The 72089-nt window shown below is 43.2% G+C and overlaps 1 protein-coding gene across 2 annotated transcripts; it reads left to right on the forward strand.

The window, feature by feature from the left end:
- Positions 1-27283: 27283 nt before the first annotated feature.
- Positions 27284-52218, forward strand: ACP6 (acid phosphatase 6, lysophosphatidic). 2 transcript variants are annotated; one of them, XM_032420024.1, is made up of 10 exons: positions 27284-27953; positions 42477-42608; positions 42728-42858; positions 43200-43279; positions 45163-45250; positions 46079-46211; positions 47216-47316; positions 49449-49544; positions 51224-51389; positions 52021-52218. In XM_032420024.1, exons 1-10 carry the CDS (start codon positions 27735-27737, stop codon positions 52162-52164), a joined length of 1290 nt encoding a protein of 429 aa, XP_032275915.1. In that variant the 5' UTR covers positions 27284-27734; the 3' UTR covers positions 52165-52218. The 2 variants fall into 2 exon arrangements, with proteins under 2 accessions (XP_032275915.1, XP_032275923.1); XM_032420032.1 differs by having other exon boundaries at positions 42480-42608.
- The last annotated feature ends 19871 nt before the right edge of the window (positions 52219-72089 follow it).

Raw genomic sequence — 72089 nt, forward strand, 5'->3', positions numbered from 1 at the left:
GAGGTGGAATACAGGATCGCATAAACCATGTCTTCTTGTTCCATTCAAATACCCCTTTAGTTGATTCACAGGAATACTATATGATCATTTAAAGTGATATATTTGGAGGGTGATGTATGGAATTGTTGAATCACTATATTGTACACCTAAAACTAATATAACACTGTATGCTAACTGGAATTAAAACTTTTAAAAAGTTAAAAAAATAAAAACATTTATATTGTCATGAAAAAAATAAAGTGATGTATTTGGAAGTATATTTATTAATATGAAATAAAGTTTGCATATTAAATGGAAAAAGCCAGTGAGGAGAGAAGTCTGGAAGGACTTACTCCACATGTTAGCGGTGGTTATCTCTGGGTGGTAGGATTATGGGTGATTTTTCTTCCTTCTTTATGAATGGCATTTTAAAAATTTTAGCATAAATATGCTACTTTTGCCTTTATCTGAGACTGTCCCCAGGTCATGGATTGAACAGGATCTGCTGCTCCCTTCAGTCAGTGTGGCTCATTCCTCCTGGGCTGGTGTCAGAGAGCTTCCCACAGCTCTCTTGCTGGAGAACACTCCCTCCTCATTGCAGGGTAGTCAACGAAACTGCAGTGGCCACAGCTCAGCCATCTTCAGCAACCTTAGTCCTCTCCCCTGATAGCAAACTCCCCAAAATCAATGTGCAGTGGGGAGGGGAGCAGGGACTTCTTGGGGCTATCAGGAGATAAGGTCATCCCTCAGCCTCACACTAGAAGGCATCCTCCTCTTTGAAGAAGTCATATTAGGAAGCCATATGGGGACAGTTGGTGAGGGAGGTTTGGCCCTTGTTGGGGAGAGACAGCTCAGAGCCTCCTTCTTCCAAATGGGCAAGGAGTCCTCTGAGTGGTCTTGGGTGGCCCTGCGCAATCTCTCTTTTCTCTCCCCATTACCCAGGAGCTCTCTGAAAGTGGAAACCTTTTTCTAGGCCTTCCTGATGCAACTGAATGAGCATGTGATTGGCACCCAAGGATGAGAATATACATTCTGGCTCCACCACCTACTAATCAAGTGTGTGCCAGGCATTGACACTCCACTTGTATTAACTCATTTAATCGTCATACCAATCCTAAGAGGCTGGTGACTATTATGTTAATATTTCTTCCAGAGTTGGGCCGTTGGAATGCTCTTCACTCCAACTGCGTCTGCAAAGTCCTCCAATGATCTTCACCCTGCCAACTCATGTATGTTTTCCTCATTTTACATCATCTCTCTGTGCATGTAAGCTGGCTAGTATCTCTTATTCAGCTTCCAAGATTCTCTCTGTTTCCCTCAACTCCCCAGCCCTAGATTTATCTGTTGTCTTTCAAAATCTAGTTCAGACTCCACATCTCTGGGAAACCATCTCTGATTCCTGCCTCTCTTCTCTCTAACCAATGACTCTCTCTCCTTTGTTACCTCCTGACATTATATTGTTGTACTTAACACGTTATATTAATTTGTTTACCTATCTCTGTCCCCTGTTAGACAGAGAGCTCCTTGAAGGTTAAACCATACTCCATTGTTCTATTCCCAGTATGTTATATATGCTGGGTCCTCAATAAATTGCTTAAATGAATAAATTAATAACTGAATAAATTGATGAGGAAGGCCAGGCATATGAACAGCTCATTTAATAAGTTTTCTAAGGAAAGACAAATGATGGTTGGAAATGGGACCAAGTGGTAAAGGAACGTGGTTTCCTGTGTGTATTCATTTTACCTGGGAGGTGGCTAAGACCTGAGAAAAAGTGGTCTGGGGAGAGCGGAGAAGTTTTTAGGAAAGGGGAGAGCTAATCAGGTTTGCAGACTGAGGGGGAAAAGTTTGTGGTAAAGAAAGAAACAAGGAATGTGTATAGGGAAATGGTTGAAGCAGGAGCATGTTAGAGAATGTCAGGATGGGCCCAAGAGCACAGGTGGAGGAAACAGCTGTGGACAGAGGAGAAGCCAGGGCTCTCTCCTCACCAGCTCGTCCTGCCACCTGCTCTTTCACTACTGTCCTCAGCTGGGATTCCTACCTCCTCAGTCACCAGCATGTCCCCTACTACCTCAGCTGCCTGCCAGCCCTGCCAAGACCCGGCAGGGAGGAAACAGATGCTGCTTCTCCTCTCAGTAATTCCTGAACTCTGGTGGTGGCAGGATCACCACCCAGATGCTAATAATTCCTCTCTTAGACCACAGAACAGAACCACCATGTGCCCTTGGTTCTCTTGCAGCTACCCTAACCCCACAGCTCCTTCCTTTGACTTGCTCTTTCTACTTACATCATTCCTTCCTTAGCTACCTAGGCCTGACTGAGAAGATATTGTGAATGAAACCTTATTACTTTTACATATATACTTACTAGGCATGAAATGGTCAAAGAAAAACATTTACTTACTGTGTGAGTGTGTATAGTAGCAGTGGTCTTGGGAGGGGTGGGTTCCAAAGGGAGAGAGTTTGTTTTTAGGTCAGATCTCAATCAGGAAGTTATCCACTCCAGCAAAGGCACTAAATAGATTGGGTCAGAAAATAAAGATGGGTCACCGAATGCTCAAAGAAGTGTAGAGTCCACTGAAGCTGCAGCTCCTTGAAATTTAAGAGAGAGAAGCTGTTCCAGAATAATAATCATGTAGGCAGACAGAATTTTACAGAGCTTTACATTCAATTGCTCATTTGACAAATATCTGAGTGTTTACTATATGCCAGACACAGTACAGACACTAGAGATATAATACTCAAGGAAACAGATCCACCACCCTCAGGGAGCTTACATCCAGTGTGGGGAGACCAAAAGTAAACATATGATATAAGTAAATGACATGTTTATCAGAAGGTGGTAAATACTATGGAAAGAAATAGAGTGAAGGTGTTGTGGTCAGCCTTCAAGATGGTGCCCAGTGATCCCACCTCCCTGTGTTTCCTCCCACACTAAATAGGTCTGGCCTATGTGACCAACAGGGTACTGCAGAAGGGATGGTGTGTGACTTTCAAGGCTAGGTTAAAATTGATGTTTTAGCTTTGGCTGGCTATCCCTTGGATTGCTTGTTCTGGGGGAAGCCAGCTGCCATGTCATAAGGCATACTCAAGTACCCTGGGAGACATCCATGTGGGGAGAAACTGAGGTCTCCTGCCCACAGCCAGGTGCATAAGCCATCTTAGAAACCAGCCCCAGTCAAACCTTCAGATGACTGCTGCAGCCTGGGGTGACGTGTGACTGCAACCTCATGGAACAGCCCAAGCCAGGACCCACCCAGCACTCCCAATTCCTGACCCACAGAAACTATGAGAGATAGGACATATCTGTTATTGCTTTAAGATGCTAAGTTTGGGGTAATTTGTTATGCAGTAATAGTTAACTAAGACAAAGGAGAATCAGGAATGACAGCAAGGTGGGGTGGGGACTACAATTTTAAGTAGGATGGTCCGGGTAAGCCTCCTTGAAAAACGTGACACTTGAGCAGAGCTTTAAGAAAAATCTGGGAGATAGGCATGTATATAGCTGGAGGAAGAGTATCCCAGGCTGAGAAAACAGCCCGTACCAAGGCCTGTGGAGAGAATGTGCTGTAAGATTTGAGGAACATAGTAAGGACTGTGTGGAGTGGAGAGAGAAGGAGCAAAGTCGAAGGTAAGATTGGAGAGGTGATAGGGGAGGGGCAGTGGCTGATCATAAGAAAAGAGAAATGACTACTGGCTATAGTTCCATAGAAGTCATTGTGTGTCCATAGAAGACCCCGAGGAAAGTAGTTTCAGTGATCTAAAGGAGATGAACACCTGCTTGAAGTGGGTTTACGAGATAATGGGAGAAAGAAATTGGAGGCAGCAACTCTTTCAATTAGTTTTGTTGTAAAGGGGAACAGAGAGAAGGGATGTAGCTGCGGAAGGAAGTGGGTTCAAGGAAAGATTTATTTTTTAGATGGGAGAGTAACAGCACATGGGCATTCTGTCAATAGAGGGTAGGGAGACAGGGACAGGAAGAACTTCTGGAGCACTGTGTTAGAATAGGTAAAAGGGCATGGGATTGAAGGTCCAAGTGGAGGAGCTGGGCTTGGAGACAAGACAGAGGGTTCATCTACACTGAAGTCAGAAAGGCAGAGTATACACAATAGATTTGGGTAGGCAGGCCAATGGAATTGGGTAGGCAGGCCAATGTGCTGGCAGCAACTCTTGTCTGATTGATTCTTTTTGCTCATAGGGGGAAGTCAACAATTTTCTTGGCAATACATGGATAAAAACTGTGCATGAAGTGAACCAGCGTATAATAAAGGCAAGAGAAGAAAGACACATCTCAGTATGGCCTCTTATCTAGAAAAAATGGCACATAGAAGAGAATTTACATAACTACAATAAGAGAATTATGAATTGGACAAGAACACAGGTCATTCTCTCAGCCAGACCTGAGGATTTTTACCAGTATCATAGCAAGTCTACTTTATATCCTTTGCAGTTTGTGTATACATTTATGTGTGCATTATCCATATGGTAAAATGTAGGAAATTCTAATTCCAGAATGTGAGCTTAGTCATTCTTAATTCTTCCATTTTCATAAAGTCCTGAAGTAAAAAGACTTTTTTAGTTCTGGTTACAGAGCGATATCTGGATTGTATGGATCTTACCTGACTTTTGAAATCAATATGCAGGTGTCCAAAATGGTCAGAACCTGGCAAAGACAGAGACACCCCTGAAGTTTTACTATCAGTGATATCATACTCTACATCATTATGCAATGTTATGCTCAAAACCATCCCTCCCCTCACCCTATACAGCATCCTTGGTTTGACTTGGTACACCTGCTTGTCCTTTTTCTCCAGGTAAAGTGTTTCAGTTTGGGACATTAAAAATTATCCCTTTCACTGGTTGCAGATATTAAAATAAGAACCAGCTCCAACTGGTCCTGGTCCTCTTCCTTGAGGCTCCTTAAGCCCACACTCAGAAACCACGACCAGCTGCCCTCAAAGTTCTGACATGCCTTGATATGCTTGAGCTCCTTAAATGGGCAGGCCCGCTCAGCTCCTCCACCCTGGACCCTCCTACACTTGCTTTGTGCTATAAACTGAGGGGAGGATAATTCTTAATTAAGACCCATCTAGGATAAGTTAAATAGTCTGCTGATTTTCCCTGAAATACCATGAGTTATTTTCAAATCTCCTTACATGGCACTGGGGGAGGTTGGTGGAGAAAGGGATGGGAAGAGTGTTTGACTCAAGTGTGAGAATTGTTCTACAATAGAGAATAAAAAAAAAAAAGATTCCTTCTGTATGTGACTTCCATTCAAACACAAAACTTTTCTTTATTTAAGAAAAAAAATCCTTAATGTGCTAACAATTGTGCATTACCAAAGCCCTCAAATTAAATTGCAAGAGAATTGAGAAAATAGGGCTATTAAAATATTTGGGTTATTTAGTGAAGTTGAATGAGGAGAAAAAAAAAGACTATTGCAGTTTCCTCCTGCCTTTTACCCTCACCCACACTTCTTTCTCCATCTCTGTCTGTCTCTGCCTCTGCTTTCTCTTTCTCTCTCTGTCTTGCTCTGTCTCTCAATCACACTGACAGGGAAAATAGCTTTAGAAAATGATATGAAGGTACCTTGGGAACAATGTCCTGCCACAGCTTTAACTGACCACCATATGGACCCTCAGATGGAGTGTAGGGTTTGTCCTTTATCCTGCTCCACTCCTCCCTTTCAAATCATTCCAATTGGAATCATTCAATCCATATGTATTGAGTTCCTACTATGCTCAAAGCACTATGATCTGTAATTTGGGGCAAAGAAAGGCTTAAATAATTGAAACACAGTCTCTTTAGAAGAAAACAATTTTACATGAAATAAGTAATGCACTAGACTTAACAAGTCTATAATTTTTTTAAGATGCTGTATTGTAATGAAGGAGAGGAGAATCAAGATTTTTCCTTTGCCTGCTATTTGCCAGGCACTGTGCTCTAGAGGCTTTATCTCTTTCATTGACTCTTCACATCAAAACCATGTCATAGATATAGCCCATCTTATAGTTAGGGAAAGTGAGTCTTGGAAAGAATGAGGAACCCACCCAAGGCTGCACAGATGGTATGGAAGGAGGGGTCACTTTCAGTAAGAATAGATGAATATGCCAGAATTTTAAGAATTGATAGGCAAGAGAGGGGAGAGCAACTCAGGTTGAGCCTAGAAGCCAGACCAGAAGCAGTGGAAGGCTGGGCTGGCAGGACTCAAGGAACAAAGTCAAAAGCCATCCTACACACAATGCAATGAACCATTATGGGACAGAGTTCTGAGCTTGCTGGGAAACACAGGAGAGTAGATCCATGACTCCTGAGGGAAAAGAGTCTCATACTCACCACCATCCAACATCTATTAAAAGCTAGACCAGCAGACCTTATTGAACTGGCTGCCTGAAGAACTGTTTTTATTGAACTGAGCTTTGGTGTGGTCACCCCTAATGAGTTCCACCCCAGCGCCTACCTTAAGAATTGTTGCTGTTGGGGCACCTGGATGGCTCAGTGGGTTAAGCATCTGCCTTCAGCTCAGGTCATGATCCCAGGGTCCTGGGATCCAGCCCTGCATCAGGCCCCTTGCTCAGCGGGAAGCCTGCCTCTCCCTCTTCCTCTGCCTGACGCTCCCCCTGCTTGTGCTCTCTCTCTCACTCTCTCTCTCTGTGTCAAAAAAATAAAATCTTTAAAAAAAAAAAGAATTGTTGCTGTTGGTGAGGGCCTTTGTGATTACATCACAAAGGATCTTCTTTAGGACATTCTTTCAGAAACTTTTTCTTTCTGGTTTTAGTAACAGGAATAGGTTGGTATGGCTTGTTTGTATCTCATGACCCCTGTGACTTGGGAAGTTGATTTACTCTCCTCTTTCTGAACGATCTCCAGCAAGCTTGGACCAACTGAGGGTCCCCTAGTAACCAAGAGTTGGGGCTTTTAGAGATATACACTTGTATCCCCCTTATTACCACCCTCGTTTTTCCTTTCTTTTATTCATCTACTTTTAATTTAATTTAATATTTTAAATTAATTTATTATCTTGATCAACTATATCTCTACAGGCACCTTAAATCCTTTTCTAGAGCAGGGAAGAGAAGGAGGAAAGGAGGATGTAAGGAGAACAGTCAGAGACCACTAAAAGTCAGAACAGACTGCCAATCCTTAATAATCACAGGGTGATGAATAATGTAAAGCAAAGCAGAAGTCAAAAATAGAAACTGAATCAGGGCACAGCATCAGAGCTAGTCAATTGTGGGAGCCATGAAGCATGATGGGCATTTAGGAGGAGCTCCAGGGAGCACAGGGTCCTGTTTGAACCATGAGCAAGGACTGTTTGACCCTACCCAGATTTCCAAGTGTGGCAAGAGAAGAGAGGGGAAAATAAATGAAATGTCATTCTTGTATTGCTTATTATTAATAATGGTTTGGAAATGCCAGATCACTAATATTATCCTTGGATTATGCTTCTGCTTGTGATAGAGTCAGTGATTTTGTTAGCCCTATGGTATTGAAATGTTAATATTTATATAACCCAGAAGTGCTCAAATTCTCTGACCTTTAATCCCCAAATAACATTAGCTTGAACCCCTGTCCTCTATGGCTGCAGAAGTCCAGCCTTTTATCAGTCTCACCTTCTCAAGCACCTCCAGTGATCAGTGACAAAAGCTTACTTGTTCCATAAACCCTCTCTGTTTGTCACATGTCATCTCAACCAAAGTCCTTGCTCTAGACTGTCAAGGGGTTAAGACCCTGCTTTCACCTCTTGTCATCTTGTAACTTGATTCTCCAGGAGTAGCAGCTCACTCCACATACTGTACCTTAAGTGTGACATAATCACATTCTTTAACCCTCTAAACATGGCTAACACTGGTCTGAATGTGTAATAAATGCCCTTGGGACAAGGGACATACAACAGAGTAGCTAACAGATATCATTACATCTCCATGTTCGGAACCTGGGCCCCCTCTCCAGCAGACCCAGAATTCCTCCCTTCTTCAATGCGAAGCCCACCTCATTTCCTTGTCTCTGTGTCTTCCATCCTCATACAAGGTATATCATGGCCCCTGTTTGTGACCAAAAATGGCCTGTTTGGTACTGAGTAAAACCAATGGCATACCACCCACCAAGTCCTGACCTTCTCCAGCTTGTTGTCTGGTGTGCAGCAAGGAAGCAATCAGGCCTATGTGTCACACCTGCTGAAACCTGGTCTCTTGGCCTTAGAGTGCAGGTGCTTGAGCAAACCCCACCCGTGCCTTTCACACATGCACAGTTTTCAGAATGCATAGCTCGAATGCAAGTGTAGAAGAAACTGTCCTAATACTGTGGGTAATAGATTACACTCCAGAAAACAGATCTAAGTAGCATACTTAACGTGTGTGAAGCAGGCTTCCCCAAGGACAATGAGTGGATACTTCCCTCTCCTCGACCACTTGATCACTAAGAAGACCCTCTCAGAACAAGAGGAAGGTACTCTCAAGCACACTCCAGCTCCCCCACTCAGGAGTGCAGACACTGCTTCAAGTCCCCAGATGGCAGCGTCCAGCTCCATCAGCATTAGGATCCATTCTTTACTTGGCAGTTTATTACCCCTTTATGACTCCTTCATTGCATGTATTCCTGATTCTGGTTCTAACATTATTCAATGCAGCAAAACATCTTACACACAAAACATGAATATATGGTAATGTCCAAATCTACCTGCAAACTAAATAATTATCACCATAAGCAGTACAGTGGTGCTTGTGATGTGTTGTCATTTATGCTTTCTCAATGGAAACTTGATCGTTTTAGCTTAAGACTGTGTCTCTGTATATAGTCGGTTGAACATGAAAATAAGTAACTGTTTTCTAACCTTCATAACAGTTAGTGACTGAGTAATGGATCAATCCCCGGAAGAGTGAGTCACTCTAGTTAGCCTAAAGATTCAAATAACTATGTGAGTTGAGTTGGCATGAGTCAGCCTTCAAAAGCTTGGATACTCCAAAGGTACTGATAAAATGGGCCCTGTGAAGCTGAGAACCACACTCCATATTCCTGATGAGCTCGCACAGTGCAGCCATGGCATGAGAACCTTTCTGAGCCATCACTTGACCTCTCTCTCTTTGACATCTCTTCAACAATAGGAGCACTCAGGTGCCGGTTAAGGATATTTTTCACAAAATAACAAGAAGGACCTTTTCATCAAATGTGGTTTGGCTGAATAATACTCTCAGTTGCAGAATGCCCTAAGATTTATTTTCAGCTCTTGACCACTTGCTGCTGTTGTGGTTAGCCATCAATTATTGAGTTGTTGCTAAGTGTCAATCTCTGTGATAAGCTATTTGTGTATCTCTAATCTTTAAGAAAATCCCAGGAGGGGGGCATTATTTTCCCATTTTATAGATGATAACATGCAAGTTCATAAAGTTTACATGTCTTGTCTGAGGTCACATTGAAGTAAGTGGCAAAACTGGGATGCAAATACACATCTGTCTAGCTCCAAAGCTTTCTCTTTTTCTTATTTCTTTTCTGAGTATTTCCTACCAGCTTTCAGAAAATAGATGTTAGTAGCCATGTGTATAAATAAAAATGCAATAGAGATATCACATAGTAATTTGAACAGGGGAAGTTTAATATGAGGAAATATTAACTATAACAGGGGGTTGGAATAACAAGGACTTGCCTAAGTAAAGAAGCCCTCTTACAGCTCAATAATAAGAAGAAACACAACTCATTTTTTTAATGGGCAAAGGATTTGAATAGATATTTCACCAAAGAAGATATATGAATGGCTAATAAGCACCTGGAAAGATGCCCAACATCACTAGTCATTAGGAAAATGTAAATTGAAACCACAATGAGATACCACTTCATATCACTAGAATGTTTATATAATAAAGACAGATAATATCAAGTGTTGGCAAGGATGTGGAGAAACTGGAACCCTCATACATTGCTGGTAGGAATGTAAAATGGTTCAGCTATCTTGAAAAACCGTGTGGCGGTTTCTTAAATAGTGAAAAAACCTTACCATATAACCCAATGATTCCACTCCTAGGTATTTACACAAGAGAAAAGAAAATATACGTGTATACAGACATGAACATGAATACTCAGAGTAGCATTATTCATAACAGCCAAAATCTTGAAACAACTCAAATGAATTGTGAATAAATAAATACATGGGATAGATACATATAGTAGGCCATTATCCAGCCATAAAAAGGAATGAAGTACTGAAACATGCTCGACACGGATGAGCTTTGAAAACATTATGCTAAGTGAAAGAAGCAAGAGCCACATATTGTATGATTCCATTTCCATGAAATTTCTAGAACTGACAAATCCAAAGAGACTGAAAGTAGATTAGTGGTTGCTTGGGGCTGGGGGAGAGAATGGGGACTGGCTGAAAATGGGTATGAGGGATTTTATGGGGTGATGGAAATGTTGATAAAATTGCATTGTATTCTGGCTGTATAGCTCTGTAAATGCACTAAGAATTATTGAATTGTACACTTAAAATGGGTAATATAATTTTTTAAAGAAGTAAAGGACACTCTAAAGAATACAGGCAGAGCAGATATAAGGAGCAGCCACTACATCTGGGGCTCAGAGCCCCCAGAGAAGAGCACTCTCCACACGACAGATTCCATACCCCAATCCTCTCCTCCAGCCACCTGCCCCTCCTCCAACTTCAAAGACATTTGAAGCAATTGAAACTGAATTCCAATTTCCCACCTCTTTACCCGTGACCTTCTTTTCCTTTTTTCCCTACAGGTGAATGGTCCCCTTCTCTGATCTCAAAGCTGGCCATGTGCTCTGCATCCCACCTGCACTGTCCTGGCTCAACTCCACGCTTACTCCCCACCCCTTAAGAGTCGTCTTTCCCCACTACTGTCTGCAACATGTCAAAATGCTCACACCTCTTCCACCTGAAGAAAAGGAGAACACCCTCTATAATTCTGCAATTCCTCTGAACTACTTTTTATCTTCTTTCCTTCTTCCTATCTTCTCAAAAGAATAGTTGGCAACTAATTTCCACTCTTCTCCCATTTATGTGTCAACTCACAGCAATAAAGATCCTGCCTCCACTCCTTCAACTATTGCTCTCTGAAAACAAAAAAATGACCTCTTCCTAAACTCCCAATCAGATAGATTCTTTCTTTTACAGCTCATATTATGTGGCCTCTCTAACCACTACCTTCCAGAAGCTCTCTTCTCTCTGGGCTTCTGAGACCCCAGCTTCTCCTGATAGTTGCCATGCCACCATGAGAAGAAGACTCTCTTCTCAGTTTCCTGCTGACTCTTCCTCTGCCTGGTGCTCCCTAATATTCTGACCTAAGCCCTATTCTCTTCTCAGACTCCACCCCCTCCCTGGGCAATGTCTTCACTCACTCTCATGGCTTCATCAACCACCTCAGAGCTGGTAGCTCTGCAATCTCTTGGAATCTATTGCTTTCTACATCTCTTTCTCTGGTGGTAACCCAAAACCTGCTCCTCCTCCAGCCCTTCTCAGTAAATATCACCACAATCTATATAGTTATTGAGCCAGAAATCTTGGAGACATCCTTGTCTTCTTTTTCTCCCTCACTCCCCATAATCAAATTACTAAACTGTATTGCTTTTACAATGCCGTTCATTAATCCCTCTTTATAACTGACCCCTCCTTTCTATCCTTAGTGCCACTTGTAGTGTGTGGGGGTGTGTGTGTGTGTGTGTGTGTGTGTGTTTTCTTTTAAAGCCAGACATGGAATTATCATCACTGGGCATGAGGACCCTGAAACTGGAACCCCTTTGGTAACCCTCTGTTCTGAGTCAGGATTTGTCATAGAACAAGAATCATAAATTCAGTCTACAGGACCCACGCAGGTGACCCTCAGGAGTAAAGCTGGGGAGATGTGTAGATAGGGGAGAGGTGGGGACAGAGGTGAACTGGAGAACACATGCCCTGTCTGACAGCAGTGATACTATTCTGCTTCAGTCAACTGCACTGTGGAAATGCAGGCCGAGCATTGACAAATATTCTAATTTTCCCCCAAAGCTAGAAATCTGGATTTTTTTTAAATCTAAAATCTTCCCTGTTCAATGTTGCAAACAAATTCAAAATATCTTTTAAAACATCACATAGTCAAACAAAGCACATCTACAGGACTGATATGACTTGCTTATGAGTTCCACCTTAGAAGGTTTTCTATCTGAGGAGGGACACGGTAGAAATGGTGTTTGGGGAAGATGTTTCTGGCAGCAGTGTGCACAGTCCCAACTGCAAGGAGAGGGTGAAGACAGGGAAAACTAGCTGCAAACCCAGGTATGGAGAGGAATGAATCTGGACTAGGGGGATGGTAGTACAGAGAGCATGCCTGGAGCACTCTGCACATCATAAATCAACTGAACAAGACCCAACCAGAGATGAGGTCTCGGTGGCACCATTTCGCAAAGGAATCCAGTGCAGTCTGAGTGCCTGCCTCCATTTCAAAGTCCACTCATCTACTGACATTTGCCTGCATTCCTCAGCCCCGTCCCATCCTCTTGAGGTGCCTCAGGGACCTCGGCACTGTCCATATGGCACTGATGAGGAAGTCTGCCTGCTGGTCCCAGAGCTGCCATTGTCTCATTCCATTACCTTATGCAAACGGCAGGCACGCAGAGCCTGCTTCTCCATCTGGATACCCAAAGGAAAGCCTTCTGGACACCCTGACCTTCCTCTTAGAGACAGAAAAAAAGGAGCAATGAGGAAATATTTGCAAAGCCCCCACACTCACCTGTTGGCAGATGAAGGAGAGTTGCTATATAAATTATTAAGGAAACCGACCTGAGCCAAAGGGAGTCATGGAAACTTCATTGTTATGCGTGGTGCGTGGCTGTCTTTTGAATATTCTGCTTCCTTGGTTTCCAATTTCCTTTTCTTAGTGAATCTTTCTCCCTCATAAATCTTTGCATCTCAATGTTCTGTTCTTTCTTCTTTCGTGTTCTGAACTGGGAGTTCTCACAACCCCTCCACGGTTAATCTACTCCTCCAAACATTGCGGGCTCCGAATTGCACTGTGCACAGTTATTGGTCTTGAAGGCAGGTGACACCCTTCTGCCTCCACTCTCTGGAAGGCCTGCTGCCCTGAAGGACAGGTCCTGGTGGGAAGGCAGGGGAGGGGGCGTTAAGGAGAGCCAGGCGGGCAGGGAATGCTCCCAACACTCTCTCCTCCTTTCCTAGCTGGCCAAGGAAACACTCTCCAACCATTCTCTAGAACAAACAAACCAAGCACCAGGAGCTTTTTGTGAATCTGACAGCCAGTGATCACAGAAGAAGGAGTTCCAATTCCCCCAGGAATGGCACTTCGCCCAGAATCAGCATCAAGTGCCCTCTAGTGGGGAATCAGAGGCACCCTCTCTGAGAGGCAAATTCTCTGTCCCACCTGAATTGGGGACTCAGCATTAGCAGATGATGGGGAAGAAAATTGCAATTGGTATCTTCATCACTAAAACCAGAGAGAAAGGCTTCCTTTGGTGTCAAGAGGAATCTAACATTGGGCAAATGTGTGCCGCTCTAGTCAGGCCCCATGTCTCTGGCAGAAACAGTACATACACATGGGAGGAACAAGTAGTGTGCTCTCTAGTTGGGGTGTGACTGTGTAGCAGGCACATGGGGTGCCAGGCCCGAACGTGTATCCCCTCTGCCCTTGCTTTTGAAATATGTTGAGGCAGACACAGCTGTTTAAACTGGCATCCCTGTTTATCTTTGTGTTCCCAGTGCCTAATAGTTAAGTGACTGAACTGAATTTAAATTGTTCTAGAGCTTGTTAACTGCAAAGGGACAGAAAAATTTCAGGAGGATGGTGGTTGGGGTGGATGGGGCTGCATTTCTACCACTCTGCTTTCTTATAGAGACACCCCACTCCGCAGAGATTCTGCCAATAATCAAAAGAACAGGGTTGGTGTTGGGCTTAATTTTTTTGTGCCTAGAGGATTAACATGATATAATGGAAATCGTGGGTTTTGGAGTCAGATGTGACTCCAGTTCAATGGGAGTTCCTCTACTTACTAGTTGTGGGGCCTGTATAAGTTTGTAAAATTTTCCACACATCAGTTCCTTCATGAACTTCAAAATGAAAATATTACTACCTATTTCAGAACCTATATATTTTATTTAGCCTAATGCAAACTATTTAAATCATTATAGACATATTTAATGACATGGAGAATTTATGATATATTAAGTAAAAAAGAGAAGGCTATGGAACAGTGTTATAGAATATCACCATTTTGTAAAGTGATGTAACACCACTGTGTGGGTGTCCCAAGTTTTCTCTGTTTGGGGTCTATTGCTACCACATGCACACAGCACTGTGATGGAAACAAGGGGACCCACCTAGTCCAGGGGTGCCTGTCCACTGTTGCAGTCTCTGTCTGGCTAGTTCTTTTCAAGGTCACACTCTCTGTGATTTGTCTCTAATCGCTCCCCAGGGAGGAAGCTCTGCACATTTACCATCACACCTATACCTCTTTCCCCACAAAAGCATCCTCTGAGGGTTAGCATTCCATGCATGAGAGTAAAGAACACTGGTAGGCTGATGAGAAGAGCTACTTTGCACTTTGGGGTTTTATAGACATTTGGGCAAAAGAGAACTAATCTAATCTAAGATTCAGGAGACTCTGCACTGTTACAAGTGACTATTTAACCAGTAATTATCTCATCTATGAAATGATAAAGAAAATGCACTGAAATGGGCATCCCATTGCCCTATTGTACTCCACTGATAATAGTAAAAGCTGGTTCAACCCTTTGGAAAACTATCCAACAAGAGCCTTTAAAATAGCATACCCTTTAACTCAGTAATTTTGGGAATCTATCCTAAGAAAACAATTCAGAACACATAAAAACTTTATGCACAAAGACATTCGTTGTAGCATTATTTATGCTGATGAAAAACTAAAAAAAAAAAAAAGAAGAAACAATAATAACCGTTCGAGGCGTAAGTAAATTATGATACACCCAAATATTAGAATAGTTACTTAACACTGTGAGAAGTGGTTTCCAAAGACAGTGGACAACATTATGAATGTTTTTTTCCCTTTCTACTTAAATGTTTACCTCATTCTATAAGAAGTGAGGATAATTTTGAATTTGGAAAAAAAATAACCTCCATTATTTAAAAAAGAGTCCAGATTAGATCATCACTAAGGTCACTCGTCACAGGTTGGGTTCTTCAGGAGCAGATGTTGAGTTGCAGTTCAGGTATAAGATGATTATCAGGGATCAACACTTGGGCAAGGGAGGGAGCGGAAGGAGGACTAAAAGAGGTTAAACTGCAGTACAGACCTGAGGAGACTTTTGCCAACCCACTAGAGAGCTTTACAGCCAGCATTGTCCACATGAGGGTCCCACATTGGGTCAAAATGGCCTGACCTTCCTCAGTCATCAAATGTTGGCTGCACGCAGATGGGCACGACCTCAGGGGAAGAGTGGCCTCTGTAGCTGAGGCAGAATGAGAAGGACCTAACAGCTGGGGGCTCCTTTGGATGACCCTCCTTGCAGCTGGGCAGTCAGGCTTTCCTGGAAGGGAGATCGAGGTAGTGCATTTCCATATCTACTACTTCCCTCCTTCGTCCACGTTCTTATGCTCCCATTTCACATGCTTACTTATTAAACAAACATTAACAACAATACAATCTTATATAGCACTTTGATAATGCTTTCACATATGGCAGCCTTCCCTAATTCACAGAACGGAGCCAAGGAGAAGACTGTGAGAGATATTATTTAAAAGCACGGCACAATTTTTTCATGACATTTGCTTTCCGCACTTCAGTAAGGCCATTTCATCTAAGGTTGGTTCAAATTGTGAACTACGTAATGTTAGTGCTTCTTCTTCTCAATACATCTGTCTCCCCTGCTAGCAACTCTTCCTCTTGTTCCTGTCAGACAGCTGTTGCTCTAATATTGGCAAAAATCCCTTCACTCATTGTAACATCCTACCCCGGCCTCTCCTTCAGGTAGCTCCCTCTTTCTCTTCTACAACTGGCTAAGGCTGGAAAATGACCAACACATTTATGCACACATGTTCTTATGACTAATTACAATGCACTGTTCTTCCAAACACAGTGGCATTTCAAAAGTGATTCCTATATATAACACCAAAAGTGCAGGCAACAAAAGAAAAAAAATAAATTGAACTTCATCAAAATTCAAGACTTTTGTGTATCAAAAGACATTATCAACAGAGTGAAAAAACCCACAGAATGCGAGAAAATATTTTCATATCATATCATATATCTAATAAGGCACCGATATCCAGAATATATAAAGAACTCCTACAACTCAACAAAAAAACCCCCCAAATAACAGAATTCAAAAATGAACTTTTTGACTTGTATATATTCTTCTCCAAAGAATATATGCAATGGCCAATAAGCACATGAAAAGATGCTCAACATCACTAGTCATTGGGGAAATGCAAACCAAAACCACAATGAAATACCACTTCACATTCATTAAGATGGTTATTATAAATAAACAAAAATGAAAACAAAACAGAAAATAAGGGTTGTCAAGGATGTGGAGGAATTGGATCACTTGTGCGTTACTGGGGGGAATGTAAAATGGTGTAGCTGCTGTAGAAAATATTACAGTAGTTCTTCAGAAAAGTTAAACATAGAACTACCATATGATCCAGCAATTCCACTTCTGCGTATCCACCCAAAAGAACTGAAAGCAGGGACTTGAACAGATATTTGTGCACCCATGTTTGTAGCAGTATTATTAACAACAGCCAAAAAATGGAAATAACCTATTGATGGGTGAAGCGGTATTTACACACAATGGAATATTATTCAGTCTTAAAAAGGAAGGGAATTCTGATATGTGCTACAATGTGAATTAACCTTGAGGACACTATGCTAGGTGAAATAAGCCAGACACAAAAAGCTACATATTATATGATTCCATTTAAATGAAATGTCTATAATTGGTTAATCCATAGAGAAAGTATATCAGTGGTTGCAAGGGGCTAGGGGAAGGGAGGAATGGAGAGTGACTGCTAATGAGTTTGCGATTTCCTTTGGGGGTAATGAATACATTCAGGAATTAGTGGTGATGGTTTGCACAACTTTGTGAACATACTAAAAATCACTGGATTGTATACTTTAAAAGGGTGAATTTTATAATATGTAAATTACAGCTTGATTTAAAAATTTTTCAGATAGTTCCAACTTCATGAAGACTTCCCTGAGTCTTTTAGTTAACCACTCCCTCCTGTGCACAGCCTTTACAAGTTTACTGGGGATTCATGCAATTTCTTTGTATTATACCAGCCTCCTCTGATAACTGTGAGCTCCTCCTAGACAGGGCTGTCTTGTCTTTGCCTGTATCCTCTCCTGCGCACAGTGCTTGAAACTCAGCACATATTCAATAAACATAGGCTGAATTGAAGATATTGCCTGCCTTCCAAGACTTTATAATACAAGCAATATTGAACAATCTATTTGTTGGATATGATAAATAATATCCACACATTATGTGTAAGACTTTAGTGATATAAAAACAAAAGATGCATGGTCTCTCCCTTTAAGGAACTTACCAATTTTTGGTGGAAATAAGCATACATAAATACAGGCTCACCTCATTTTATTGTGTCTCACAGACATTTTGTTTTTACAAACTGAAGGTTTGTGGCAACCCTACATCAAACAAGTCTGTCGGTGTCATTTTTCCAACAGCATTTGCTTCATTTCTCTGTGTCACATTTTGGTAATTTTTGCAGTATTTCAAACTTTTCCATTACTATTATATTTGTTATGGTGATCCATGGTCAGTGATCTTTAATGATATTATTGTAATTGTTTTGGGGCGTCATGAACCACACCCATATAAGATGGCAAACCTCATCTATAAATATTGTATGTGTTTTGACTGTCCCACCTGCTGAGCATTCCTCCATCTTTCTCCCTCTCCTCAGGCCTCACTATTCCCCGAGACACAGCAATATTGAAATTAGGCCAATTAATAACCCCACAATGGCCTGTCAATATTCAAGTGAAAGGAAGAATCACATGTCTCTCACTTTAAATCAAAAGTTAGACATGATTAAGCTTAGTAAGGAGGGCATGTTGAAAGCCAAAGCCTGATCCAGAGTAAGGCCCTACTTCTCTTCAATTCTATGAAGTCTGAGAGAGGTGAGGAAGCTGCAGAAGAAGAGTTTGAAGTTAGCAGCGATTGGTTCATAAGGTTTAAGGAAAGAAGCTATCTCCATAACATAGAAGTGCAAGATGAAGCAGCAAGTGCTATGTAGAAGCCGCAGCAAGTTATCCAGAAGATCTAGCTAAAATAATTAACGAAGGTGACTACACTAAACACGAACAGCCTTATATTAGAAGAAGATGCCATTACTTTGATAACTAGAGAGGATAAGTCAATGCCTGGCTTCAAAGCTTCAAAGGACAAGCTGACTCTCTTGTTAGAGGCTAATACAGCTGGTGACTTTCAGTTGAAACCAATGCTCATTTACCATTCTGAAAATCCTAGGGCCCTTAAGAACTATGGTAAATCTACTCTGCCCATGCTCTATAAATCGAAAAATAAAGCCTGGCTGACAGCATATCTGTTTACAACATGGTTTACTGAATATTTTAAGCCTACTGCTCAGAAAAAAAGATTCCTTTGAAAATATTACTGCTCATTGACAATGCACCTTGGTGCCCAAGAGCTTCAATGGAAATGTACAACAAGATTAACATCATTTTCATGCCTGCTAACACAACATTCATTCTACAGCCCATGGGTCAAGGAGTAATTTCAACTTTCGAGTCCTATTATTTAAGAAATACATTTCATAAGGCTATAGCTGCCATAGATAGTGATTCCTCTGATGGAACTGGGCAAAGTCAATGGAAAACCTTCTGGAAAATATTCATCATCTTAGATACCATTAAGAACATTCATGGTTCATGGTAAGAGATCAAAATGTCAACATTAACAGGAAGAAGTTGATTTCAACCCTCAAGAATGACCTTGAGGGGTTCAAGATTTCAGTGGAGGAAGTAACTGAAGGTGTGGTAGAAATAGCAAGAGAATGAGAATTAGAAATGGAGCCTGACGATGTTACCGAATTGCTATAATCTCATAATCAAACTTGAAGGGATGCAGAGTTGTTTCTCAGGATGAGCAAAAAAGTGGTTTCTTGATATGGAGTCTACTCCTGGTGAAGATGCTGTGGAGACTGTTGAAATGACAACAGAGGATTTAGAATATTACATAAACTTCATTCACAAAGCAGCAGCAGGGTTTGAGAGCATTGACTCCAATTCTGAAAGAAGTCGTACTATGGGTAAAATGCTATTAAACCGCATCACAGGCTACAGAGAAAGGAAGAGTCAATCGATGTGACAGACTTCAGTATTGTCTTATTTTAAGAAATTGCCACAACCACCCCGCCTTCAGCAACCACACCCCTGATCAGTCAGCAGCCATAACAATGAGGCAAGACCTTCCATCAGAAAAAAGTTTACACCTCATGAAAGCACAGATGATGGTTAACATTTTTAGCAATATTTTTAAATTAAGGTATGTGCATTTTTAAAGATATAATACTATTGCACATTTAATATACTACAGTACAGTGTGATCATAACTTTTGTGCACACTAGGAGACCCCAAAATTCATTTGACTCGCTTTACTGCAGGGGGTCTGGAACTGAACTTGCAATATCTCCAAAATATGCCTGTAACTACGATACAAGGTAGAAAATAAGTGCCATGTGAATGGCATGAAGATCCACGCCTAACAGTTTAGTGAAGTAAAAAATGACTACCTTGGGGGTGATCGTGAAGATTTTGTTGAGGTAGAGGTATGAAAGTGAGCTTTAGGGATGTAACAAGATGTGAAAATGAAAGCCTCTGCTGAGGCACATTCCAAAGCTATGTGTTGGACCAAACTACAAACATCTTCAAAGTAGGTGTAAAAAGTGGGGGAAGAGAGGCAGGTAACTCTTAAATTGTCACCCACACTGATGGCATAGAGGGCCACTGAATCGGAGAAAGGAAGCCTTTTGAAAAAAAAGGATTTCTTTGAACAGAACTACCAGGTGTGAAGAATTCTACCCTCCTTCCCAAGGCTGAAAAAGGAGAGAGAGGGAGATCTGCTCCTTACCTCGAATCAAAGGGGAGGACTTTGAGAGAACCACCTACAGAGCTTAAGCAGTGTCTCTGGCAGTTTGAGGCACACAGGACTGCTGCTAGGCATGCACTTGAGAAACATAAATCTAGAGGGCTGAGGTGTGAGGAAGCAGCTGCACTCCCAGAGTCCACCTGGGCAAACGGTGCTTTCTTCCAGGGGACCAGGGGAGGTCCCGGGGGGTGGGGGGGAAGGGACTCAGTGTGGTATTGCTTGGCCTCAGCTCAAAATGACCTCTTGCAGGGGTGGGGGCCTCAGCAGAAGCGAGCTGGAGGTGAACTGCTGCTTGATACCTTGGGCTGCAGAAGCGCGGGGAAAGGGAAGGTCTCTTGGGAACCCATGGGAGTCCCTAAGAGAGCAACCAGCTTTAACCAGCTTCAAGGTCCCCAGATAGCACCAGTTTGATCATTTCCACAGTACTGATCAACCAAGAATTATGCTAATTCCCCTCCCTAATCCCTCTTTACTAATGTCCCTTCCCAAACTCCAGACCCTGAAGGGGTCAGAAACAGGTTAGTAAAATGGAAGAAGAGAAGAAGGAACTTGAGAGGAAGAAAGAGAAGAAGCCAAGAACTCTTCCCTTCCTCACCTTCAATCATCAGACTTCTAGCCTACAGTCAGCCCAAGCTGGAGGAGGGGAGAAATTTCAAGGTTCAAGTTCTAATTCTTCTCTGGGACTGCCATTTTAATTCCTGATTGCCATTTTATATTGTAATTTAAAAAGTGACTGAGTACTTTTATTACCTCTGAGGGACAACCTTTGTCTTTTCTAGGGGTAAGAAAGAGATCGCCCCTTGGTGCAGATGTAAAGAGACAGTGGGGGTCAAAAATGAATTTGTTTTAAGATTCCATTCTACCAGCTTCTCCCTCTCACTCTCTCTCTGTGCTCTCTCTCTCAAATAAATAAAATCTTTAAAAAAAAAAAAAAGATTCCATTCTACCAGTTGTCCTTGTTCAATGAAAATATTACAGGCAGAAACAGGAGAAGGAGCCTCCAGAAAAAGAATAGGGGAAGCCAGATCCAAGCTTTCTTTGGAAAAGGAGACATAGACAAGCATGTCTATCCCAGGGATGGGGACAGTGTGAGGGATGCTGTATCTATCAATAGTGCTCTGTTCATATTCCATTTGTTGGAAAGTCTTTGTAATAGACAAGAATTATTTCTGCACTAGAAGCTTTGCTTTGGTGGTTGCGACTTTCTTCTTTTGCTTGAAGCTTGTGGAAGAATAGAAGACAGCTTTCTAAACAAGCTCACCTATATTTTGACTCAAAATTTTAATGAAGCTTATCTCTGGTATGTCTCAAGACACAAATGATTGAGATTTTTTTAAATTCCAAAATAACTGTATGACACCAACAGAAATACCAGTACTCCAGGACTATAATACAGCACGGACACTAGAGTAGTGGACCACTGATGCTGTGAATCATTCCATGGGCAATGGGGAGCCAATAAACGTGTTTAAACAAGGAATACAGATGTAGAGGTAGACATACCTCATTAGAGTCGTAAGAGTTACAGAGAGTATTAAGCCCACCTCTCTCTGCTGAAAGGTGAGCAACCTCACTGTGAGCCCCTGACACCGTGCACAGGGGGTTGATTCATGAGAGGAGGAAAGATGGGAGAAAGGCATGAAAGCCATCTGTTGTGTCCCCTCATCACCCATTCTCCCTTTTCTACTAAGAACAGTTCTCTAAGCTCCTTTGAAGAACTGCTTGCACCCCTCGTGGCTCACGTGGTTTGGGAGGGTTTGACTTCCCCTTCAACTCCAGGGATGGTCAGAAATGGTTTGTTCAGGAATTAAGCATGTGTTCCAAATCTGGCAAATGATTCTGAGGCCCAGGATTTCTGTTCGCATGAAGGGGGGGGAAAAGCTCATTGTTTCCGGTTAAGCGGAGTGGGGAGGAGTGAAACCACCATGGCCACCGTGCCACCCAGGGGCAGCCTACCCATCACCAGTTTGAGAATAAAAGCAACGGAGTGAGAGATGAAGCTGGAGGCCGCAAAAGAAACCAGAAACCATCTGTATGTCTTCTCTGGAAAATGTCTATTCATGTCTTCTGCTCATTTTTTAATTAGAAACCAATGTTATCTGCACTTCTACCCGGCTAAGCCTGAGGCAGTTCTGAAGTTTTCCATAATGTGGGCTAATCGATTACTTTTTTTTTTCTTTTTTCCTGTTAAACCAGCTTGAATCAAGTTTTCTGCCACTTGCAACAGGAAGAGTTCTAAATGATATTCAAGAAAATAAGTTAGGAAGCCGTCAATCAGTGAAGTAATAATAGGAAGAAAGAGACTTACTGGTGAGAAGTCATGAAGGAAAACTAATGTTTTAGTCTCACATGTTGGAGGGATATCATCCATGCTCTATAGCACACAAATTACTAACCCCTCCCCAATATAAGTTTAGTAGTATATTCTGTGGCTCATATTGTAGGTCCAGATGTTACAGAGGCAGGGGTTCTAGTTCAAACGACCCCACAATCCAATTATAATTATATACTTATAATTATATAATTATATTATATATTTATAATTAATATAATACATAATTGGCATTATTATTATTATTATTACTGATGGTTTTTCTCTTTTCCAAGCTTGTTGGAGAGATCACTAGGGGAAATAATTTGTTGGAGGTGAAACTATCAATCTTATCTGCCTCGATGTGTATCTTTACCTCCTTCTTTCCTATCTTAATGGAAGAGGTGACCCTTAATGAAAGACATAACCCTTCTGTCTATGGCTGATCTTTTTTTCTTTTTTAAGATTTTATTTATATATTTTAGAGAGAGAGAGAGAGAGAGCACGCACATGAGCGAGGGGGAGGGGCAGAGGGAGAGGGAGAAGCAGACCCCCTGATGAGCAGGGATTGGGGGGTGGCTTGATGCCAGGACCTTGAGATCATGACCTGAGTCAAAAGGAGACACTTGACCGACTGAGCCACCCAGGTGCCCCTATGGCTGATCTTAATTGGATCTTAATTGGTGACATTTCTCCAGTCCAAGGCTGATCCTTCCTCCTTTCTTTATCACTGCTTCTCCCACCTCCTGAGGGATTTTGCTCTATCAATGATTCCTTTTTGTCTTGTTTCCTCTCCACTGGCAATTTTCTTCCATTTTTATAAGAAATCCCCCCATACTAAAATAATGCCCTCCTAGACTCTTCATCAGTAGTTCTCAAAGTGTGATCCTATATCAGAATCACCTGGGATGCTTGTTTAAAATGCAGAGTCCTGGCCCCACCCCAATCTAGTAAGACACATTGGTGCTCTGGAACCTGTGCTCTAACAAATACCCCAGGTGAATCTGATGTGCCATGCAGTTGGAGAAAAGTATTTAGTTACCTATTCATTACCCACTCTTGTATATACTGTGAATATTTCACTTTTCCATAGTCCTCAAATCTTCAAAAGCATCAAGCCCAGCACCCCTCCCCCACACATCCTGATTTTATAGAAAAAAAGAAACCATTAAAGGAAAAAAAAAACCTCTAATTCCCACACTATATATGTAACTTCATTCATATCTAGTCTTTCTACTTTCCCTCCTGTCAACATGGAAAATATGTACTTTCTCCTTCTGAGGCTAACTATGACATCTGAGTTCATTTTTCATCTTTTCCTACACTTCTAAGCACTTCACACGATCTATTATCCTGTCTCTTACATTTTTAATCTTTCCTTATCTAGAGCCTTCTTTCTATCGACATTTAAGCCTATGTACTGTTGATCCTTGGACAACATGGGGTTAGGAGCACCGGCCCCTCCCTCCCAGCATCCGCAGTCGAAAATCCACGTATAACTTTTTTGACTCCCCAAAAACTTAACTTCTAATAGCCTACTCTTGACCAGGAGCATTACTGATAACACAAGCAGTCAATTAATACATATTTTGTATGTTATGTGTATTATGTACCATATTCTTACAATCAAGTTAAGGTAGAAAAAAAGAAAATAATAAGGAAAACACATTTACAGTAGTATATTTACTGAAAAAAAAATCCATGTATAAGTGCACACCCCTGCTGTTCAAGGATCAACTATACAAACTTCTCCCATGGTCAAGATAATTCTCCCTTAATTTCATGAACCAAACACCTCCAGGCACTACACTTGTTCACCTTCTCTTCTCAGCTAAGCTTCTTGAAGATGCCTACACTGACCGTCCATCTGCTGCCCACTTTAATTTCCACCCCATTATTTCCCTGAAACTGCTCTCACTAAAATGACCCAAAATTACTTAGTTGTTAAATCCAATGGACACTCAGTCTGTACGTTATTTGACCCCTCAGTTCCATCTGACACTGTTGTCTATTCCCTTCTTGGAAACTTCCTTCTCTTGGCTTCCTTGATATCTAACTCTTCTTCCCATCTCTGTGCTGCTCCCTCCCACTCTCCTTCTCAGGCTTCTCTCCCTCTGCCCTTCCCTTAAGTGGTGGGCTCCTAGAGTCCTTTCCTAGCACCCTCTTTTTCTCTCCCCATTCATCTTATCCACGCCTATTGTTTCAATTAATAACTTTTGCCGAAGAGTCCCATGTATACATTCCTAGTCCAACTTATTCTGAGCTCCGGACCCACATAATCAATTGTGTAGACTGTATTTCTACTTAGATGCCTCCCAGGTACCTCATCACATATATATTCAAAATTACCCTGGTAACTTCCACTCAAACTCCTTCCAGGTAAATGGCATCCTCTGCAAGCTGCCCAAGTCAGGAACTTAAGAGTCATCCTTGACTCCTTCCTCCCTCTCTCTCCTGTTAACTCACACCCAGAATGCTGCAACAGCCTCTTAACTGACCATTCTCCAGTTTTGCTTCCTTCCAATCCAGGGTGATACCCTGGAAGAAAAGACCATAGCTATACTGGCCATTAGGTCCTAAATGTTTGCTGTAGTTAGTTTTGAAATTAGGCTCCTGTCAACTAAGGCAAAAATAAAGGAAAAGTAATCTTCATATTTTTTCAATGCTTGTTCTAATGCTATCACATTGCTCTAAAAAAAATTTCTCGGGAGGAGATTTATATAGGGAGCAAAAAGTGATGAAATGGACAATGTCCTCAACAAAATTCCTGTGATATATCCTACGATTTCATTCAGCAAGTATTTATGCAGTACTTACTATAAGCCAAGCACTGTGCTCACTACTGCAGATAAAACAGTGAATGTGGTTGTTTCTTATCTAATCTCATGATTAAAACCAAGTTTTGGCATCATATTAAATGCAACCCTCTGCACACAATTTGGTGGGAGAAGTCTGGTGTTCCAAGTTATCCCTGCCTAATGGCAAAACCTGGGGGCACAACAACAGTAGTTCTGTTCCTCTACCTCCTCCCTCCTCTCCTGGGGCTGTCCCCGGAGCATGATTTCAGGATTTCTAGCCTTTCTTCTAAATTACAGTTTACCACCACTACCAGCACCACCATACATCACATATTAAATATTTATAGGACTCCCCAAGAGTCGTCTTATATGTGCTGACAAACAGTACTCTCAACTACCACATGGAATCTGTCATTTTCCAACCTCACCTGCTCTGGCTTCCTGCAGAGATCTGCTGCTGAGCCATCCCCAGCACAGTCACCCCGACCACGCATTATGTGTCCTGTCTAGACAAGCTGCTGCTATTGCTCATACAGGTCAAAGGTGCTGCTCATAATGCTTGACAAATCGATGCTGAGGCTGCCACAGTGCAGGGTGTGGACTAGGGTGGCCTGTCAATTACTGGTGAAGGTATTGGCACCCAGATGCCAATGTCACATTGCCTTGAAGCTGCACTGATGTGCGAAAACTCCCAGGGCTCAGGGCCCTTCTGCACGAAAGTTGTACCATGTTTCCGCTGAACTGTTGAGAACTGCTCTCTCCAACCACCGGGATTACATTTCATCACACGGTTTCCGAAGCAGTGTTGTCTGGCACTCCTGATGCCTTATTTAGGCTATAGAAAAACAGCTTTTGGTTTGTAATCACATCAGGATGCACAGTAAGACTCTGAAGAGTAAGTCCATCCGTGGGCTAGGCTAGTGGGAAAACTGTGACAATGTGCAGTGTTCCAAAATGACCCTTCCCCCACAGTAGGGCATTCATAACATTCTAGCTTGGTGAACAAGTTTAGACCTAGGTCAGGACTCATACTCCATAATTATGTTGTCTTCACGTTTGATCCAGTTTGATCCAGGACTAGAATTTTTTTTTATTCTTTTTTATTTTTTATTTTATTTTTTATTTTTATTTTTTGCTTTATTGTATTCTTAACGTTACTTCATCTAGTGCTATTATTTTTTTTTAATTTTTTTAAATTTATGTTAATCCCCATACATTACATCATTAGTTTTAGATGTAGTGTTCCATGATTCATTGTTTGTGCATAACACCCAGTGCTCCATGCAGAACGTGCCCTCCTCAGGACTAGAATTTAGAAGGATTTAAGAACTCGTTAGAGGACATATATTCAGACTCTTCTCACAAATGTCCCTCCTCTCATCTTGACTTTTGCCTTCAGATAGACACAGCTGGTTCCATTGTGTCCTGTTGCAAAGATCTGGAACACAGGCTTGAGGTAACCCTATATGCAAGAGAAACCAGACCAATAGGCGGCTGTGTGTTGCAAATTAAGGTGTTTAGTCACTGGGACACCCGCAGGCAAGACCTGGATTTTTCCACAAGAAACGCTATGGATATGAGTAAACACATCAGTGAGCTTAAAGTTCTACATGTTTGCGACAATTTAGGCCTCTTTAAACTTAGAAGGGGTATAGTAAGTGAAGATTAAATATAAAATGCCTAGTTCCGCCCTTCGCAAATGGTCATCACTCAGTAAGTTGGTATCTGGGCTCTTAGTTTCAGCGACCTTCCAGGACTTCAAGAAAATCTACACTCCTTAGGCTTATATTACTCCCTTCTGCCACCCAATTCTACCCCAGTCTTCACTTTTCCTACCCTATCGGCCAGGGAAACTGGCGGATTCACTCCTATTACATTGGCCACCCAGTCCTGGCAACTTGCGCCCGCTGGGGCTCAGGAGCGAGGTCCACTGTCCCGGGCGAGGAAATACTTCCAACGAAGGGGCCCGCCGCGCGCAGCCTTTTGGGAGTTGTAGTTCTCAGAACTCAGAGCCTCCAAACAGGCGTCACCGCGGGACTCGTTTTCCCATGCTCCTATGCGCAGATCTACTTGGGACAAGCCTTTGGATGGGTGAAGAGGTGTGTGGAAGCTTGCTGACAGGAAAGTGGAATCTAGTCGTCTGTGTTCGTGGAGTCGGCTGCCGAGGAACTCAGGGCTGGTTCCTGTCCCTTCGGAGCCCTGGAGGCCAAACTTGGATTCCAAGTTTAAGATTCCCTGGAGGGTGAAAGATTAGGAGCTGAGCTTCCCCCTGCCGGGTCTGCAGCGGGAGTGGCCAACCCCGACCCGAGTTTAAAACTCCCAGGGAGTCTTCGCTGCTCCCACCTCCGCTTCAACCCCTACGCTCCCACTTGGGGTCTCCCTTAGGGCCGGGAGTCGCCGCGGTCGTTGGATGTGCGTGCCGGCGGGTTCCCGGGAACTTGGGGGCGGCCGCTGAGCCCCGGCGCGGGCGGAAAGTTTGTAGTCGCCTTCTGCAGCCTCACCCCCCGAGGGCCGCCCAGCGGCTTCCACCATGATCAGCGGTGTGTTCAGCGTGCGCATGTGGGGGCCCGTGGGCTTCCTGACCTCGCTGGCTTACTGCGTTCACCAGCGGCGGGCCGCCCAGGCAGAGCCGCGGAGCGCGGACGGCCAGCATCCCGTCGACCGGAGTCGGCTGGAGTTGAAAATGGTGCAGGTCGTGTTCCGACACGGGGCTCGGAGCCCTCTCAAGCCGCTCCCGCAGGAGGAGCAGGTGAGAGGTCGGTCTGGGCAGGGGCTGGTGGGGCGAGGACCGCGTGGTCGACCCGGGCTGGACCGGGCGCCCTGAACACTCACCTTTGGAGTTTTACTCTCACTGAGCTGGATTCCTCTTGGGTCCAGACCGAGGGAAAACTGCTGTAGCCAGTTCCGCCCCCAGCTCTTGAGCAGAGGAGCTGCTGACCTGGTACTCCTAGCCCTCTTTCTTCCTCGTACCCTCCAGGTGTAAGGCACCCCGGGAACGTCCATCTGTGCCCCTGCTGGCTATGGTGTAGCACAGCTGGTCGCACTGTGCTACTTATGGTACTTATTTACAGCGCCTAGGGATCTTGTTAAGATGAGGATTCTAATTCAAGCAGGAGTGAGGTAGGCCTGAGATTCTGTATTTTAACAGCTATAGGGGTGAACTTGAGAACCAAAGTGTAGTGCATTTCTGTGTGACTGTTTTGAAGGTTGTCAAGAGTTGCGGGAACCTTTGTGACAGGAACCACGTAGCTGGGATCACAGTGGATAACAGAGCTCAATATCTTTGGGAACAGATTTTTATAGCAGCTTTCTCCCAGGCTTTGCTGGAGACCATCTGAGATCCCTTGAAGGCTGCTTTTTTTTTTTTTTTTTTTTTTTTTTGTAATAAGTGCTGTATCTTGGGGCTCTCCCTTTCTATTTTGGGTTTCTAAAACTCTTGTGGAAGGGATTTGAAGTAGGAAAATATTTTTAATTGGCTAGTCTTGTGGCTATAATGTCTTAAAATCTACCTGGTTCGGTCAGGATAATTATGACTAAAGCACAAATAATTAGTTGTTTTTTTTTTTTTTTAAGTGATTAACCTTCCTGAATTTGATTTTTGGGGAGAAGCAGTGAAGGTCTCTGACCTTTGATAGCAGGCAGGCCTGTAATTGAAGAACTGGCTTCCCAGTGAGGATAGAGGCAACCTGAAATCCCCAGGCCCCTTAGCCGTCACACTTACCTGTGGAGTGTTTTTGCATTATTGGTCCTCCAGGTTAGTTGGAGCAAGTTAAATAGATGTCCAAACCTGATATTTGGCATACTCTTCATGATCATAGTTGCTTTCCAGAAACCCTTAGGGTTGTGTCCTCACACTGTATGCTGGAAAATCTAGTTTTTAAAGCTGCTCACACATGAACTCAAACTTGCAAAGCACTTCCCACATAAATAAATAAATTTTGGCAGGCACTTAATTCTATTATCAGATTTCTAGTTAGCCTTTCTGAATGGCTATACCACTTTCTAGTATTGGAGTATCTAGTATCCACTTCCTGGTATTGGAGTTTCTTTTTTTCTCTTCCTCCCTTCTTCCCCCACCCCTCTTCCTTCCCTTCTTTTTGATGCTTTTTCAATCCCTTACTCTGCCTTTTTGTATTGGGTCACTAAATTTTCCTTATGATTTTTGTACAAAGCCCATCTCATGTGCACTCTCCCTTCTCCATTTATTCTTGTTACAGAAAAGCTGGAAAATAACATATAGGGGTGGAAGACTCATGTTAAAAGACAAAGCTATCAGTGGTAGCAAGAGAATAAAAGTCTAAATGTCTAGGCTTGGACCTAGTATGTACAGTATATATACTCCCTTAATTTAGATTCTTATAGGACTTTCTCCTGAGCCAGTACGTGTGTGATGGGTACCTTCTGCCATTATGTTGGAAGGGGCAGTTTGTAGCTCCCATAGAATGCCATCTTCACTCATCTTCTGTCTGTGTAGCCACAAAATAAGAACCATCTGAGTCCATGGCTTTGCTTTGCAATTAGGGAAGGCACTTTACTTCTCCTGCCTGCTCACATTCTCAGACTTCAGGCAAATGCATTAGACACCTTTGATTATCTCTTATAAAGTTGTGTGAATAAAAGCCAGGGATGGAACCAAGCCTCTTTCAATTTAGGCTGTGAGCAGGTGTCATCAGCTTCCTGTAACTTGTTTCTGGATGTTTTCTCTCAGGTTTTCTTTTCAAGATCCAGTTTGATAGAGGTTGTTATTGGGATTTTCTGATCTTCCTGGTTCTGATATTAACTGTAGTTAGAAGGGACTACCTGGCAACAATTCTAAAACTAAAATTGCCTTTGATAGATGTCTCCAGACTTGTGACTGGTTTATAGATGACAAGTCACTTCATTCAGTTGTCTCACAAATATTCAGAAAGTAGCATTGTCTAAAATTAGATGTTTTTTTAAATTCTTAGTTTTCTTTTTTTAAATTTATTTTAGTTTATGATGTTATGTTAGTCACCATACATTACATCATTAGTTTTTGATGTAGTGTTCCATGATTCACTGGTATAACACCCAGTGCTCCATGCAGTACATGCCCTCCTTAATACCTATCACTGGGCTAACCCATCCCCCAACCCCCCTCCCCTCTAAAACCCTCAGTTTGTTTCTCAGAGTCCATAGTCTCTCATGGTTCGTCTCCCCCTCCAATCCCCCCCTTCATTTTTCCCCTCCTATTATCTTCTTCTTTTTAACATATAATGTATTATTTGTTTCAGAGGTACAGATCTGTGACTCACCAGTCTTAGAAAATTCACAGCGCTCACCCTAGCACATACCCTCTGCAATGTCCATCACCCAGCCCCCCCATCCCTCCCACCCCCCACCACTCCAGCAACCCTCAGTTTGTTTCCTGAGATTAAGTCTCTTATGGTTTGTCTACCTCTCTGGTTTCATCTTCTTTCATTTTTTCGTCCCTTCGCCTATGATCCTCTACTTGTTTCTCAAATTCCTCATATCAGTGAGCTCATATGATACTTGTCTTTCTCTGACTGACTTATTTCGCTTAGCATAATGCCCTCTAGTTCCATCCACGTCATTGCAAATGGCAAGATTTTGGGGTTTTTGATGGCTGCATAATATTCGTGTGTGTGTGTGTGTGTGTGTGTGTGTATACACACACACCACATCTTCTTTATCCATTCATCCATTCGTCTGTTGATGAACATCTTGGCTCTTTCCATAGTTTGGCTATTGTGGACATTGCTGCTATAAACATTGGGGTGCACATACCCCTTCGGATCACTACATTTGTATCTTTGGGGTAAATATCCAGTAGTGCAATTGCTGGGTCATAGGGTAGCTCTATTTTCAACTTTTTGAGGAACCTCCATACTGTTTTCCAGAGTGGCTGCACCAGCTTGCATTCCCACCAACAGTGTAGGAGGGTTCCCCTTTCTCCGCATCCTAACTGACATCTGTCGTTTCCTCAGTTGTTAATTTTAGCCATTCTGACTGGTGTGAGGTGGTATCTCATTGAGGTTTTGATTTGTATTTCCCTGATGCAGAGTGATGTTGAACACTTTTTCATGTGTCTGTTGGCCATTTGGATGTCTTCTTTGCAGAAATATCTGTTCATGTCTTCTGCCCATTTCTTGATTGGATTATTTGTTCTTTGGGTGTTGAGTTTGATAAGTTCTTTATAGATTTTGGATACTAGCCCTTTATCTGATATGTCATTTGAAAATATCTTCTCCCATTCTGTCAGTTGTCTTTTGGTTTTGTTTACTGTTTCCTTTGTTGTGCAAAAGCTTTTTATCTTGATGAAGTCCCAATAGTTCATTTTTGCCCTTGCTTCCCTTGCCTTTGGCGATGTTTCTAGGAAGAAGTTGCTGCGGCTGAGGTCGAAGAGGTTGCTGCCTGTGTTCTGCTCAAGGATTTTGATGGATTCCTGTCTCACATTTAGGTCTTTCCTCCATTTTGAGTCTATTTTTGTGTGTGGTGTAAGAAAATGGTCCAGTTTCATTCTTCTGCATGTGGCTGTCCAATTTTCCCAGCACCATTTGTTGAAGAGAATTTTTTTCCATTGGACATTCTTTCCTGCTTTGTTGAAGATTAGTTGACCATAGAGTTGAGGGTCCATTTCTGGGCTCTCTATTCTGTTCATTGATCTATGTGTCTGTTTTTGTGCCAGTACCATACTGTCTTGATGATGACAGCTTTGTAATAGAGCTTGAAGTCCAGAATTGTGATGCCACCAGCTTCGGTTTTCTTTTTCAACATTCCTCTGGCTATTTGGGGTCTTTTCTGGTTCCATACAAATTTTAGGATTATTAGTTCCATTTCTTTAAAAAAAGTTGATGGTATTTTGATAGGGATTGCATTGAATGTGTAGATTGCTCTAGGTAGCGTAGACATTTTCACAATATTTGTTCTTCCAGTCCATGAGCATGGAACATTTTCCCATTTCTTTATGTCTTCCTCAATTTCTTTCATGAGTATTCTATAGTTTTCTGAGTACAGATTCTTTGCCTCTTTGGTTAGATTTATTCCTAGGTATCTTATGGTTTTGGGTGCAATTGTAAATGGGATCGACTCTTTAATTTCTCTTTCTTCTGTCTTGGTGATGGTGTATAGAAATGCCACTGATTTCTGTGCATTGATTTTATATCCTGCCATTTTACTGAATTCCTGTATGAGTTCTAGCAGTTTTGGGGTGGAGTCTTTTGGGTTTTCCACATAAAGTATCATATCATCTGCAAAGAGTGAGAGTTTGACTTCTTCTTTGCCCATTTGGATGCCTTTTATTTCTTTTTGTTGTCTGATTGCTGAGGCTAGGACTTCTGGTACTATGTTGAATGGCAGTGGTGATAGTGGACATCCCTGCCACGTTCCTGACCTTAGGGGGAAAGCTCTCAGTTTTTCCCCATTGAGAATGATATTCACTGTGGGTTTTTCATAGATGGCTTTTATGATATTGACATATGTACCCTCTATCCCTGCACTCTGAAGAGTTTTAATCAAGAAAGGATGCTGTACTTTATCAAATGCTTCTTCTGCATCTATTGAGAGGATCATATGGTTCTTGTTCTTTCTTTTATTAATGTATTGTATCACATTGATTGATTTGCAGATGTTGAACCAAACTTGCAGCCCAGGAGTAAATCCCACTTGGTCGTGGTGAATAATCCTTTTAATGTACTGTTGGATCCTATTGGCTAGTATTCTGGTGAGAATTTTTGCATCCATGTTCATCAGGGATATTGGTCTGTAATTCTACTTTTTGATGCGGGTTTTTGTCTGGTTTTGGGATCAAGGTAATGCTGGCCTCGTAAAATGAGTTTGGAAGTTTTCCTTCCATTTCTATTTTTTGGAACAGTTTCAGAAGAATAGGTATTAATTCTTCTTGAAATGTTTGGTAGAATTCCCCTGGGAAGCCATCTAGCCCTGGGCTCTTGTTTGTTGGGAGATTTTTGATTACTGCTTCAACTTCCTTACTGGTTATGGGTCTGTTCAGGTTTTCTATTTCTTCCTGGTTCAGTTTTGGTAGTTTATAGGTCTCTAGGAATGCATCCATTTCTTCCAGATTGTCTAATTTGCTGGTATATGGTTGCTCATAATACGTTCTTATAATTGTTTGTATTTCTTCAGTGTTGGTTGTGATCTCTCCTCTTTCATTCATGATTTTATTAATTTGGATTCTTTCTCTTTTCTTTTTGATAAGTCTGGCCAGGGGTTTATCAATCTTAGTAATTCTTTCAAAGAACCAGCTCCTAGTTTTGTTGATCTGTTCTACTGTTCTTTTGATTTCTATTTCATTGATTTCTGCTCTGATCTTTATTATTTCTCAACTCCTGCTGGGTTTAGGCTTTATTTTCTGTTCCTTCGCCAGCTCCTTTACGTGTAGGGTTAGGTTGTGTATTTGAGACTTTTCTTGTTTCTTGAGAAAGGCTTGTATTGCTATATACTTTCCTCTTAGTACCACCTTTGCTGCATTCCCAAGATTTTGAACAGTTGTGTTTTCATTTTCATTTGTTTCCATGAATTTTTTAAATTCTTCTTTAATTTCCTGGCTGACCCATTTATTCTTTAGTAGGATGCTCTTTAACCTCCATGTATTTGAATTCTTTCCAACTTTCCTCTTGTGATTAAGTTCTAGTTTCAAAGCATTGTGGTCTGAAAATATGCAGGGAATGATCCCAATCTTTTGGTACCGATTGAGACCTGATTTGTGACCTAGGATGTGATCTATTCTGGAGAATGTTCCATGGGCACTAGAGAAGAATGTGTATTCTGTTGCTTTGGGATGGAATGTTCTGAATAGATCTGTGAAGTCCATTTGGTCCTGTGTGTCATTTAAAGCCTTTATTTCCTTGTTGATCTTTTGCTTAGATCATCTGTCCATTTCAGCGAGGGGGGGGTGTTAAAGTCCCCTACTATTATTGTATTGTTGTTGATGTGTTTCTTTGATTTTGTTATTAATTGGCTTATATAATTGGCTGCTCCCATGTTAGGGGCATAGGTATTAAAAATTGTTAGATCTACTTGTTGGATAGACCCTTTAAGTATGATGTAGTGTCCTTCCTCATCTCTTACTATAGTCTTTTGTTTAAAGTCTAATTTGTCTGATATAAGGATTGCCACTCCAGCTTTCTTTTGATGTCCATTTGCATGGTAAATGATTTCCACCCCCTCACTTTCAATCTGGAGGTGTCTTTGGGTCTAAAATGAGTCTCTTGCAGACAGCATATCGATGGCTCTTGGTTTTTTTATCCAATCTGATAGCCTGTGTCTTTTGATTGGGGCATTTAGCCCATTTACATTCAGGGTAACTATTGAAAGATATGAATTTAGTGCCATTGTATTGCCTGTAAGGTGACTGTTACTGTATATCGTCTGTGTTCCTTTCTGGTCTATGTTACTTTTAGGCTCTCTCTTTGCTTAGAGGACCCCTTTCAATATTTCTTGTAGGGCTGGTCTGGTGTTCGCAAATTCTTTTAGTTTTTGTTGTCCTGGAAGCATTTTCTCTCTCCATCTATTTTCAATGACAGCCTAGCTGGATATGGTATTCTTGGCTGCATATTTTTCTCGTTTAGTGCTCTGAATATATCATGCCAGTCCTTTCTGGCCTGCCAGGTCTCTGTGGATAGATCTGCTGCCAATCTAATGTTTCTACCGTTGTAGGTTATCGACCTCTTTCCTGAGCTGCTTTCAGGATTTTCTTTGTCTCTGAGACTCGTAAGTTTTACTATTAGATGTCGGGGTGTTGACCTATTTTTATTGAATTTGAGAGGGGTTCTCTGTGCCTCCTGGATTTTGATGCCTGTTTCCTTCCCCAAATTAGGGAAGTTCTCTGCTATAATTTGCTCCACTATACCTTCTGTCCCCCTCTTTCTTCTTCTTCTGGGATCCCAATTATTCTAATATTGTTTCGTCTTATGGTATCACTTATCTCTGGAATTCTGCCCTCGTGATCCAGTAGTTGTTTATCTCTCTTTTTCTCAGCTTCTTTATTCTCCATCATTTGGTCTTCTATATCACTAATTCTCTCTTCTGCCTCATTTATCCTACCAGTTGGAGCCTCCAGTTTTGATTTCACCTCATTAATAGCCTTTTTGATTTTGACTTGGTTAGATTTTAGTTCTTTTATTTCTCCAGAAAGGGATTCTCTAGTATCTCCCATGCTTTTTTCAAGCCCAGCTAGTATCTTTATAATTGTCATTTGGAACTCTAGTTCCAACATCTTACTTAGGTCGTATTGATTAGGTCCCTGGCAGTTGGTACTGCCTCTTGTTCTTTTTTTTGAGGTGAGTTTTTCTGTCTTGTCATTTTGTCCAGAGGAGAATAGATGAATGAGAGAACAAAGTGCTAACAGGGTAACAACAGAAAAATATACACTGAACAAATCAGAAGAGACCAGAAATGGGGGAAAAGAAAGGGAAAGAAAAAGAAGAAGAAAAAAAAAAGAATATGATCAGGCTGGTGAATAGATCAGAGCCACACATTAGATTTTGGGTGTATTTTGGTCTGTTAGAAGAAACTGCCTCCCAAAATTTTAAAGAAAGAAAAACTTATATATGTACAAAATAAGGGTAAATACGATGAAGGGATGGAATATGACTGTAAAGATGAAAATTATAAAAGATTTTATAAAAGGAATTGATAAGACGTTGGTTGAAAAAAGAAAGAAGAAAAATTAAAAAAAAAAAAGGAGAGAATGTGATCAGGCAGGAGACTAGAACAAAGCCATACACTAGAGATTTATGGTATATTTTGGTCTGTTAGAAGAAACTGTATCCCAAAATTCTAAGAAGAGAGAAAAACTTATATATATACAAAAAACAAGGTTAACTACAATGAAGGGATAGAATATGACTCTAAAAATGAAATGTAAAAAATATTTAAAAGAAAGAATTGATAAGACGTTGGTTGAAAAAGGGAAAAAGAAAAATTAAAAAAAAAAGAAAATTAAAAAAAATTAACTTTGAAAGACTAAAGAATCATGGGGAAAATGCCATGAATTCTATGTGCCGTATTCTCCTAGTGCTGGCGTTCTGCTATTCTCATTGATCGGTAAACTTGGTCTTGGCTGGCTGTTCTTCCTGATCTTCTGGGGGAGGGGCCTGTTGCCGTGCTTCCTAAATGTCTTTGCCAGAGACAGAATTGCCCCACCCTTGCCCGGTCCGGACTAAGTAATCTGCTCGGGTTTGCTCTCGGGAGCTTTTGTTCCCTGCAAGCTTTCCGTACAGCTTTGGAGGCCGAGAGTGAAAATGGCGGCCTCCCAGTCTCCACCCGGAGAAGCCGAGAACTCAGGGCCCCACTCCTCAGTGTGCCCCCAGAGAAAAGCAGTCAGTCACTCCCGTCTCCCCGGTCTCCAGCTGCACTCCATGCTCACCCGGCCTGTGACCGAGCGTTTCTATTCCTGGCTCACGACCCCGTGTGGAGTCTCCAAACCCAGCAGATCTGTGCAGTGCGCTCCCGCGCTGCTCCTCCCGGGGGAGGAAGGGGAGTCTTCCCGGATCTGCCGCTTGTTGCGTCCCTGCTGGAGGAGCAGTGGCCTGACTGTGCTGCGGATCACGGTTTATGGCAACCCCAAGCTGAGAGCCTGCTCCTCGGCTCTGTCTCTGCAGCTGGCTTCCCCGCTTCGATCCCTGGGAGCTCTGCCGCACTCAGGCACCCCCGATCTTTCTGTAACCCTGAGGGTCCTGAGACCACACTGTCCCAGCGAGGGTTCCACCTCTCACTTAGCCACTGGAGCAACGTCCCTCAGCGGACGACTTCTAAAATTTCCGATTTTGTGCTCTGCTGCTCTATCACTTGCCAGTAGAGGCTGATGGAGGCCCCCTCCTCCACCATCTATCTTCCCGAATATCGCCTCGGATTCACTTCTCCGCACGTCCTACCTTCCAGAAAGTGGTCGCTTTTCCATTCATAGAATTGCTGCTATTCTTTTCTTCAATCTCCTGTTGAGTTTGTAGGTGTTCAGAATGGTTTGATCCCTATCTAGCTGAATTCCTGGGACCAGACGAAATTTAGGTCTCCTACTCCTCCACCATCTTGCTCCCCCTCCTAGATGTTTTTTTTTTTAAGTTTTTTTTTATTTATTCATTTGAGAGAGAGAACGAGTGGGAGCACAAGTGTGGGGAGGGTCAGGGGAGAGGGAGAAGCAGACTCCCCGCTGAGCAGGGAACATGACACAGGACTCGATCCCGGACCCTGGGATCATGACCTGAGCCGAAGGCAGAGGCTTAACCGACTGAGCCACCCAGGTGCCCCTAAAATTAGATGTTTTATTGAGTTGTTTTCTTTTGGCCTGAATGGCTGTTGACTTACCTTCCTTTAGCTGTGCTTGGGAATAAAGCTCTGGAACTTGATTGGCTATTTTTCCTGATTATTAGGTTAGATCCAAGTACACATTGACAAGATAAATGTTTTCAGATTTCCCTCAGCTCACCTCTAACCAAGATGGCCTCCAACTCAGGCAGGTTCCTGAGTTTTTATAAAACAAAATCCAACTTATCTCAGCTCCACTACTGATTAAAGAATTTGGGTTCCCATTTATTTGATAATGTGGCAAGGTGGGAAGCATACTGTCAGTCTCATTGTTACTTAATACTTACCCAAAGCTCAGCTAAGAGAAGCTGTATTCAGGAAGCAGTGCATGAAGGATATGCCAGTGAGTCCATTCATTCCTCTGGAGCAGTGTTCTTAACTGCTTGTTCTTGTCAGGACATTAGATTCAACTGGGGAGCTTTAAAAAATACTAATGCCCGGGTCTCCTCCTAGAGATTCTGATTTAATTGGCCCAGAGCATCCAGACATGGCAACAGCCTCTCTGGTGAAGCTTTAGAATTATCTGGACTAGATAATATTAAAAAAATTGAGGCCCCACTCCAGGAGATCCAGATGTGATGAGCTCAGGATGGTGCTCAGGCATCAGTTTCTTTCTTTCTTTTTTTTTTTTTTTTTAAAGATTTTATTTATTTATTTGACAGAGAGAGACACAGCGAGAGAGGGAACACAAGCAGGGGGAGTGGGAGAGGGAGAGGCAGGCTTCCCACCGAGCAGGGAGCCTGATGCGGGGCTCGATCCCAGGGCCCTGGGATCATGACCAGGCATCAGTTTCTTTTAAAAAACTTTTTCTGTGATGCCAGTGTGCAGCCAAGATTTAAAACCATTGCTTTATTCTAAATTCTACACCCAGAAGGGTTTTGTTTACTTCTATGTAGATTTTTTTCTTTTACCTTTGGAATGTAGCATATCAATCCCAGTATAGTATTATCTTCAAGAAATGTGCTTTGGTGAGTTGCCATCATTCTGTGTTTGAGGAAACTTGAGAAACAATCCCACAGAACTCATTGCTGTGACTACTGAGAAGATGTTCATTATATTACTCTATCCTCTTTATGAGGACCCTTGGGAGGAATTTGTCTGTTAGCATTAGAAATGGTGTGCTTCTCCTGAACTGTTGTCTTGCTTTTATCTTTAGGCTTGTCTAGCTGATTGAGTTTCTCCTTTACATAAAAGCCAGAAAGCTTAGTGCCGAATCTTTGGCCCACCTAACAATTAAGTATATGGATCTTAATAGTGTACATTTTTGAGAAACTTTATTTCTGTGTCCAGTTTTTGTCCCTATATTTGTTTGCTTCTGTCTTTCTTGCCTATTTTGAATTCGTTGTTTTACTATATTTTAGGTATTGCTATCATCTACCTGATGTTCTTAAAAATGGGGCATAAATAAGTAAGTAAAATTATAAAGTTAGTCTTTGCCGCTAACTTGGAAGCTGAAGAGCAAGAATAAGAATGAAAGTGTGCATGTGGGGTGGACACCATGTATGGACCTGGTGTATCATCTGTTAAAATTTTGAAAACATGTACTGCAGATTTGACATGACCTAGACTTCCAGGAGTCATCTCCTGGGAAACACCAAAGATCCTCTGTTGGTGGATATCCTTAACAAGAGGAGATTTCTCTCTTTCTCTCTCTCTTTTTTTTTTAAGATTTATTTATTTATTTGAGAGAGAGTGCGAGCAGGGGGAGGGGCAGAGGGAGGGAGAAGGAATCTCAAGCAGACTCCCTGCTGAGTGAGGAGCCCACCACCGGGCTCAGATTCTGAGACCATGACCTGAGCCGAAGTCAAGAGTCAGATGCTTAACCGACGGAGCCACCCAGGCGCCCCAGGAGATTTCTTAGTGAGGCTGAATAGGCCCTGTGGACTTGGTGTCAGAACCTGAGCTAAACACTGGACTTACAAGGTTGGATGATTCAGTGTTGGCTGTAAAAGAGATGTGCTGAAGGAGAGAGAAAAGAGATTCCAATTCCAGGAAGCCCTGGGAACACAAAGGAGGTACCTCAAACTTAAAATGTCCAAAACTGAATTCAGCTTGTCACCTGTCTTCTGTGTTGGTCTTAGTTTTAGTCATGGAGGACCTCTTGTCACCTTAGGCACCCAGCCTCAAAATCAAAGTAATTTTTTTTCTTTATTCTTCCTTGTTCACCTACCAACATAGCCCCCAAATAAAACTTTTATCTACTCACTTGCCAGGTTTGGCTCACATGTCTTGCATCCACCCCTTCTATTCCTACCGCTCTAGATGAGGCCTTAGGCCCTCATCAGCTCTATTGTAGACATCTTGAAATTGGCTTCTGCATCAGTCTTCCCATTCCAATTATGATCTGTGCTGCTGGTTTTCAAACTATTCTTTGGAGACTGTAGCCTAGGGGGATGCCAAGTGGCTGGGGCTCTGTATTCCCACTCCTACTTCAACTGGAGGAACTCCAGTTTTTGCCTTTGTATATGGAAATCTAAAGTCAAATTCTATTTGGTATTTGCTAATTAAAAAGTTTGAAAACTGCTCCCAGGTTGAGGCAAACCAAACCACTTCTTTCGTATATGCATTCTTTGCCATCTCTGCTTTGCTCAAACTTCTGCCTATTCTTGGAATTCCAAATAACACCCTCTCCTTACCTACCTCTTACTCTCAAGTCCAGGTCTTTGCTTGTCTAAATCCTCTTCACCTCAAAGGCCATTCCTGTCATGAAACTTTTCGTGAATTCCCAGCCAGAAGAGAAGGTCATCTTGTCTTTGAACTGCTGTGGCCTTCATCTGGTTTCATGTGGCACATAGTTTCTGTTTTGGTGCTGCTATCATTTTCATTCATAGCTCGCTGTCTCTACTGACCTGAAAACCCAGAAAAGGCAGGGTCATATTATCTCCATCTTTGTGTCTTCCACAAGGTCTGGCAAATTGGTAGAGCTGTTAATTGTACCTACTGTGTACCAAGCCCTTTGCTGGGCCTTCAAAATGCAGGGGTAAATAGACAACCCCGTCTCTGTTCTCAGAGCAGGACTGCTGAGCAGGACAGACTAGTAAAGAAGCTCTTCTAATACAGTTTGGTATGGGCTACCAAAAGAGGCACTGAAGCTACTTTGAGAGCATGGGGCCATGGTCACAGCCTCTGGGAACATTTAAGCCATCTTGTGGAATGAGCAGAAGTCTTTCCAGATGAAAGGAAAAAGAAAATTTCAGGTAGAAGAAACATGAAGTTGAAAGGCCAGGAAGTGTGAGGATGGTGCTATAGGAGACAGAGCTGTATGGCTAGAGACTAAGTGTGTAAGACAGGGAAGAAATGATGAAGAGAGAGAGGGAGGGAGGGGCAGAATCCATCATGTCGTTGTGAGCCCTTGAAGGGTTTATGCAGGGAAGTTATAGGATCAGAATTTTGAAAGAAGGAGCCATGATTAAAAGACAGTGGGAAGAAGGTCTGTGCTCTGAACACACAATCTTCTGATATCAGTTGCTGTATCACCCCCCCCCCCCCCCCGGGGGAAGAGGCTCAGGTTTGGGGAACTGGCTGTGGGTGGGAGTGAGACAATGCCTTTTGAAAGAACGGAGGGCTTCCTTTGTGTGAAAGGAACCTGGGATTCCCAGTGGTACTCCTGATATTTCTGGGAGAGGCAAAGATAAATACAATGATACATGACATAGTAAGTTTACAAATGTTAGTTTTAAAACAAAAAAAAGTAGTGGGGAATTGAACTAGATATTACTGTGACTTTAAGTATTGTAGGAATTCAGATAAGACAACCTACTAAAAGCTGGAGTAGTCACTGATGGAAAGTAAGACTTGAGCTGTCACTGGACTTGAAGAGAAGTTGGATGGGCACTAGGGACAGGAGTCCCTCCAAGCAAGGAAGCAAGCTAAAAGAAGATGCAGAGGAAGCGATGGGCATTGTCAGGTCTGGGGAGGGGAGGAGAGAGGCACAGTGACGGTACAGCAGGGGACGGGGGCTGGGCCAAGGTATAGAAGTCCTGGAAGGCCAGGTGCTTATTTCTTGAAACATTAGGAAAAAGCTATTGATAGGATGAAAGTGGCTTAGCAAGATTCATGGGGGTGGTGGAGATAATCTGTGTAATAAGGTTTTACACTCTGACAGTGAGATAAAAGAAGGACCTTTGGGAGTGACTTTTTCTAGCCAGTGATCAACAGAGTTTAGTGCATGGCTGGTGGAGCAGTGGGGGAAAGTCAGAGGTTCAAGTTTTGGGGCCCAGGAGAATTGTGGTATCGTTGCAAATCACATAGTATGTTGGGAAGAGGAGCTGGTGTATGGGAAGAAGAAAAGACTTTTGTTTTTAAAATTGAAGTCATCACATGTGACTCAGTGAATGTAAGAGTTTCGTGGGCAGTTGGAGCTCTGAGACCTGTGGCCACGTGTGATGTTTCGAAGCCTTTACAGTACAATGCAGCAGGAGCCAGACTGCAAGGAGAGAAGGAAGATGCTGAAGAAGTGAAGGTTTCTTGGGGGCAGCTACTTGTTTGAGAAATTAGATGAAAGGAGGGGAAATAGGTGGTAGTTACAAGGGACATTAAGTAGAGCCCTTAAGGGCGGGGAAGCGTAGAAACCTGCAGGTCGATTCCTAAAAAATTCTTACAAGTATATGCTCACTGAGATTATATTATACTCATTCATTTGTTCACTCATTCATTCATTCACCAAGTGTTTGCCTGCTAGGCATTCTGGCCATTTCTCCCCTTTACTGCTGTCTGGGCTTAGTGCCAGACAACATCTGAACAGTAAGTGCTAGTGGGGCAATAACAGGACTTGGGCTAAGGATGCCTGGAATAATAAATTATGGTCTTTTCTTCCCTAAATTGGAACTAGAGTTAAAGTTTCTTTCTTTCCTTCCCATGGGAGAGCTGTGGGTGATTCCAGCTGTCTTCGAGGTGCTGCTGGATATTACTGCTGTAAGTTTCAAGAAACTTCTAAACAATGTGTTGTTTTTTGCGGTCACAGCAGGCAGAGTGGAATCTCCAACTATTAGAGGTCCCACCCCAAACTCAGTTTGATTACACCATCACCAATCTGGCTGGTGGCCCGAAACCGCATTCTCCTTTCGACTCTCAATACCGTGAGACCAAACTGAAGGTGAGCAATGCTTCCCTCCTCTGGGAAGCCCACTGTAAAGTTTCCATGGTTTTCTCTGGGCTGAGTTTGGCAGACTGTGAGGTATTTTCATTCTTCTCTATCTTTCTGCCCCACGTTAGGGGGGCATGTTTGCTGGACAGCTGACCAACGTGGGCATGCAGCAGATGTTTGCCCTGGGAGAGAGGCTGAGGAAGAACTATGTGGAGGACATCCCCTTTCTTTCGCCAACCTTCAATCCACTGGAGGTCTTGTGAGTCACTCGAAAAAGGGATGTTGCACGCAGTTTAAGGTCTTAAGCATGAGGAAACCTGACCCCCCCCCCCCCCACCAGACGGTTCCCATTCTCACCCAACATAGTTTGGGGAAGTTATCCTAGTGTAATAGGATCCTGTGAACATGTGGCCAATGGAGGTGACATTCATTGGCTTTTGGGTCCCTTGGGACAGCCATCATACAGAGAGATAAAGGATTCTTCCCAGCCCCATAGCTCCCCTTATGTGATCTTAAAGCCTCCCAGCTGCTCTATAGGATAAGGTAGTATATATAATTGAATCTTCCTTCTATGAATGTCTCTACCTTTTTTTTTTCCAGTGTCCGTTCCACTAATATATATCGGAATCTGGAATCTACCCGGTGTTTGCTGGCTGGACTTTTCCAATATCAGAAAGAAGGTTTGAGTTTGGAGTCTAGAAGTCAGCCCCTATCCCAGAGGAGCTTTCTTCTTCCTTCCAAAGCCCTCCCTGCCCTCTTTCTTGGTGCCTGTTCCTTTGGTTTCTCTTCTCCTGCATATGTGGCTTCCATGCTGTACCTACTGTGGTGGGCGCTCCCTTGTCCGGCCATCTGCTGCCCTTGCCAGCTTGACCTCCACATCTGCAGCGATGTGTCAGCCACTCTGATGTGCGTCTGGCTTCTGACTTCTTAAGTTTCTACACAGGCTGCATGAGGCGGCCCTAGCCAGGTCTGGCGAACAATATTGGGGCTTTTTGCTCAGGTAGGACACTGCTGAAAAGGAAGGAGGCAGGAGGGACACTTAGCTGGGACCCAAGCCTACTATTGCTCTGGTCTTGGTGATAATCCACAGCATGACCCAGATGGTATTAACAGTATTCCGTGCAGCCCTTCCTCCCTGAGAAAGTCTAGTGAGTTTGGGTTTTGACATGTTCAACCAGTGAATGATCACAGCTAATGGTACCCAACCTTTTACCACTAAGGACCACATTTATTATTTTCCCTCATGGATCTCATGTGTTGAGGCCCTTTGACTATCAAATGGAACTGCATTTTGTCATTTGTACTTGATTCAAATTTACATTTAATTGCCAGTCTGAGTTTCATATCAACATGACCTCACCAATATTAAAATACGAAAGTGGTGCCATAAGGCAAAGGTTCTTGCTTAGCTTCTTTAGCGGTATCTCAAATAGATATAAAATTTCCATCAGCCTTTAGAAAAATAAACTATGTAAAATAATAGAAACCTCTAGGCCAGAGGAGGCTGGCCTTACCCCACGCTGGGTTGGGTACAGCTGCTACTTCCGGCTGAAGTTGGCTGCTGAACACAAACAGCATGTGTCTAAGTAACATAAAGCAAACAGAGTGGGCTGCCCCTTATTTCCTGGGAGCCCCTGAGCTTTGGAATAATCCACAGTGCCTGGCCTCCTGAAAGCTCTTCACTTGCCGAGTTTCTAAAAGGCAAATGTCCTCTCTTCAGAAACACCAAAAGTATGATTGGAGTAGGAAGGCTGTTTCTTGGAGGCAGCCTGACCTACTGGCAGGTCTCAGACTGGGACTGCCCCACATTCCCAACAGGGAGGGAAGTGGTATCATCACTAGCCACTGGACCCAAACATCCTGGGACTCTAATTTGACCATGTACCAAACCTTTTTTTAATAGCTTTGTGTATACTAACTTGTTTAATTCTTTTTAATAACCCTATGACGTAGGTAATATTATGCCTAATTTACAGATAAGAGAACTAAGGCACAGAGAGGCTAAATGACTTTCCCAGGGACGCAGAGTGTGTGGTTCTTGGCAGTTCACCTGAAAACCTGCCTTTCCTTTTGGGCAACGCTGTGGGGCTGGCAGGACTTGTGGCCTTGTGGTCACTTTTCTTAGATTGTCATGTGCTGAGTCACTGTATTGGTCTATAGGATTGGACTTTGAAAAGCAAGGAAGTCACCTAGTTCTGATAGAGTCAGGGATACCCCATTCTTTGTTAGAACGCCCAAGTGCTGGTAATACCTTAAGGCAGGAGTCTTTGGGAATGGGTCAGGAAAGCGCCAGTCTGATCCAGGTCTGTGCCTGCTCTAGTCTATCTGTGGCCCAATAGGAGGGATTGTTCCAGACAGAACAGGCTGCTACTTGCTTTCTCCCTTTCTCAGACCATAGGAGAGCTTCTGCTGGCAAGGCCAGGGCGTGTTGAGGGCAGGTACTGTCCTTAAGGAGTAACCTTGATGATCTGTCTCCTGAAGCAGACAAGAGAAGAAGGGGGTGGGGATGCTGGGAAGAACAAGCTGAAGCCTCTTCCTGCCTGTGCTCCCACCTTCCTTCCAGGACCCATCATCATCCACGCTGATGAAGCAAGCTCAGAAGTCTTGTACCCCAACTACCAAAACTGCTGGAGCCTGCGGGAAAGAATCAGGTAACTTCCCTGGGTTCTTGCTCACCAGTGGGGGACAGACAGCCTTTTACTCCTGCTGGCAGACTCTGCCTGAACTCAGGGCCTGCCTAGGCTTACCATGTTGGTGGATAAGGGGTGGGAAGGACTGCTTTACACGAAGGCCTGACATTGCTGTCCAGGAAGTGAAGAAGCTCTTGTTCACAGTGCAGGCTCATAGTGAAGGTACAGCGAGCTCAGGAGTAGCCACATGCTGGGCTGGAGAGATGGTATGTAGAGCCTGAGTGGGGTTTGCCTTTACAAACCATTGTCCTCTCGACCATCCTGCTCTCAGGGGGGGCAGATGAAAACACTGACAGTAAGTAAAAGATGATTAAGCCAGTGGTCGAACTGCAAATCCAGATGGGCAAGCAGAAGACACAGATTTTCCTTCTCTTCCTAATTTGCTGCCCTGTACAAGAGATTGGTTTGGGCTGATGGTGCTTTTCAGTGTTCAGATATTTCTGGACTGCACGAAGACTATATAGTATGTGTTCCACAGAAGAGAGAGAATGTTGTTTTTAAGCAGACCTAGGCCATGGTTGTATTGCTTTTGGTATAGTAGAAGAAAATGCTAGAGTGGAATCTGGAAATTCAGGCTTTTATTCTAGCCCTGGTACCTGCTACCTTACTTTCACAAGTCATTTGAACTCATAGAGCCCCAGTTGACTCATGCGTAAGATGGGAATAATACCAACTAACCCCAATGTCTTGTTATTGAGGAATGAATGAGATCCCAAATGATGAATGAGATACACTTTGTAAACTGTGTATTACTATACAATATACGGGATTACTTTTTATTTTTGGCAGAGGCCGGAGGCAGGCTGCCTCTTTGCAGCCAGGAATCTCAGAGGATTTGCAAAAGGTGAAGGAAGGGATGGGCATCACCAGTAATGATGGAGTAGACTTCCTCAGCCTCTTTGACAATATGGCTGCTGAGCAGGTTGGATGACTGTCCTCCCCCAGCCCTGGGGGGCGGGGGTAGGCACCTGGACTGGCTGGCTCCTGAGTTAGAACTGGGTAGAGGGGAGAAGTGGAGGCAGCTGTGGTAGGACTTACAGGGAATAGCTGTGGGAACTGAGGGCTAGGCCCCAATCAGGGAGGACTCCTCACTTGGTTAGGCGCATGGATACTTAACTCTAGATCAGAATTTCTTGAGGCATGTTCTCCAGAATACCTGTGATGTGAGTGTGTATATTGTGGGCAGGCAGGGGTGGGGTGGGTGCTGGGTAGGGGGGCGGTTGTTGCCTAAAAGTTTTAGAATCCCCATTATATCACTTTTTGGAGAGTCTATATGCGCAGCAGCATATTAAAGATTCTAAGAAGTAAAGGAAGCTGGTCGGTCTTTAAATCTATTTCCCCCAAACTTATTTAGCCATAGAATCTTTTTTATCTAATAAATACTGAAGACCACACAATGGGAAAGCCTTCTCTAGATTCAAAAGCCAGACTCCCAAAGGTGCAGTGTAGCCTGGATCCTCCTTCCCTCTCTTGTCAGGATGACAGTGCGCCCTGAAGGCAGAAATGCCCTGTGCTTATGGATAAAATAGGTGGAAGGTTATAAGATGAGGGCTTATATAAAGTATTTACACGGCATACTTTTTAGAAACCCATTTTGGGGAAAATGAAATTCATGTATAAATTTATGAATTCCTTACTGTATATTTTATTTACTTGTTTTTTATGGTTTTAAAAAATACAAATGTTTTTCATTTCGAAGTAGGTGGGAAGCCATCAGAAAGGGAGGAAAAACAGCTTTTTTTCCCCCCTGGGCCTTCAGATCTCTAGGAATTGCTTCAGAAGGGCCTTGGGGATGTAGCTTTTTGAGCTGTTAAGGCCCTCCCCAGGAGAAGACAGGCCCCTGAAGGCTCTGTGGAAGCTGATCAGCTGCCAAGCTCAGTGAACGAGAAGCATTTCTTTGTAAAACTGTCCCCGTGGTCCTTTCAGGTGCACAGCCTCCTGAGCTGCCCGACGCTGAAGAGATTTGCACGGATGATTGAGCAGAGAGCAGTGGATACAGCCTTGTACGTTATGCAGAGGGAAGACAGGTGAGCAGCCTCGTCAGCCGCGGGCATCAGGTCACGCTTGGCCAGGCCTCTCAGTATGCGGGGAGGAGGGTCCCCCCAGCCTGCTCACGCCTGCGAGCTGAGTCTCCACATGTGCTGAGGTAAAATCACCATGTTCTGCTGGCCTGTTGAATGGATTCAGCCCTAAGTCCTTACACTTCTGGAGCTGGGACTGGTGACCTGGGGCTTCCGTTCACTGTTATACAGAACCGGGAGCCACCACTCGACGGGGTTTCTCTTAATCACTGACTTTTTCCCCTTTTGCTTTAAGTTTCAAAGGGTTTGGATGGGGAGAACTGATGGAAGAATAATGATTGCTCACTTTGGTCATCAGTTTACAACTTACAAGTCATTTCCCTGTTCTCGCTGTGAGGGAGTTGTCAATATCCCTGACCGCATCCGAGTCCTGGCTTGAGAGATGAAGAAACTGGACCACAGTGATGTGGGCTGTCTCACCTAGGCTTGGCTAGCAAGTGGCAGAGCCAGGACTCAGACCAGATCTTCTGTCAGTCCTGTGTTTTTTTACGTTTCTAGGACTTAGGGCTTTGTTTTTAGAAGGTCTGTTTCTTGCCTACCAGAATGGAGAGTTTCTGTCTTACCAAATTAAAAAAAAAAAAAACACAAACAGCACCTTTCTTCGATAGGTTAATAACATTTGACTTGCACTCAGAATAGGTAACTCGGTAGAGGAGGAGATGGGAAGTAGAGGATCAGTCCAGGGAAGAAAAAGAGGATCAGTCCTGCGGAGGAAAAAGCAGCTAACATTTCAAGAATTTGCAGGGCCTGGTGCATAAGAGTAAGAACCTCTGGCTGCTTTTCTCCTCCTCAGAGTCAATGCATCCAGAAGGCTCCAGCCGTGCCACCCAGCTTGCTGCAACTCACTATGATTTGCCCCTTTCCCTCATCTGTTCCTGAAGTGGCCGCACCCAGACCTAAATTGTCACTCACTGTCCTCCCCTATACACACACACACACATTTAGTAAATATTTTAGGCTTCACAGCGCATGCATTATCTTTGCAGCTACTCACCTCTACCAGTGTAGCATGAAAGCAGCCATAGATGATATGCAAACAAGTGGGCACAGCTCTATTCCAATAACACTTTATTTACAAGACAGGCAAGTGGGTTGGATTTGGACAATGGCCATAGTTTATTTTCTCCCAGTGTAAAGCATTTTAAACAAGATCTGATTCTTCTTTCCATTTTGGTTAGCCCTAGTTTCATAAAACTGATGTTTCTTCAAGGACAAATTAGATGGCCTCACAGTGCCATCCAACTTGGCTTGGCCTACGTACATTCTTCTGGAAAGTCTATGTTGCGTACGGTGTTGGTTGCCTACTCCTCATCCATTGCTTCAGCATTCTTTGACTTATGATGGCGGTCATTTGTTTACCCAGTCACCATGAAAGAAAGATTGGTCTAAGCCAGTCATGACGACCCTGCTCCGTTTTGTCCATGATTGGGCTCTGGAAATTCTGGAAGAGGTGTTTTCCCCCTCTTTGATCAAAGGTGAGAGGCACCAAAACCAAGCCTTTTGGTGGCTCACTGGCACAGCTCCCTGCTTTGTTTAGCACCGTGACATGACAGGCTTGGAGTTGCAGTAACCACCTTGTGATCCTGAGGTGGCAAACCCGAGGGTCAGTGCCAGCCCTGCGAGCGGGCCCTGCTGATGAGCTTTGTGTGACACCAAATAGATAAGACATGTCCTCACAGTCCAAACTCGAGAGAAGGGGGACTGGCACCTGGGAAGCAGAGCTCAGGATGCTGTTCCTTCTGATCGCTTTTCTGAGGGCCTTCTGGAATTCCTGGAAATCACTCTACCCTGTCCTTCCCAGCTTTTTCCTGGAGGCCTAGTTCTTCATGACTTATCCCAGTTTCCAGTCCCATCGCAGATATGTTCCATATCCTGGTGCTTTTGTTGTTGGAAGTGTCTGTGCACAGAGAACCCTCAAACTGAAGGTGGTGCCATTTCTCCCCTCCCTGCCAGTCGCTGTCCCTCACACATTACTTGTCTCCTTCTCAGCTCTGTCTGATTGGGCTCCTGAGGTCCTGGGGGCAGACCCAGCCCACCTTCCTGTGGCTGGCTGTTCCAATGTTGTTTACTTGCCATAGGGAAAGCCTTCAGATGGCCGTAGGCCCATTCCTTCATATCCTGGAGAACAACCTGCTGAAAGCTGTGGACCCTGCCACTCCACCCGGCAAGACCAGGTACCTGCCACAGCAACTCCGCTTTGTGCAGCTGAGGGCAGGAGGGGCCTCTGGCCGCGGGGAGGCAACGCAGGTTCAAGGGGGGCAAGAACCAGGCTGACAGGGACTGGATGGAGCTTAAGAGGTCATGCGTCCCAAAGATGTTCACAACATTGTTACCTTTCTTCCTGTGGCACCCGTCCTACCGTGGTTTGAAATTTTTATGTTAGCAAGAAAGAACTCTAAATTTGTTTTCCCACCTTTTTTTTTTTTTTTACTAACTGAACATGTGTGAAAGAGTAGCTAATTATGATGTCGCACCGATACAACGGCTTAATAGATTGTTTAGTACGAACACCTTCACTGAGTGTCGAGAAGGGTGTGATACCCACCTGGCATTTTTAAATGTTGGAAGTACCTCCTGAACCTCCATCGCCACTTTTATAGCACCTGGAACCCCAGTTAGGGGCACAGATTTGGAGTGTTACATGTCCTGGGCACTTGCTGAGCAGAGCGTGGTCTGCGGATGAACAACTTCACCACTGCTTGGGAGCTTGTTAGAGTCTGACTTACTGAATCAGAATCTGCATTTTAACAAGATCCTCAGGGGATTGGTATGCACCCTACTATTAGAGAAGCACTGTTGTAGGCTGCCTTTTTTTTTTTTTTTTTTAAAGATTTTATTTATTTGAGAGAGAGTGAGAGAGCACAAGCAGGGGGAGTGGCAGTCAGAGGGAGAAGCAGGCTCCCCCGCCGAGCAGGGAGCCCAACACAGGGCTCGATCCCAGGACCCCGGGATCATGACCTGAGCCAAAGGCAGACGCCCAACCAACTGAGCCACCCAGACGCCCCTAGGTTGCCTTCTTTAGAGAGAGAGAGACTGTATGGTAGCTAGAAACTTGAGAAGAGCTTGAGAACGGGAGGGGCCAGTGAGGTGAAAATAGGAACATTCAGGAACTTTGGGCCAGATTTATAATAGCAGATCGTGCCACTGCCCTTCCCTATCCTTCTCAGCACCTGCAGTGACAGTACCTTTCTAACTGGCCCTTGCCACCTTGCCCCCTCTTGACCTTGTATCTGTAGAATACTATAGGATCCAGTGCTGGTCTTCTACTTTAGGAGTCAACACATAAAATCCTTGATCTTTCCTAAGAGATAGTTACAGGGGACAGGCAGCTATCGATTAGAATGGCATCTTTCTTGCAGATGAAAGCCATTGGAGAATATGTTGAAGGCCAAACAGGCTTCTTAATACTCCTTTGAAATGAACTTAATTCCCCCAAACTGCAAGCCTCCCCAGCAAGGAGGAGAGCGTGCTCTACTAAACTCATCACACAGCTGAGAGTAGGAAGAACATTTGCCACAGGCAGGCAGATCCAACGGAGAGAAGAGAGGTAGGACCAAGCCATACATGCTTGATTTCTACTTTAAAGGTCACTCGGGGAGGAGTGAGTGGGTGGCTGGGCAAGCAGGTGGGCAGGAAGGGATCAGGAGAGCTACCCCAGTGGGGAAAGAAACAACATAAATTGTTGAATAAGGTCTCCCCCCACCATCTCCTTCAGAGTTTTATACCAAGCTCACTGACTTCTAGATGTCACCTGGTTTCTGAGGCAATGTTGTTTCTTACTCAAAGGGGGCAGATGGTGTCCTGCCTTCCAGAGTCCTGAGGTAAAGGACTGTGGACTGTTTTCTCCTTGCAGAAAGCTGTACCTCTACGCAGCTCATGATGTGACCCTCATGCCTCTCTTAATCACCCTGGGGATTTTTGACCACAAATGGCCCCCATTTGCTGTTGATCTGACCATGGAACTCTACCAGCACCGGGAATCTAAGGAGTGGTTTGTGCAGCTCTATTACCGCGGGGAGGTAAGACCTGTGAGGTGCAGTTGGGTGGTAGCTAGGCACCCTCCCTCCAACCCCACCCACGTGGTGTAGCACCACGTCTCCCTCCTCAGGCTCAGTGGAGTCTCCTTGGTACAGTCAATTCTCTGGATCCAATGGAATGACTCACAGCCATACCCAGGATAAGGCAGAATTGGAAATATGGTGGCAGGCTGGGACTTGGGCCTTATCGCACGTCTGCTACAGACTCCTTCTAGAAACAGGACCGCCCTCCTCTTCCCCTGAGTGTCTCTGGGATGGTGTCTTTGGGAGGCAGTGTGCGTTGTCAGTGCTGTTGGCGCCTCGGCTGCTTTCGTAGGTTGCTGTCCAGGGCAGATGCTAGAGCACCCCCCAGTGATTAGACTTCGCCCTCCCAGCTTAGGGGTACAATGTGACTGTCTCCCCAGTCAATTCAGCAAGCAGTTCTTGAGTGACTGTCACAAGCAGGGCATAGTTCTCCTACCCTGGAAGCTGACCTGGTGGTGGGGCCTTCTTGGCTGTTCTATGTGTGTGCATGCACACACCATTGGGTCAAAGCCTCTCAGGCCTCTGGGCACAGGTGAAAATAGCAGGCCGGGGTCCTCAGTGGCCCTGCTGAGTTTTGTCTCTTCCACAGGAGCAGGTGCCAAAAGGTTGCCCTGACCGGCTCTGTCCACTGGACAAGTTCTTAAACACCATTTCAGTTTACACCTTGAGCCCAGAAAAATACCACACACTCTGCTCTCAAGTCCAGGTGATGGAGCTTGGAAATGGGGAGTAACTGATTTATACAAACAAGATGTGTTGGTTTTTCAATAAATGCCTTTACACACTGCCTCTGGCTGTCATGTTTGGGGATGGCAGGAACAAGGGTTAATGTATTTTAACAAGGGTTTTATTTCCTTCCAGTAGTTATACCGAGGTCTTGTCTTGAAAGGAAGAGCGGTGTTGAGACCAAAGGGGTATTTCCTATTTTGTGGCTTGATTTCCATGTCCAGAAGCCTCTGCTGTGATGCAGGCTGGGGACATCATGACCCTGCAGAATTGTGTTGGTCTGGGACTTGAGTTCGTTTTCCGGTCTTCATTTCACAAACATATACTGAGTACCTACTAAGTAGTGGGCATTATAAAAGTGAAAAGGTTCTGCCCTCAAGTTGTTTTAGCCCAGTGGGAGAGGCAGATAAGTCAGTGATGACAATGCAGTATGTTTCATTCTTTGATAAGGTGGATCAGGGGCTATCTGGGTACAGAGAAGAAACACCCCCAGCCCCAGCTGGCAGGGGCCGGTGGGAGGGGGAGGCAGTTTAGAAAGCCTTCTAGGGAGGTTCCGTCCTGATCTGAGTAGGAAAGTTGAGTAGGAGTTAACCAGGTAAGCAAGGAGGAAAGGGTGTTGTGTGTAGGTAGAAAGTAAGCTTAAAGGTCAGGGGACGTTGCTGGTCAGTGAGATGGAGCCCTGCTGTGGAGACCCAGCTGGAAGATGCAGGACAGATGCTCGGCTTCTGGTGGCTGTAGCTCCTGGAGCAGGGATGAGGGCTCCACAGTGGCAGGCTGGAACCACTCTCAACATAAGAACTCCACCTTTAACTGGGCCCCCTAAGGTACGTGATGATCCCCCTATTTCCTTATCTTTATCAATTTTGTCATTCTTCCCCAGAAGCTCTTTCAAACTTGCTCTGATCTCAAACCACCAATCTCTTAGGGAAAATAGCAATCAAAAAACCTCTCCACTTCCGACCATCTTTATGGTGATGACTCCCAGACCTAGTTCTCTAGCTGAGGTTTTTTCATCTGAGTTTCAGACGCTCGTGACCACTTGGATGTCCCAGAGGCACAAAATTTTCCACGTCAGAATCAAACCCCTCTCTCTTCTCAGACCTGCTCCTCCCTCAGCCTTCCATATCTGAGTGAAAGACACCTCCACCATCTGCTCAGTTGCTAAACCAGAAACCCATCCTTGTCTTTTTCCTCGCATGTTTTCCTGTGTCTAATCAGTTAAGTTCTAGAAAGTCTCTCCTGTTTACTGTTCCAATCTATCCATATCTTTCCATCTTTGACCGCCATTGTCCCCTCCCCATCCTCACTCTAATTACTATATTTCTTATTTCACTAAGAAAGTAAAAGCAATCAGAATTCCATATCCCCTCATCCCCAACTACCACCAAATCTCTTAACCCATAAGACCTTCCTTCCTGTTACTAAGAATGAACCATCCCTACTCCTATCTAAGGCCAACCTCCAGCTTTGCACTGACTCCTACAATTAACTTTTTTCTGCATTGTTACTTTCATCTTCCTACCCTAATTATTCCCATTAGCATACAAATACTGCTGTAAAATCTCCTGTCTTAAAGTTTTTTCTCACATTTTTGAACTTTATTTCTTTCCCCTTCACAGCAAAACTTATCAAAAGAGTCGTTTATACTTGCCATCTCTGATTTTTCCCTTCCCTTTCTTTCTTGAACCAACTGTGATTAAGTATTCACCCCACCACTCCATGGAAACAGCTTTTGTCAACATCATCAGCGACCTCTGAGTGCTAAATCCAATAGCCAATTTCCAGTCTTACTCAGCTTCTCATCAGCAGTCATGGAATATTTTCTTCATTTGGCTTCCATGACAAATACTCTCTTGGTTTTCCTCCAAATTCTCAACTTCTTAATTTTTGCTGAATCTACCTTTTCCTAATCTCTGAATGTTGGAGTATCTCAGGGCTTAGTCCTTGGATCTTTTCTCTACCTTTTCTCCTATACTCATCCGCTATGTGATCTCAAGCAGTTCCATAATTTATTTTTTTTTATGGGTCTGATTCTGCTTTTTATTTGTTCATTTATTTTTTTTATTTTTTATTTATTTTTATTTAAATTTTAGTTAGTGAACACACAGTGCAATATTGGTTTCTAAAGTAGAATTCAGGGATTCATCACTTACATACAACACCCAGTGCTCATCACAAGTGCCCTCCTTAATGCCCATCACCCATCTAGCCCATCCCCCACCCACCTCCCTCCATCAGCCCTGTTTGTTCTCTATTGTTAAGGTCTCTTATAGTTTGTTTCACTCTCACCTTTTTTCTTTTCCCCATGTTCATCTGTTTGCTTTCTCGGATTCCACATATGAGTGAGATCACATGGTATTTGTCTTTCTCTGAATGGCTTATTTCACTTAGCATAATACGTTCTAGCTCCATCCACATCATTGCAAATGGCAAGATTTCATTTTTTTGATAGCTGAGTAATATTCTATTGTATATACATACCACATCATCTTTATCCATTCATCAGTCGATGGACATTTGGGCTCTCTCCATAGTTTGGCTATTGTTAATAATGCCGCTATAAAGATCGGGGTGCATGTACCCCTTCGAATCTGTATTTTTGTATCCTTCGAGTAAATTCCTAGTAGTGCAATTGCTGTGTTGTAGGGTAGTTCTATTTTTAACTTTTTGAGGAAACTCCATACTTTTCTCCAGAATGGCTGCACCAGTTTGAATTCCCACCAACAGTGCAAGAGGGTTCCCCTTTCTCTGCATCCTTGCCAACACCTGTTGTTTCCTGTGTTGCTAATTTTAGCCATTCTGACAGTTTTGAGGTGGTATCTCATCATGGTTTTGATTTGTATTTCCCTGATGAGTGATTTTGAGCATCTTTTCATGTGTCTGTTATCTATCTGGATGTCTTCTTTGGAAAGGTGTCTATTCATGTCGGGGCGCCTGGGTGGCTCAGTCGTTAAGCGTCTGCCTTCGGCTTAGGTCATGATCCCGGGATCTTGGGATCGAGCCCCGCATCGGGCTCCCTGCTTGGCGGGAAGCCTGCTTCTCCCTCTCCCACTCCCCCTGCTTGTGTTCCCTCTCTCGCTGTGTCTCTCTCTGTCAAATAAATAAATAAAATCTTTAAAAAAAAAAAAAAAAGGTGTCTATTCATGTCGTCTGCCCATTTCTTAACTGGATTATTTGTTTTTTGGGTGTTGAGTTTGATAAGTTCTTTATAGATTTTGGATACTAACCCTTTATCAGATATATTGCTTGCAAGTATCTTCTCCCATTCTGTAGGCTGCCTTTTAGTTTTGTTGACTGTTTCCTTCACTGTGTAGAAACTTTTTATTTTTTTAAATTTTATTTGTGTAGAAGCTTTTTATCTTGATGAAGTTCCAACAGTTCATTTTTGCTTTTGTTTCCCTTGCCTCCGGCGATGTGTCTAGCAAGAGTTGTAACGGCCGAGGTCAAAGAGGTTTCTGCCTGTGTTCTCTAGGATTTCGATGGTTTCCTGTCTCACATTTAGGTCTCATCCATTTTGAATTAATTTTTGTGTATGGTGTAAGAAGGTCCAGTTTTATTTTGCTGCATGTTGCTGTCTAGATTTCCCAACACCATTTGTTGAAGAGACTATCTTTTTTCCATCGGATATTCTTTCCTTCAAGTAGTTCTGTAGCTTAAAATATTTTTACACAATTTTTTAAAAATTATTTTACACAAATTTTTACCTTCAATCTGGACTTTTGAATTCTAGTCTCATTTCAACTGTCTCCTCAACATCTCTAAATGGATATTTAAGATAATTTAATTTATATTAAACTTCCCATTGTCCATGATAAATTTTTAGTTCTCCTGCCTCTACAAACCTACTTTCTCCCACAGGCTTCCCCATCTAGGTAAATGGGACTGCCCTTCATGCAGTTGCTTGGGCTAAGAACTTGGGAATTACCCTTGCTTCCTCAAGACTTCCATTGCTACTTAGTCTCAGCATCATCTCTCTCCTGTTCAAAGTCTCCCTGTTTCTGCCTTTCCCTTCTCTCCCCAACTTCTCAGCATAGGTGCTTTTAAAATACAGTCAGATCATGTCACTTTTCTGCTCAAAATTCACCCCTACCTTCCCATCTCAAAGAAAGAGCCAGTCATCAAGGCCTTATGACATCCTCTCCTATCTCTTCTCACTGTCCTCCAGCTGCACTAGCCATCTTGCTGTTCTTGTATGCCACATAGCCCTGTGTCATGTCCTCACCTCAGCTCAGGACCTTTGCACAAGCTATTCCTTCTCCTTGGAATGCTCTCCTAGACATTAGCTTCCTCTCTTCATTCATAGCTCAGTACCATCTCAGAGAGGACCTCCCATGTTATCCTACGTAAAATATTTCAGACCCTTGTCTTCCCTCTACCACCAGCCTTACTCTATCCCCTTGTGTTGCAGGCTGAATTATGTCTCCTCAAAATTGATATGTTGAAGTCCTAACTACCAGTACCTCAATGCGACTGTGTATGGAGATAGGGCTTTTAAAGAGGTAATTAAGGTAAAAAGAAATGTGGGTGGGCCCCAATCCAGTGTCTTATGAGAATCCTCATGAGAGGGGAAATTAGGACACCGACCCAGAGGGAAGACCATGTGAAGACACAGGGAGAAGGAGGCTTTCTATAAGCAAAAGAGAGAGGCCTCAGAAGAAACCAACCCTGTCGACACCATGATCTCAGACTTCTAGCCTCCAGAGCTGTGAGGAAATACATTTCTGTGGTTTAAGCCACCTGATCTGTAGTATTTTGTTATGGCACGCCTAATCAACCAATACAACTTGTCCTGTTATTTTTTTTTCCTCTGATGGTATTTATCAGTGCTGATATTATACATCTATGTATTTATTTATTTTCTTGACTAGAATGCAAGCTCCGTAAAAGACAGACTTCTCCTTGTGAAGATGTGCCCCCAGGATCAATAGTGCCTAGCTCATACTAGCACCCAAACCTTTGTTGAATAAATGAATAAATCCCCTCTGTCACTACCATCCTGGGGCCCATAATCATCTTCCTGGGTTATTTAGTGGCTTCCTAATGAGTCATATCCTTTCTTGCCTTTTGTTACCCTTTTAGGCCCAGCCTCTGCTTACCTCTCCAACCTCATCCCTCACACCCCAGCCAGACTGAACTGTTTTAGGAAAAGGAAGTCCCACTGCTCTGGCCTCTGGACTTTGGGACAGATTGTTCCATCCCCTGGCCCCTGACACACTCCCTTTGCCCGTCTAATCCCTGCTCATCTAGACGCCTCTCATGTTTCTGCTTGTCTCTCAGTAGAGGGCTGTCTGTCTTGTTTATTATTGTGTTCCAGGTGTGTGCCAAGTACAAGACTTGGTACCAAGTGGGCTTGAGAAAAGATTTAGAGGGTATTATGCTGAGCGAAATAAGTCAATCAGAGAAAGACATGTATCATATGACCTCACTGATATGAGGAATTCTTAACCTCAGGAAACAAACAGGGTTGCTGGAGTGGTGGGGGGTGGGAGGGATGGGGTGGCCGGGTGATAGACATTGGGGAGGGTATGTGCTATGGTGAGCGCTGTGAATTGTGTAAGACTGTTGAATCACAGATCTGTACCTCTGAAACAATACATTATATGTTTAAAAAAAAAAGAAGAAGAAGAAGATAGCAGGAGGGGAAGAATGGAGGGGGGGAAATCGGAGGGGGAGACAAACCATGAGAGACGATGGACTCTGGAAAACAAACAGGGTTCTAGAGGGGAGGGGGGTGGGGGGATGGGTTAGCCTGGTGATGGGTATTAAAGAGGGCACATTCTGCATGGAGCACTGGGTGTTATATGCAAACAATGAATCATGGAACACTACATCAAAAACTAATGATGTAATGTATGGTGACTAACATAATAAAATTAAAAAAAAAAAAGATTTATTGAATGGATTCTGAGCTCCCTTTGCGGGGTACCAAGGCAGCTTCTGTGCACTCTTCCCCGCTCACCACCAGGGGGAAGCCTGGGTTCCAATTCTGGTGCTACTTTGTGCTTCTTTGTAACCCCCGGACGGGGTTTTCTGAGCCTGTTTTTCCTCTCATGTAAAATGAGGTGGTTAATACTGCTAATGAGGGTTGTTGTGAGAATTAATTGAGTAACTGTATTGCCCTTCAGAGAGTCTTTTGTGCCCTTTTGCTGTTTCTGCCCTGTAGATTCTGAGCTGTGACAGGTTTCGTCCCCTGGTGGGGAACTTTGGGAGTGCACTTACCCGCTTTCCTCTGGGCAGACAGCGCGTCCTCTCTCACCCCCCACCAGGGGGAGCGTGAACCTTGGCTCCCTGCTCACCAGTTATGTGGCTGTGGGCAAGTCACTTAACGTCTCTGAACTTATATTCTTCCAACTACTAAACAGGGATGTTAATATTTGCCTACCTGGCAATCTGTCCTGAGGATGGATGTGAAAAGCACTTCATAAACTCCTAACCTGCCCTTGGCCTTGACTCCTTTCTCTTAATGTTTTTAAAATGACTGCTGTGCTGTTAAGGTTAAAAGGATTTACAGAGTGGGTCTCTCCTTGGATGGCCAAAGTTAGGGCCTCCCAAGATAGAGTAGAGTGGTCACTCTTCTCCCACATACCCGGACTTGTTTGGGTAGATTGACTTCAGCGGGAATTTACCTGACAGATCCTCCCGAGGGCCGCATGGCTTATCTTACTCACAGAGCTCTTGGCTGTGGCAGGCACTGGGACGAAATAACTGTCTTTAGACAAGGCCAGTCACTGTTATGTGCTGAGTCCCCTTTAATAGTATCATGTAGATGGTTCAAACGACAGCCAGGTGTTCAAAACTCTGAAGGGCCCACCTACAGAGAAGGAGGAAGAGAGAGTCCCCATACTGTCCCACCCCCAGTCCTCAGAGCACCGGGACCTGGCATGCTGACCTGTTTGTATTTATTGTAAGCAGCTCAGGTCTTTGCAAGTGGTACCCGACACTCCTTCTCCTCAGCTGGAATCCTCTAGGGTGCTGTCCATCCATCTGCAAAGGAGGCTAGGAGGAGTTAAGAGCAACTATTTTGTTTACTATATGCCAGGGAAGTATCATTCTTCAACCTTGGGGCTAAAGCTGTGGTTCCCTGTGTACCCTGAGGCTGCTAGAGAAAATGGGAGTCCCTTTGCCTGGATGGGAAGTTCTCTAGGAAGAGGGCTGTGTGCTCTGTTCAGACCCTGCCCTCTAGTGGCCAAGGGGACTGGCCTCACAGTCCTGACCCTCCCAGTCCATCCTGCCAGCCTCTAGGAACCTGGTCCCTGTCTAAGGGTGGGTAGAGGGAGAGCTGAAAAGCACTATCCTCAATAAAGAGCTGGTCTTCCCAGGACTCCTTTTTCTCTACCTGGCTTTTGAAATGTGAGCTTCTGGGGCACCTGCGTGGCTCAGTTGGTTGGGTGTCTGCCTTCGGCTTAGGTCATGATCCTGGAGTCCTGGGGTCGAGTCCCGCATCGGGCTCCTGGCTCAGCAGGGAGTCTGCTTGCCCTTCTCCCTGCTCATGCTCGCCCTTTCTCTCTCTCTTTCAAAATAAATAAAATCTTAAAAAAAAAAGAAAGAAATGTAAGCTTCCCTGAAGGTTGGAGCTGGTGTGAGGAGGGTGGCATGGCCCAAATCTCCATTTTGGAAGCAAAGATCCAAACTAATATCAGAACTTGAGAGAGCACTGGTCTTGGAGTCACAGGCTGTGAGTTCAAGTCCTACCTCTGTATGTATTATCTGTGTGACTTTGGGTAAGTCCGTTAACTTCCCGTTAACAAGCCTGTATATCCTCATTTGTGAAATGAGGATCTGATATAGTGTCTCCTTCACAGAGCTATCCCGGGGTTCTCATAGATTAGGTGTGTCATGCACTTAATAATATGAAGAGAAAAGTGCTATACAAATGTAAGGCATTGCTCATGTTATTGCTCAAAAAGCCTCTTCTAAGTATTTCTCAGGCAGTGTTCTGAGTGCTCTCCTGATGCATGGGCACCCAGTCCTAGATAGTGTGACATTGGTAATAAGATCCTGGTGCCTATTTTAGGGGACCTTAAGCCAACCATTGTGGGATGGTTGAAAGAAGCATCTACCTTGGAGTAAAGAGGCGGGGCTTTGGATTCCAGCCTTACACTTTCCTGGGCCCTGTGACCTTGGACAACTCACTTAACATTGCAGAGCCTCTCTTCATCTGTATGATGAGGATGATGATGCTCTCTGTGAGGGGGGGGGGGGGGGTGTGTGTGGGGCAACTGGTAGAGAGTGAAAGCAAAATAACTATATGAAAGGTTTGGAACATGGTAGCTGCTCAAGTACAAACTTTGAATCTGCATCTTCATATGTTCGGGCCTTAAAGAAACTAGAATTCATGGCTCGCCCGGAAGTTTGAGTCATTCCTTGTGGTGCTGAGATTTTTAGAGAATGCAGGTGTGTGCTTTGACGTCAAAGGGATGACCTAGGTAAGCTAGGAAAGGATGAGTGCCATGAAGTTGGGGCCAGTGGTGGTGGGGCTGTTTATACCGGTTGGGAAAGCAGGGCATTTTTCTCTGAGGCAGGCTTTCCACAGAGGAAAATCTGGATTCGAGAGAGATTGAAGTCTCAAAGGTAAAGGAGAGATGTAAGGAAATAGCCCGCATTGAATCACTGCAAAGGACAGTATTCATTAGAGAATTAATTTGGAAGGAGATAGAGTGTGAAATAGCAGCGAGGCTTTCAACTCTGGGCACTGTGGCCTTAGAAACCCAGTCGGTGTTTCAGAGGCTTGCCAAGGCCCAGCCTGGGAGCTACCTCCAGAGAAGCAGCCGGGGGATGCCCAGAGACCACAAATTGCTGAGCTCGGAAGGAACTGATTGAGTGTGTAATTAAGGGGAGGGTTGTATAACACTTGGGTAAGTAGAACTTGATGGGGTCAAACCAGCAGGGCTTCTGGGAGATGAGAGAGCAGTCCCTGGGGCTGTTAGTAACCGAAGCCAGATGCATCAAGTTAGATACAGCTTACCTGGGCCTTGTGGAGACGAGGATGGAAGAGCTCGGGAAGGGGAAAGGTTGAGTGATTGCTCCCTAAGTCAAAGTGTCCCCATAAGCTCAGTACCTTAGTGGTTCTGTTCTGGGAGTGAGGTAACATTACAGAGCGATGGGAAAAATCCCCAGAGACTGAAAGAGCAGAGAGGCTGTGACTTGGCCAAGGTCACATAGCATGGAGGAGCTGTACTGGGTTCTGAGTCCTGATTGTGCATCCAGAGTGCATCTTGCTGTGCCGCAGTGATGGTGACAGCTGAAAGGGAACTGGTCAGAGTGTGAAGAGGGAGTCCTGTATCAGGCAGTAGGGAAAGGGTATCATTCACAGTATATTTGTGGACAAGATGGGTAGGTGTAGGTTGGATACTGAAACAACTAGGTGTATTCATAACTGGTTGAATTCCTATAGCCCAAATCCTTAGTATTACCTAATCCACAAGGCCCCATGTGACAGGACCCCTGACCACCCCTCCAACCTCATCCCCCACCTCTTGTTCTCCCCTCAGATCTTGAGACATTGGCTCCTGCTTGTCATTCAGACTTCAGCTTAAATGTGACTCTCTCTCATATGGGATATTTCCTTGGTGTTTAGGTGTATGTTTAATTTAGCATTTACTTTTGTAGAGATACAACAGAAGCCCGATGGTTAACACAGGCTCTGTAGCCACACTGCCTAGGTTGATGCTCCATCCTATAGGATCTGTGTGATCTTGAGCAAGTGACTTAACTCCTCTGTGTCTCAGTACACTTGATCTAGAAAATGAGAATAATAGTATTTACCTCACAAGAATTTGTGAAGAGCAAACATGTACAGTGTTTAGAACAATGCCTGGTACATAGGAAATGCTCAATAAATGTCAGCTATTATTATTTTTTGTTTTTATTTTTCTTATCCTATGTCTCCCCCTCTGTAATCAGCAGGAACCTTGTCTGGCTTGTTCACTGCTGGACGTTTCTCCAGCACGTAGATCATGACTTGGCACATAGTGGGGTCTCAATACATATTTATTGAATGTATTTGCTGAATTAATAAAGTAACTAATTCAGTAGTCAGTCATTTTTAAGGAAGTGTTTTGTGCTGTAGAGTAGGCCTCTGCCCGTTTGGACATATTTTTCAATAGTTTGAGGAAAAATACAACTGAATAACCAGAGAGTGCGGGCTGGATATACTTACTAAAGATATAAAACTGGGAGGAATAGCTTATTGAATGACTGAATGAGTGAGTGAATAAATGATAGGCCTATTCAATATGTCCATGCTAATATCTTTTTTTTTTTTAATCCTAGGCAAATATTATGAGATGAAACTTACTGGGAATAAATACAAAGTTCTTGATCTCAAAATCAATTGCCTACAACAGGATAAGGGTTATTGTGAGCAATTTATTAGGTGTGAATCAACAGTATGGTGTGTTCCTCAAAATTCTAAATGTGCTATAATACCTGGAATGAAGGAGGTGATGGTCCTGTTCCATCCTGCAACAGCTCAGAGAACTATGCTCAGATCTGGGAGCCAGACTTGCTAGCAGAAATAAACAAACATGCCAACTGGAGAAGGACCATCAAGGGGGAGGGATCAAAGGGGCTGAGGACATATCAAATATTTTATTTATGTGGGCCCCGAGGACCACACTCAGACCAGTATGTAGGCTACAGGGACATATAGACTTTAGGTCAATATAAGGAAAATCTGTGAAATAATCCGAGATGGCCATGGATGAATTGGGCTTACCTCAGAAGATTCCTGTCACGGAAGGATTTTTGAGCTGATGCTGGCCTTTAGCTAGAGTATTTTAAAGGGTCATACACACCATCCAGGGGGCTGGAATAAATGGCTTTTAAAGTCTTTCCCTACCCTGAGAATCTACGGCTCTATGATTCCATAACATCTTTCATTCCCTGTGAACACTCAGAAGCAGGCCCATTTTTCTTTTCATGTGGTCAGGGATGGGGTTTGGTCCTCTAATTTGATGATTCTGAACTTTAAAGAAGGAAGAGGGAAGTGCCTGAGAATCTGGTGACCTCACTATAACCCTTTAAAAGTCCACCACATTGGGCCAGATGGGCTTGGAGGTGCCAGGGAATAGTAGCTCTTGAAAACACCTTCTTGCTGTTGCTACCACCATCCCATCTTACAGTTTCCACTCTGGTGCAGCTTTCTCTAAGGTTTTTCTGTGCTACCTTTCAGTGCCCAAGAGGGCAGCGAGAGGGCTCCCTGAGTCTCCCTTTCTGAAAGAAGAAACAGTTTCCAGCTCCAGCTAGAACCTTCTTACTGCCCAGCCAGCACATCTGTGAAGCTTTCGAATTTACTCTCTAGAACAGCCATTTCAGATCTCTGCATTGCAAGCCCTGGGGTAAATCTCAAAAATGTTCTGATAACTCAGGTTGTACTAGGCATATGCACATTTGTTATCTGATATCCATCTCACAAAAACTCAGTGACACTGAAATATAAAGCAGCTGGCTCAGAGAGATCGAAGTCAATGAACCAGCAAGAGGCAGAGGCAGGACTTAGACTCCCACCTTTGACCTTGGGGTCAACTTGATTTTCTCCTTATATCCCCACATCTCTCCTCTGGGATGTTGCTTTCCCTTTGCTTTGTCTCCTTCAGCACATGTGGTACCTCCTTCCTTTTGGTATCTTCCTTTCTCCAAATCTTACTTCCACCTGTGCTCTGGTTCTTTACCTGCTTCTTGTGATCTTCCTGCCAAGGATGGCATGAGTTCTCTTGTATCCTCAATCCGTCCCATTCAATTGGTTCCTTTCTTCCGGTGTTAAAATAATAATATTTCCATTATCTTAAACTTTATTTGTTTTCCTTTTAGCTGTCATCCTCTTTCTCTTGCCTAGTACTGTCAAACCTACTAAGTGAGTATAATTCAGTGTCTCCTTGTCTTTTTCATACCCAGACCCTTTTCCCTGGCAATCTGCCTTCTATTTCTTTACCGGAAATGCCCTCCAGGAGACCAAAGCATCAGTTGATCAATTTTGAGAGCCATTCTTAGTGTCCTCAACCTTCCTTGATTTCTCAGTAGTATTTGGCCCTGTGGACCACCCTCCTATTTCTTGAAAGCCACTCTCCCAACTCCTCGGGATTTATGTAACTCTATACTTTTGTAGCTACCCCAGTGACTGATTCTTTATCTGGACAACCAGTTCCCCAGCAATTACATGAGAGAGGTGGGCTAGGGTCATTTCTAAGGTTTCTTCCTGTGCTATGAATTTCAGTTTCTTTTGCTGGAACTTCTTCCACCCCTTCTGACTGTGTCAGTCCTTCATGACTTAGTTTTTCTCCCTCCACTTAGTTCTCTCTTCTCTCACTTCCATGGAGAGATAATCCATACTTGTCTCCATGTGGAGGAATTCACATTTCTATAGCTATTCCAAACCTCTCACTCCCCTGCCCTTATGTCCAACTGTCTGCATGTAGATGCTATATCATCCCTTCATACTTAGCACTTCCTCAACTCCCAACGAGAACTGGCTTCCCAGCTTCCCCAATTTTTACCCATGATACCAGAGGCTTGGATGAGGTGTGGCAGAGAGAGGAAGCTAAGGGCCTCTAAGCTACATTCTGAGAAAATAAGAAGTAAAAAATAGGCCCAGTATCTGGGGAAAAGGATTTAAGAGAGGAGCAACAAAATGAAACCATTTAACTCTAGACCCTTCTCTCTTCCCTAGTCTTTCCTAAGAAGGGAACCAATCTTCAAGCCAAAGAAGGCCAAACATTGTTGGGATGGATGAAAACCTTAGACAGATGAGCATATAGCACCTGGTTGTTGTTCATGAGGTCAGATCTTCATGTACAGATGCATAATGCCCTGAGGTAGAGAAAGAAGTTCTAGATGTTACTTCAGAGAGTAGTCTAGAAGAAGTTAAGATACTTTTGGATTTTTAGTCTCAGAGAGCCAAAATACAAACGCAAATGTGGTCCTAGTATTTCAAAACCCATAAAATGAGAGACTCCAAAATCTGAAGACCAAGAGCTCTTTGTCCCCAGTAGCATCTAGAGTGAACTCTTAAATAAGTAAAAGTCTGTGAGCACTTAGGAAAGAAAGTAGTAATCAGCATTTGGAATCAATAGTTAGTGAAACTGTCTCTTTTCTGTTTGGGTTAATAGACCAGTGAATCAAATATTACCAAGAAATTTGATAAAAGTCTTTCCAGTTAGTTTATGTTTCTCAGTCTTCATGTTGGCAACTTCTTTGTCTTTAGTCGTGTCATACCTGTGTTTGTAATCACTTGTTCAATGTCTGACTTCTTTAGTAGACTATGAGTGTGATGAGGACAGGATGCGACCATGCCTGACCAGTTTGCTGTCATATACATAGTTCCTAGCTTTGTACATTCTGACAAAAAAATAACTGAAAGAATCAGTTACTTAATAGGTAGATGTAAAATGTGAGCTGGATGATAATAGACTTATAAGTGATTGTGAAAGTACATTTAAAAATTAATAAATTACTGAATTGATGTCAATCTAAAGATTAGCTCTAACTATAAAACTCTTAGAAAAAAACATAGAAGAAAAGCTTCATGGAGAGGAGGGAAGATGGCAGAAGAATAGGTGACCTGCATTTCATCTGGTCCCTCGATTCGGCTAGTTATCTATCAAATCATTCTGAACACCTGTGAATTCAACCTGAGATCTAAGAAAAGAATTGCTGCAATTCTACAAATAGAAAAGCAACCATTTTTTTGCAAGGTAGAAGGTGCGGAGATGTGAATCTGAGCAGATATATGGGAAGACAAATTGCAGAGGGGGGAGGGAGCCTCCTTTCCGGCTACTGGAAAGTGATAGAGCAGCAGAGCACAAAATCAGAACTTTTAGAAGTCTGCTCTGGTCAGGGATCTCCCTGCCTAAAAGGTGCTCAGGTGGCAAAGCAGGGTGGAATCCTAGGTGGGACAGTGTGGTCTCAGGATCCCTGGGGTCACAGAAAGAACCAGGGTGCCTGAGTGTTCCCAAGCATTGGGGCGGGGAAGCTGGCTACAATCAGCGAGCCCAGGAGTGGGCTCTCAGCTCGGTGTTGCCATAACCATGAACCCCAGCATAACTGGGTGACAAGCAGGAGCCCAGCAAGCAGCAGAACCACAGTGAGACTCCCCTCCTTCCCCTGAGAGGATCCACATGGGTGTGAGCTGCAGGAGTCCACAGTTTGGCACACACAAAAGTGATTGCTTTTCCCTGAGGGCACACTGAGGAGGGGGGTCACGATCTTTCAGCTCCGGGGTTGGAGATCAGGGTGCAACCATTTTAATTTTCATCCTCTAAAGAGGTGTGGAAAGCCTTCAGGGAACAAAAGCCACATAGAGCAATTGGGGAAGCAGCTTACACTGAGCCTGGCCCCCTGGCAAGGGCGGTGCAACTCTACCTAGGCAAAGACACCTAAGAAGCAGGGCAACAGCCCCACCCGCAGAAGACCAGCAGGAACATCAGGCTAATGCCAAGTTTATGGATCACACAGAACTGAAAAACTCCAGCACTAGGGGAAAATAATATATAGAATTTGAGGGTTTTTTCTCATGATTCTTAGTCTTTCAGTTTAAAATTTTCTTTTTCTTTTTTTCTTCTTCAACTTGTTTCTTATTTTATCAACTCTTTTTTAAGTCCTTTTTTAATTTTCATTTTTACATTTATATTTTATAGATATATTCTTCATTTTTTACTTCCTTCCACTATATTTAGTTTTATTTTGTATATATGTATATGTTTTTCTTTCTTGTGGCGCCTGGGTGGCTCAGTTAAGCCTCTGCTTTTGGCTCAGGTTGTGATCTTCGGGTCCTGGGATCAAGCCCTGTGTTGGGCTCCCTGCTAAGCAGGGAGCCTGCTTCTCCCTCTCTCTCCGCCCCCCCCCCCCCCCCCGTGCTCAATTTCTCTCTTTCTCACTCTCTAAAATAAATAAAAGCTTTAAAAAAAATAAGTTTTTCTTTCTTTACAATTTTGGGATCTAGTGTCTTCTAACAAACAGACCAAAATACACCCAGGGCCAAGTGTTTCACCCTGCTTTGTCCACCTGTTAGATTATATTCCCTTTTCCCTTTTTTTTTCTTTCTTGGTTTCTCATCTCTTCTGATTTGTCTAGTGTATATTTCACTGGGGTCACAGTTGATATTTTTGATTAAGTTCTCTTGTTCATCTGTTCTTCTCTGAACAAAATGACTAAAAGGAGAAATTCACAACAAAAGAAAGAACCAGAGGTAATACTCTCTGCCATAGATTTAATTGATATGGATATAAGTAAGATGTCGGACTTGGAATTCAAATTAATGATTATAAAGATACTAGCCAGGGTTGAAAAATCATAAAGGATACTAGAGGATCTTAGTGCAGAAATAAAAGAACTAAAATCTAACCAGGCCAAAATTAAAAATGCTTTAACTGAGATGCAAGCTAAAATGGACTAACAGCTAGGGTAAATGAGGCAGAAGAGAGAGTCAGTGACATAGAAGACAAAATGGTGGAAAGTAAGGAATCTGAGGAAAAGAGAGAAAAACAACTACTGGGTCATGAGGGGAGGCTTTGAGAAATCAGTGATACCATAAAGCAAAACAATATTAGAATAATTGGAGTCCCTGAGGAAGAGGAAAGAGAGAGAGAGGGACAGAAGGTATATTTGAGTGAATCATAGCTGAAAATTTCCCTAATCTGGGGAAGGGGATGGGCATTCAAGTCCAGGAGGCAGAGAGAACCCCCCTCAAAGTCAATAAAAATAGATCAACACCCTGACATATGACACTGAAGCTTGCAAATCTCAGAGATAATGAGAAAATCCTGAAAGCAACTGGAGACAAGAGGTCCTTAACCTACAAGGGTGGAAACATTAAACTGGCAGCAGATCTATCCACAGAGACCTGGCAGGCCGGAAAAGGACTGGCATGATATATTCAGGCTACTAAATGAGAGAAACATGCAGCCAAGAATACTTTATCCAGCAAGGATGTCATTCATAATGGAAGGAGAGATAAAGAGCTTCCAGGACAAACAGAAACTAAAAGAATTTGTGATCACTAAACCAACCCTGCAAGAAATATTAAGGGGGATCCTGTAAGCTGAGAGAGAGCCCAGAGGTAACAAAGACCAGAAAGGAACAGAGACAATATTCAGAAACAGTGACTTTAGAGGTAATACAATGGCACTAAATTCATATCTTTCAATAGTTACTCTGTATATAAATGAGCTAAATGCTCCAATTGAAAGACACAGGGTATCAGATTGGATAAAAAAGCAAGGCTCATCCATATGCTATCTACAAGAAACTCATTTTAGACCCAAAGACACCTCCAGATTGAAAGTGAGGGGGTAGAGAACATTTTATCATGCTAATGGACATCAAAAGAAAGCTGGGGTAGCAATCCTTATATCAGTCAAATTAGACTTTAAACCAAAGACTGTAGTAAGGGATGAAGAGGGACACTATACCATACATAAAGGGTCTATCCAACAAGAAGATCTAACAGTTTTAAATATTTATGCTCCTAACTTGGAAGCAGCCAATTATATAAACCAATTCATAACAAAATTAAAGAAACACATTGAAAATAATACAATAATAGTAGGGGACTTTAACACCCCACTCACAGCAATGCACAGATCATCTAAGCAGGAGACCAACAAGGAAACAAGGGCTTTGAATGACACAATGGACCAGATGGACTACACAGATATATACAGAGCAATCCATCCTAAAGCAACAGAATACACATTCTTCTTGAGTGCCCATGGAACATTCTCCAGAATAGATCACATACTGCATCACAAACCAGGTCTCAACTGGTACCAAAAGATTGGGATCATTCCCTGCATATTTTCAGACCACAGTGCTTTGAAACTTGAACTCAATCACAAGAGGAAATTTGGAAGGAACTCAAATACTTGGAGGTTAAAGAGCATCCTGCTAAAGAATGAATGGGTCAACCAGGAAATTAAAGAAGAATTTTAAAAATTCATGGAAACAAATGAAAATGAAAACACAATTGTTCAAAACCTTTGAGATGCAGCAAAGGCAGTACTAAGAGGGAACTATATAGCAGTACAAGCCTTTCTCAAGAAACAAGAAAGGTCTCAAATACACAACTGAACCTTACACCTAGAGGAGCTGGAGAACAAACAGCAAATAAAGCCTAAACGAAGCAGGAGTTGAGAAATAATAAAGATCAGAGCAGAAATCAATGAAATAGAAACCAAAAGAACAGGGGCACCTGGGTGGCTCAGTTGTTGGGTGTCTGCCTTTGGCACAGGTCATGATCTCAGGGTCCTGGGATCGAGCCCCGCATCAGGCTCCCTGCTCTGCAGGAAGCCTGCTTCTCCCTCTCCCACTCCCCCTGCTTGTGTTCCCTCTCTCACTGTGTCTCTCTCTGTCAAATAAATAAAATCTTAAAAAAAAAAAAACAAAAAACCAAAAGAACAGCAGAACAGATCAATGAAATTAGGAGCTAGCTCACTGAAAGAATTAATAAGATAGATAAACCCCTGGCCAGACTTATCAAAAAGAAAAGAGAAAGAATCCAAATTAATAAAATCATGAATGAAAGAGGAGAGATCATGACCAACACCAAGGAAATACAAACAATTATAACAGAATATTATGAGCAAGTATATGCCAACAAATTAGGCAATCTGGAAGAAATGGACGCATTCCTGGAAAAATGTAAACTACCAAAACTGAAACAGGAAGAAATAGAAAACCTGAACAGACCCATAACCAGCAAGGAAATTGAAGCAATAATCAAAAATCTCCCAACAAACAAGAGCCCCGGGCCAGAAGGCTTCCCAGGGGAATTCTACCAAACATTTAAAGAAAAATTAATATCTATTCTTCTGAAGCTGTTTCAAAAACAGAAATGGAAAGAAAACTTCCAAACTTGTTCTATGAGGCCAGCATTACGTTGATCCCTGCACCAGACAAAGAGCCCACCAAAAAAGCTGAATTACAGACCAATATCCCTGATGAACATGGATGCAAAAATTCTCAACAAGATACTAGCCAATAGGATCCAACAGTACATTAAAAGGATTAGTCACCATGACCAAATGGGATTTATTCCTGGGCTGCAAGGTGGTTCAACATTCACAAATCAATCAACGTGATACACATTAATAAAAGAAAGTACAAGAACCATATGATCCTCTCAATTGATGCAGAAAAAACATTTGACAAAATATAGCATCCTTTCTTGATTAAAACTCTCCACAGTGTAGGGATAGAGGGAATATACCTCAATATCATAAAAGCCATATGTGAGAAACCCACAGTAAATATCATTCCCTTTTTTAAAAAAAAGATTTTAGTTATTTATTTGACAGAGAGAGAGAGCGAGCACAAGCAGGGGGAGCAGGAGAGGGAGAAGCAGGCTCCCACTGAGCAGGATCCCAGGACCCTGGGATTATGACCTGAGCCAAAGGCAGTCACTTAACTGGCTGATCCATCCAGGTGCCCCTGAATATCATTCTCAATGGGGAAAAACTGAGAGCTTTCCCCCTAATGTCAGGAACATGACAGGGATGCCCACTCTCACCACTATTGTTCAACATAGTAAGAGAAGTCCCAGCACCAGCAATCAGACAACAAAAAGAAATAAAAGGCATCCACATTGGCAAAGAAGAAGTCAAACTCTCACTCTTTGCAGATGATATGATACTTTATGTGGAAAACCCAAAGACTGCACCCCAAAATTGCTAGAACTCATACAGGAATTTAGCAATGTGGCAGGATATAAAATCAACACAGAAATCAATTGCATTTCTGTACACTAACAATGAGACAGAAGAAAGAGAAATCAAGGAATTGATCGCATTTTCAACTGCACCCAAAACCATAAGATACCTAGGAATAAACCTAACCAAAGAGGAAAGGACCTATACTCTAAAAACTACAGAACACTAATGAAAGAAATTGAGAAAGACACAAAGAAATGGAAAAACATTCTATGCTCTGGATTGGAAGAATAAATGTTAAAATGTCTATGCTACCCAGAGCAATCTAGACATTCAGTGCATTCCCTATCAAAATACCATGGACATTTTTTGCAGAGCTGGAACAAATAATCCTAAAATTTGTATGGAACCACAAAAGACCCCAAATAGCCAGAGGAATGTTGAAAAAGAAAACCAAAGCTGGTAGCATCACAATTCTGGACTTCAAGCTCTATCACAAAGCTGTAATCATCAAGACAGTATGGTACTGGCACAAAAACAGACATAGAGATCAATGGAACAGAACAGAGAACCCAGAAATGGACCCTCAAGTCTATGGTCAACTAATCTTTGTTGAAGCATGAAAGAATATCCAATGGAAAAAAGACAGTCTCTTCAACAAATGGTGTTGGGAAAATTGGACAGCCACAAGTAGAAGAATGAAACTGGACCATTTTCTTATACCATACACAAAGATAAGCTCAAAATGGATGAAAGACCTCAGTGTGAGGCAGGAATCCATCAAAATCGTAGAGGAGAACACAGGCAGCAACCTCTTCGACCTTGGCCTCACCAATTTCCTGCTAGACACATCTCCAAAGGCAAGGGAAACTAAAGCATAAATGAACTATTAGGACTTCATCAAGAGAAAAATCTTTTGCACAGCAAAGGAAACAGTCAACAAGAGTAAAAGGCAACCCATGGAATGGGAGAAGATATTTGCAAATGACATATCAGATAAAGGGCAAGTATCCAAGATCTATAAAGAACTTATCAAATTCAACACCCAAAAAACAAATAACCCAGTCAAGAAATGGGCAGAAGACACAAACAGACATTTCTGCCAAGAAGACATCCAAATGGCCAACAGACACATTGAAAAATGCTCAATATCACTCAGCATCAGGGAAATACAAATCAAAACCACAATGAGATACCTCCTCACACCAGTCAGAATGGCTAAAATTAACAAGTCAGGAAACAACAAATGTTGGTGAGGATGTAGAGAAAGGGGAGCCCTCCTACACTGTTG

The sequence above is a fragment of the Phoca vitulina genome, unplaced genomic scaffold (assembly GCF_004348235.1).
Source record: "Phoca vitulina isolate PV1807 unplaced genomic scaffold, GSC_HSeal_1.0 scaffold2, whole genome shotgun sequence".
Lineage (NCBI taxonomy): Eukaryota > Metazoa > Chordata > Mammalia > Carnivora > Phocidae > Phoca > Phoca vitulina.

What these genes read in the sequence shown, in the direction of transcription:
- ACP6 (XM_032420024.1), top strand. Translation starts at nt 27,735, where the DNA reads ATGATCAGCGGTGTGTTCAGCGTGCGCATGTGGGGGCCCGTGGGCTTC. An exon ending in TTCAATCCACTGGAGGTCTT is followed by an intron (nt 42,859 to 43,199) that starts GTGAGTCACTCG and finishes TTTTTTTTCCAG; the next exon opens with TGTCCGTTCCACTAATATAT. An exon ending in ACTCCACCCGGCAAGACCAG is followed by an intron (nt 49,545 to 51,223) that starts GTACCTGCCACA and finishes TTCTCCTTGCAG; the next exon opens with AAAGCTGTACCTCTACGCAG.